The sequence below is a fragment of the Dipodomys spectabilis genome, unplaced genomic scaffold (genome assembly GCF_019054845.1).
Source record: "Dipodomys spectabilis isolate Male_0828 unplaced genomic scaffold, ASM1905484v1 ptg000107l, whole genome shotgun sequence".
Classification (NCBI taxonomy): domain Eukaryota; kingdom Metazoa; phylum Chordata; class Mammalia; order Rodentia; family Heteromyidae; genus Dipodomys; species Dipodomys spectabilis.
In genome coordinates, this window is record NW_024870784.1 from 7,615,142 (window position 1) to 7,684,033 (window position 68,892).

Below are 68,892 nucleotides of genomic sequence, written 5' to 3' on the forward strand. Positions count from 1 at the left end.
AGGTCACGGTCACTGGAGTCTGGATGACTGAGGAGGTCACGGTCACCCGCATCTGGATGACTGAGGAGGTCAGGGTCACTCGAGGTCTGGATGACTGAGGAGGTCACGGTTACTGGAGTCTGGATGACTGAGGAGGTCACGGTCACTCGAGGTCTGGATGACTGAGGAGGTCAGGGTCACTCGAGGTCTGGATGACTGAGGAGGTCACGGTCACTGGAGTCTGGATGACTGAGGAGGTCACGGTCACTCGAGGTCTGGATGACTGAGGAGGTCACGGTCACTGGAGTCTGGATGACTGAGGAGGTCACGGTCACCGGAGTCTGGATGACTGAGGAGGTCACGGTCACTCGAGGTCTGGATGACTGAGGAGGTCAGGGTCACTCGAGGTCTGGATGACTGAGGAGGTCACGGTCACCCGCATCTGGATGACTGAGGAGGTCACGGTCACTTGAGGTCTGGATGACTGAGGAGGTCACGGTCACTCGAGGTCTGGATGACTGAGGAGGTCAGGGTCACTCGAGGTCTGGATGACTGAGGAGGTCACGGTCACCCGCATCTGGATGACTGAGGAGGTCACGGTCACTTGAGGTCTGGATGACTGAGGAGGTCACGGTCACTCGAGGTCTGGATGACTGAGGAGGTCACGGTCACTGGAGTCTGGATGACTGAGGAGGTCACGGTCACTCGAGGTCTGGATGACTGAGGAGGTCAGGGTCACTCGAGGTCTGGATGACTGAGGAGGTCACGGTCACCCGCATCTGGATGACTGAGGAGGTCACGGTCACTTGAGGTCTGGATGACTGAGGAGGTCACGGTCACTCGAGGTCTGGATGACTAAGGAGGTCACGGTCACTGGAGTCTGGATGACTGAGGAGGTCACGGTCACTCGAGGTCTGGATGACTGAGGAGGTCACGGTCACTGGAGTCTGGATGACTGAGGAGGTCAGGGTCACTCGAGGTCTGGATGACTGAGGAGGTCACGGTCACTCGAGGTCTGGATGACTGAGGAGGTCACGGTCACTGGAGTCTGGATGACTGAGGAGGTCACGGTCACTCGAGGTCTGGATGACTGAGGAGGTCAGGGTCACTCGAGGTCTGGATGACTGAGGAGGTCACGGTCACTCGAGGTCTGGATGACTGAGGAGGTCACGGTCACTGGAGTCTGGATGACTGAGGAGGTCAGGGTCACTTGAGGTCTGGATGACTGAGGAGGTCACGGTCACTCGAGGTCTGGATGACTGAGGAGGTCAGGGTCACTGGAGTCTGGATGACTGAGGAGGTCACGGTCACCCGCATCTGGATGACTGAGGAGGTCACGGTCACTCGAGGTCTGGATGACTGAGGAGGTCACGGTCACTCGAGGTCTGGATGACTGAGGAGGTCACGGTCACTGGAGTCTGGATGACTGAGGAGGTCAGGGTCACTCGAGGTCTGGATGACTGAGGAGGTCACGGTCACTCGAGGTCTGGATGACTGAGGAGGTCACGGTCACTGGAGTCTGGATGACTGAGGAGGTCACGGTCACCCGCATCTGGATGACTGAGGAGGTCACGGTCACTTGAGGTCTGGATGACTGAGGAGGTCACGGTCACTCGAGGTCTGGATGACTGAGGAGGTCAGGGTCACTCGAGGTCTGGATGACTGAGGAGGTCACGGTCACCCGCATCTGGATGACTGAGGAGGTCACGGTCACTTGAGGTCTGGATGACTGAGGAGGTCACGGTCACTCGAGGTCTGGATGACTGAGGAGGTCAGGGTCACTCGAGGTCTGGATGACTGAGGAGGTCACGGTCACCCGCATCTGGATGACTGAGGAGGTCACGGTCACTTGAGGTCTGGATGACTGAGGAGGTCACGGTCACTCGAGGTCTGGATGACTAAGGAGGTCACGGTCACTGGAGTCTGGATGACTGAGGAGGTCACGGTCACTCGAGGTCTGGATGACTGAGGAGGTCACGGTCACTGGAGTCTGGATGACTGAGGAGGTCAGGGTCACTCGAGGTCTGGATGACTGAGGAGGTCACGGTCACTCGAGGTCTGGATGACTGAGGAGGTCACGGTCACTGGAGTCTGGATGACTGAGGAGGTCACGGTCACTCGAGGTCTGGATGACTGAGGAGGTCAGGGTCACTCGAGGTCTGGATGACTGAGGAGGTCACGGTCACTCGAGGTCTGGATGACTGAGGAGGTCACGGTCACTGGAGTCTGGATGACTGAGGAGGTCAGGGTCACTCGAGGTCTGGATGACTGAGGAGGTCACGGTCACTCGAGGTCTGGATGACTGAGGAGGTCAGGGTCACTGGAGTCTGGATGACTGAGGAGGTCACGGTCACCCGCATCTGGATGACTGAGGAGGTCACGGTCACTCGAGGTCTGGATGACTGAGGAGGTCACGGTCACTGGAGTCTGGATGACTGAGGAGGTCACGGTCACTGGAGTCTGGATGACTGAGGAGGTCACGGTCACTCGAGGTCTGGATGACTGAGGAGGTCACGGTCACTGGAGTCTGGATGACTGAGGAGGTCACGGTCACTGGAGTCTGGATGACTGAGGAGGTCACGGTCACTTGAGGTCTGGATGACTGAGGAGGTCACGGTCACCGGAGTCTGGATGACTGAGGAGGTCACGGTCACTCGAGGTCTGGATGACTGAGGAGGTCAGGGTCACTTGAGGTCTGGATGACTGAGGAGGTCACGGTCACCGGAGTCTGGATGACTGAGGAGGTCACGGTCACTCGAGGTCTGGATGACTGAGGAGGTCACGGTCACTCGAGGTCTGGATGACTGAGGAGGTCAGGGTCACCGGAGTCTGGATGACTGAGGAGGTCAGGGTCACTGGAGTCTGGATGACTGAGGAGGTCAGGGTCACTGGAGTCTGGATGACTGAGGAGGTCAGGGTCACTCGAGGTCTGGATGACTGAGGAGGTCACGGTCACTCGAGGTCTGGATGACTGAGGAGGTCACGGTCACTGGAGTCTGGATGACTGAGGAGGTCACGGTCACTCGAGGTCTGGATGACTGAGGAGGTCATGGTCACTGGAGTCTGGATGACTGAGGAGGTCACGGTCACCCGCATCTGGATGACTGAGGAGGTCACGGTCACTCGAGGTCTGGATGACTGAGGAGGTCACGGTCACTCGAGGTCTGGATGACTGAGGAGGTCACGGTCACTCGAGGTCTGGATGACTGAGGAGGTCACGGTCACCGGAGTCTGGATGACTGAGGAGGTCACGGTCACTCGAGGTCTGGATGACTGAGGAGGTCAGGGTCACTGGAGTCTGGATGACTGAGGAGGTCACGGTCACTCGAGGTCTGGATGACTGAGGAGGTCACGGTCACTGGAGTCTGGATGACTGAGGAGGTCACGGTCACCCGCATCTGGATGACTGAGGAGGTCAGGGTCACTCGAGGTCTGGATGACTGAGGAGGTCACGGTTACTGGAGTCTGGATGACTGAGGAGGTCACGGTCACTCGAGGTCTGGATGACTGAGGAGGTCAGGGTCACTGGAGTCTGGATGACTGAGGAGGTCACGGTCACTCGAGGTCTGGATGACTGAGGAGGTCAGGGTCACTGGAGTCTGGATGACTGAGGAGGTCACGGTCACTCGAGGTCTGGATGACTGAGGAGGTCAGGGTCACTCGAGGTCTGGATGACTGAGGAGGTCACGGTCACTGGAGTCTGGATGACTGAGGAGGTCACGGTCACCGGAGTCTGGATGACTGAGGAGGTCACGGTCACTCGAGGTCTGGATGACTGAGGAGGTCAGGGTCACTCGAGGTCTGGATGACTGAGGAGGTCACGGTCACCCGCATCTGGATGACTGAGGAGGTCACGGTCACTTGAGGTCTGGATGACTGAGGAGGTCAGGGTCACTGGAGTCTGGATGACTGAGGAGGTCACGGTCACCCGCATCTGGATGACTGAGGAGGTCACGGTCACTCGAGGTCTGGATGACTGAGGCGGTCACGGTCACCGGAGTCTGGATGACTGAGGAGGTCACGGTCACTCGAGGTCTGGATGACTGAGGAGGTCAGGGTCACTGGAGTCTGGATGACTGATGTCCAGTCCGGCAGCGCACTGTATTCCAGCCATGTGTAGAAGCTGAGGCAGGAAGGCCATGGGTGGGAGGCCAGCTTGGGCGGATTTCAATGCCGCCCCCCCCCCCCACCTTTGGTGGCTGTGTGGACAAGCTCAGGCTGGAGGCCTGTGGATGATCCCAGGCCCGAGGGCTATCCCAGGCCCCAGGCCTGAGGAGGAGCCCACCGGTACAGTCGACCTCTCCCCAGCATGGCCCCGCTGGCATCACCAGTCAATGCTGGAGATCCAGCCTCCTCCAAGCATCGCCTTCCGCCTCCCCTGCTGCCCGGGGAGTGGCCTCCTGACGTCCTGGCTAGTGAGCAGAGGTAGGAAGAGCAGAGCCTGGCCAGCTGGCACTGCAGGGCACGGCCCTGTATGGGGCCAGAGAATCTGGGGACAGGAGTCTCGGACTTCCTTATTTGCATTAATGTATCTATTGTTACTTTTTGGTGCCAGTCCTGGGGCTTGAACTCAGGGCCTGGGCGCCGCACTGAGCTTTTGTGCTCGAGGTTGGCACTCCACCACTTGAGCAATGCCTTCATTTGGCTTTTCAGTGATGAGTTGGACTTTCTTGCCTGGGCTGTGATTCTCAAAGCTCAGCCTCCTCAGTAGCCAGGATTACAGGCACGAACCACCAATGTGCTTCTTTTTCTCTCTCTTCTTTTTGACGCAGGGCTCTGGACAAGCTGGCCTTGAGCTTGCTGCCCTCCTGCCTCAGCCCCTGGGAGTTTGGAATGACGGGGTGAGCTTCGAGGCCCCCAAGGCAGGTGACACTTGAATAGATACCTGAAGGGCCACATTTTGTTCTGGGGAGGAATGTTCTGGGCTGACAACTCCATTGCAGAGCCTGGGGCAGGAGCGGGTGTCCGAGGCTGAAGGATGAAGTGGGAGGAGACACCGCAGGGAGACCTGGGAGCTCAGGCCAAGGCCAGCTGGTCAGAAGTTTTGCATACATGAGTGAGGGCTTGTGAAACCAGGGCTGCAAGTAGGGAGGTTTCAAATAAAAATGCAGACTTGTTCGTTTTTAATCTCTGCCAATTTGTTTGGTGGAAATGAAGCCAGGTTTTTAGACCCAAGGCCCTAAGGCCAGGAGTCCCAAGTCACTTCCAGCTACTTGCCTCAATGTGTCAAATAAGAGATGAGGTGAAGGGCAGAGACAAACCTGCTCACGGCAGCTGTGGAGAGACAGCGCTTCAGCACATCTTCAGCCACCTTTGGTACAAGACATTGGCTTCAGGTTAAATAGGGAGGATTGGGGCAGAGGGTTAGAAAGGCACCCAGGGTGAAGACAGTCCCAGGTCACAGGTGAGGCCTGACTGACCCTAAGCACAGGCTTGGTCCCTGGGGGAGTTCCAGGATGCTATCACTTTACTACAGGCACAGAACAGTCCGGAGTTTGGGGCTGCTTCCTTTAAGATGATTAGAAGGCTTTGCATTTGCATCCACGTAAGATACTTATCATGAACTTGTTTATTTATTCTGTGTGGGTACTGGGGCTTGAACCCAGGGCCTTGCACTCTTGCTTGGCTTTTTCCACTTAAGGTTCACACTCTACCACTTGAACCAGAGCTCCACTTCCAGCTTTCTGGTGCTGAATTGGAGATCAGAGTCTCTCAGACTTGTCTGCTGAGGCTGGTTTCACATCTCAGCCTCTTGAGTGGACAGGATTACAGATATGAGCCACCAGTGCCAGGCTTGAATCTCCCCTCTCCCCGGACCCCGAAGTGACTTCCATGGAGACTAGCTCAGATCAAAGGGCACAGATACTTCTAGTTAATTCACAGGACCCAGCAAATGCTTGGTTTCGGTGGCCTCTTACAAGAGTAGAGAGGCATACAAGGCCAGTCTGTTACGAGCTCCTTCGACATGGCCTTATTTGGGTCTCTGAGGGGTATGATCTGGGTCAGTCAGGCTGGGTCTGGGGTGGGGTGGGGGCTTGAGCCCATTGTAACAAGTCTTTGTAAGGAGACAGGAATTTGCACTCAGACACCTGTGGGGGTGCCCCTCAAAGTGGAGCAAGGAGCGCCTGGGGACAGCCCCAACCAGCAGGGAGGAGGAGCAGGAAGGAGCAGTCAGCCTGCAGAGCCTGGCCCCGCCTACCCTCATCTGCGCTTCTAACCAATGGAAGACACACACATTTGTATAAGGATTTCGTCAGTTGTGGGCTTAAACTCAGGACCTAGGTGCTGAATTTTTTTTTTTTTTTTTTGCTTTTTTTTTTTTAGTGTTGCTCAATTCTAGCACTCTACCATCTTGAGCCACAGCACCACTTCTGGTTTTCTGATGATTAATTGGAAATAGTCTCATGGACTTTCCTACCTAGGCTGGCTTTGAACTGCAATCCTCACATCTCAGCCTCCTGAGTAGCTAGGATTATAAGCGTGAGCCACCAGCACCTGGCATTTTTTTTGGGGGGGGGTCCAATCATGGGGTCTGAACTCTGGGCCTGGGCGCTGTCCCTCAGCTCTTCAGCTCAAGGCTAGCACTCTACCACTTGAGCCACAGCACCACTTCTGGCTTTTTTCTTTTTTGCTCATGTGGTGCTGAGGAATCGAACCCAGGGCCTCAAGGCATGCAAGGCAAGCGCTCTACCACTGAGCCACCTTCCCAGCCCGAGCACCTGGCTTTTGTGTACGTTTGAAGCCAACTTTCTGTTAATTGGTTATGGCAGCCTTTTTTCATTTTTCATTTTTATTTTATTTTTTTTGGTCAGTCGTGAGGCCTGAACTCTGGGTCTGGGTGCTGTCCCTCAGCTCTTCAGCTCAAGGTGAACGCTCTATCACTTGAACTACAGTGTGTCCCTTCCGGCTTTTTCTGTTTATGTGGTGCTGAGGAATTGAACCCAGGGCCTCATGTGTGCAAGGCAAGCACTCTAACCACTGAGCCACCTTATCAGCCCCCTTTTTTATTTTTAGTGCCCATCTGGGGGCTTGAACTGGGTGCGGTTCCTGAGCATTTTTGTTCAAGGAGGGCATCTGCCACTTAAGTCACAGCTACTTCTAGCTCTATGGGTGGTTAACTGGAGTCTCATGGGCTTTCCTGGCTTTGACCCACAATCTGATTTCAGCCTCCTGAGTAGCTAGGGTTCCAGGGTTAGATTTGTAGGGTGCTGTCCCCCCTCCTTCTGCAGGTCTGGGTTTTCTTAGCCCTCGCCTCTTTGTATTTGAGACAGCTCGTTACTCACTCGGCTTGGGTTTTGCAGAATGCCCCGAGCTGGTCTGCATGATGCCCGTGGCTAGACGGAGGGCGGGAGGCTTTGGCAGGAAGGCCAGGAGAGCAGGATGCTAGCTTTCATCCAGTGGCTGGGTGCTGTCAGCAGCTTTCTCTAAAAGTTACTATTTTACTTTTTGTCTTAGTAAGTAGCTCGTGGGGAGGTACTTTATAACTTTGCAGATATCCTGTTAACATCTACTGGTTTTGTCTGAAGATATTTATATGGTTGTCAAAATTTTTCTGAAGACTCGCTCCTGTGTTTACTGGGCATTCATGGCCAGGCCTGACCTTCCTTCCTACCTTACTACTCATTTCTCAGTGTCGGGTTGTTCACCCTTTTTAAGTGCACGTTTATCACTTGGGACACGGAAGGTTTTCTTTAGGGACAGGCTCTTGGTTCTTCTTTGACCCATGTTGCCCTCACTGTGCTCCTGTCTCAGTCTCCTGATTGCTGGCTACAACTGTGCTTAACTCACAATGGATTTTAGAATACATACAGAATAGTCACGGAGCTGCAAGACAACAAGGAGTGGGAGTCATTTCCAGTTGCATTTCCTCTGGCCAACAGGCCATCCTGCACCTGGGAGTGAGGCAGTGATCAGGAAGCAGGCAACAAATGGCCCCAGAAATCAGAGTTTCAGTATGTACTAGCACACATACACCATGTGTCAGTGCTGTTTCCCACAGACGTGCATGGCTGAGCTGGCCTGCTGATTGAAGTAGCCAGCCAAGCACTGCTGCACGGAACGCCATGGACCGGACCCACAGCCTTCAGGGGCTGAATCAGCAGCTGGGCCCCACATGCTTCTAACATGCAACTAACATCAGACACTATCCCGAAGAAACATTGCAGTGCACTGGGTGTGACCTCATTACAGACTGGGTGTGTGGAGTGACTGGTTCTCTTCGTTATACAACCTGCTTGACCTGGGGAGCATATGCACACTGTACTTTTCTTCTGCCAGTACCACTCTCTTGTGTGGCCCTGTTTCCTTGCTCATGGACAACTCTGCCTCTAGACACACCTCCAGCCTCTGCCCCAGGGCTAGCCTTGGACCACAATCCTCCAGGTCTGTTTCTGTAGAAGCTAGCTCGGGTCAAGCTGCTCAAGTTCTTAAGTCTGATCCCAAACCACCTGGCAACCATGGCATCTGTTGCAGAGCCGTCTTCGGGCAGAGCCTGCCCTGAGATCCCTCCAGCCCTCTGGACTTGCAGAGCAGATTACAGTCACCACCAGGTGGTACATTTTCTCCTTTCTTCCTTCCTCAGGGAGTACAAGTGATGGGTGTGCAGTGTAGCTGGCCCCTGCCTCCCTGCTGCTGCACGAGTACCCGTGGTGTTCTGGGCAGAGGGAATGGACCAGGCCGTGGCCCCTGCCTCTCTGCTGCCGCACGCACCACGGGCAATGAAGTTGACCCCTCAGACCAAATGTCCAGTGCACAATCACAGTAGCGCTGCATCACATAAACACCCTTACGCGCTCTCCTCGCCAGGCATCACCTTTCCCTGGTGCCCAAGTGGCTGTGGCCACAGCTCCTCCCTTCCGTGCTGAGCAGGCGCCCCTGGGGGTGGGGCCTGTCAAAGTACAGTGGCTCCCCCCCCCTCCCCCCCCCCCCCCCCCCGGGGCCACTGGAATGGAACACAGTACTACAGGGATTTGGCAGTGTGTCTGGGTTTGCCTCTGCAAGGCAGCTGTGTGGTCTGAGCCCGGCCTGAGTTACAGGGCCAGCACATGTGGCATCCCTACACACGGGATGAGTCTGGAAGTAACGCTGGACAGCAGTCTTACAGGAGGCTTTGCCCGTGGAGCTTTGTGGCTATTGGCAGTTTGTTCAGTGTGAGTTGCCAGGCAACACATGACCAGCTACCTCATCATGCAGTGTCTCAGACATGCACCTGTGCGCTAGACCAGGCTCACCCCCATCTTCCTACAGGAGGCTTGTGCCCTGAACGTCGGCTGGCCCAGAAGCTGGGGGTTGCATCTTGGTGTGGACTTGCTGTCCGTGGAGGGACAAGCCCACAGGTGCCAGGCCAGGAGAGACCCCGCGTTACAGATGAACATTTTCCCATATGAGTTTTTCTTCATTTTTTTTTTTTAATACCCCAACTCCAAAAGTACAGTCATTTAAAGTCAAAGTGATAGATGAGTATTAATCTGCCTCAAGTTTACACTGAGAAATAAGTTACACCAAGAAAACTGTATCACTACAAATTTTATTCAGAAACCCATCTTTGTTTTTTTTTTGTTGTTTTTTAAAAAAAATTCCCATTATGAACTGGTTTGGTCAATCAACTACAACACTTCCTAGCAGACATACGGTAAAAACACGTGGCTCAGAACCGCCCCGATCTCTCGCGATCTCTCGACCGCCTCCTGTCACGCTCCCGGCCTCCGCCACCTCCACCGCCACCGCCACCACGACCACGGTCTCTGGACCTGGACCGGCGCTCACGGGACCGGGATCTCGATCGATGCCTACAATCAAGACACGCACGAGGTAGCCGTCAGCGGCGAAACGCAACGCATAGCAGGAAGGCACGGCGCCAGCATTTCTAACCTCTGCAAGTCAGCTGACGGTGCCAAGAGGAGACACACCGCCACCACAGCACTCTGCTGGTGACTGCTGGGCATCTCAACCCAGGGCCTGAGATGGACACTTTGCCCAACCCTGCCAGCCAGTGCCACTGATGCCCAAACACCAGCAAAGAACCGAAAGAAAGCCTAACGGCACACGCAGCATTGAAACAATCCTCAACAGGGAGACTTGACTGCGGGCTCATGCTCCACAGCCATCAACAGGCGGCACACGCGCGGTTCGCTGCTTGCTTGCTGAGGTTTGGGCTCCAGGCACGTGCATGCCTCCCCAGGTGCATCCTTACACGTTTTAGACTCTGGGTGCCCGGCCCCGCCCTGTGCACAGCACTCACTTCTTGCGCCGGCGCCCATACAGCTCCCGCCGCAGCTCCCTGGAGATGGGCTTCAGGTGCATGAAGTTGCAGAAGCCGCCTCGCGTGCACTCCCTGTGGGAGAGCAGACACTTGTTACACTGCGCAGCGGAGAGCTCAAGGCGGGGCTCCGCGTGTGTGCCGCACTCACCCCATCTCATACTGGCGGCAGCAGGCTTCCCTGAAGTCAGTCACTGGTGACAGCTCGGCGTGGATCGGCTGCCCGTTGAACCAACGATTGTTCAAGTCAATCACGGCCTTCTCCGCATCCTCCTCCCGGCGAAACTGAAAGGCATCAAACTGCCTGACTCCCTGCTCAGTGCTCGCTTCTCTACTGACAAGGCCAGCGCCGCCACAGCCCCACTGCAACCAACACCGCCTGTTTCTGATCCACTCAGGGAGGCGTGCCGGTACGGTGGAAGGATGCAGCGTGGCCGCGGCCACAGCCACCGGTGACAGCGGCCCAGCGCACCTCCTTCCCTCCCTGCAGCACAGAGCTGGTCCCTCCGTACCTTGACGTACACGTTGCCCACGAGGTGGTCTCCCAGGTTGTCACAGACGTTCATCTCCTCAACCTCCCCGTACTTCTCCTCCATCTCTGTAAAGACCTCCTGAGGGGAGAACACGGTGGTGAGGGCTGTGGGTCAGCCTGAGGCTACCGAGGGCCAGCACCCCCCCAGACAGTGAGCCACAGCCACGAGCACCCACCTCGAAGAACTCATCGTAATGCTCCTGCATCTCCACATCGCTCACGGCACCTGCAAACGAGACACAGCTTGCTGGTTAGGGCCGGGCAGCGGAGCACCTGTCCTTAAGTTCAACCGCTACAGTGACACACGCCTGTCTAGAGACACCAGGCCAGGGCTGCACGCTAAAGGAGCACCGACTTGTTCATGACTTGGAGTTGCTGAGATTTTTACTTGCTCCACCTGGCTCAATTCCAGCTGTTAAATCATAACCAGTTTTAATCAGCATCAAAAGGGCTACATCTCCAGAAAGTATGAGAAAAAAGTTGACTCTCAAATTAAGAGGATTGTAAAATAAAAGTTTCTTTTAAGTAGAGGCTAAGCAAGCACACTGACATTTTTTCCCTTTATGAAGTTAAAATGGGAGTGGAAACAGGGCAGTTAAGAACTTAAGTATCTAACTAACTAGTTTCCTTTACACACTGCCAGTAGCAGAATACTAGAAAGCTCCTTAATAACAAAACAAAACCAAACCCCAAACCAAACAACACTAAGAACAACGCTGGCATTTGGCTCTGCTTTCTGACTTAAGGCTTGTTGTACTTTACAGCTCTGAGCCACACCTTCAGTCCAGCTTTTTGCTGTTTAATTGGAGATGAATTTCATGGCCTTTTTTGCCTGGATTGGCTGTGAGCCGTGACCCTCAAATCTCAGCTTCCTGTATACCCAGGATTCGTGTGTGAGCCATGGGCACCCAGCTTAAAACAAAAACAAAAAACCCTTTCTAGTGCAATTAAACCAGCAGGAAAATTATCAGGCACAACTGTAGTGTTCTGAGTGTTGCTGAATAAAGGGAAAGATAAGACAGAATGCTTTGTTGAAGAAAGCAATCCAAAACCTTTGCATCACATTAATGCATTGTAATTCACTTGCATAGTGGGTGTCATCATGTCTACTGCGGGCAAGTTTGAAAGTTCCCATCCTTGCTAGCAAACTTTACTGTACAAATGGGTCGAGTCCTCCAACGTAACGTGGGAACCCCAGAGCGTGCCTGTCAATACTGTCATATCTAAAGCCCTGGGTAAGTAGCCAGCAACGCAGGGGCTTAAAGGTCAGGCTGGCCCCCCCTTTCCAACGGTCACCTCCAAAACCACGTTTCCCAACACAGGTAAGCTGGTGGCTAGCAAACCCAGACTCAAACCCTTCACCTCTCGGAAGCAACTTATCTTCTGATGTCAAGGAAGTTCTAAGTTCCCTTTCTTCCCTGGCTAGGGCTTGTTTTTGTTATCTTTAAAATTTCTAGAAGCCCAGTTACTGAAGCCCCAAACCTAGTGAATGTATCAGCTACTGACTACTGAGACTACCGACCACCGTATCCCAGATGGCCAACCGAGAGGGGAGGCCCACCTGGGGGACACACAGCACAAGCGCCAGCCGGAAGCCGGCTCACAGGCGCATCTCAGCGCTTAAAACCCACTTCCCTTTCCCTATCACAAAAGAGTGTAAAAAGGAAAGCGATTATTTACACACTCAAAATTCTTAGCAGCTTTGACAAGTTTTTGTGGTGCCTATTTTGTACTATGGGCTACATTCATTCTGCCCATTTTAAAAAATCAGTTAAAATATCCTAAAAGGCGGAGACCAGTACATCAAAACACTGATCACAGAGAAAATCATTTACGTGAAGTTATATATTTTAAACAATACAACTTGGGAAATGAATCCGTTTTCTTAAGAGAAACATCATCCTTTAAACTCTGAATTAGTATTTGTTCATCGATACATATGAAGTCTTTGAAATTGTTTAATGTGTATTAATCATATAAAGGGGTTTCATGATGCTCTTTTCCATACATGCATTCAGTCTACTTTGATCAAATTTACCGTCTTTATTACTCTTTCTTTTAAAGCTTATTTTCTACATGTGAAAGAGTATCTCAAAAAGAGCCAGCAATTTTATTTAGGTGATTTTTCTTCCTAAAATGCGAAAGTATATTTAATTGGTATGTTTTGGATCCCAGAAACAGAGGACTTAGTAACAGTTAGTTCATAGTATGTGCCAAAACCCACTACTGTGAACTGTGCTGGAGCTACAATACACAACATGCTATGTCAATAAAGCATACAGAACCCCCCAAAGTGAACATCCAGGGCAAAGAGTTCTTAATTATCATTACCCGGTCATCTACATTTCATTTGTTTTTACTCCAGGGCAGAGTTGTGAATAAAATTATTTGTTAAGTCCATAGAGAAACATTTCTAAAACGGAAAAAGCAAACAATAACCAGGAATTTTAAACCAAGGGTCACCAAGGAAGTCCTACTGGGAAAGAAATCTCTACTATCAGGTCAGTATTTTCATCAAAAACATTAGTATCTCATCGGGGAACTTCTAAGGCAGCCCCATCCCCAGCAGAGGCCTCCCGGTCCCCAGCAGAGGCCTCCCCACCCGGAGCCATTACCCAGAACCAGGTGTGCTTTAGTTTAGGCCTGGGCTACCTGAAGGCAAGCTATGAATTTTCTTGCTTTAAACCAAACTGGTGAATGACAAGTGTCTACCTTCAGTTTGGACATTCTAATGAGTCCAGGTGTTCGTCTCTACTCATCCACATAGGGCTACATTCCCATGGCTCTACAGCGGGACGGGTGAAGAATGAAGGCTGGGCTTCTGGACTTCCCAGTGACACGAATGCACACTGTTCTCCAGAGGCCTCCACTGCATACGTGCTTGCTCCTAGGCCTAGCATTTCCCTTTTCAGGAGGAAACCGGTGATGTGTGCACTGAGTGGTCGTTCACACCTGCTTTTCCATGAAGGACTTTTGACAAGTTCCCCAAATGCAGAACACTAACTCTGGAGTTGAGACTGTATTTTGCCAAGCAGGCGGCTCAAACCCAGTGTCTTTTCTGCCAAGTGCCTACGAGCTTGAGCACACTTGTATGTCAGGGGTGGCAGGGGCGTGGAGGAAAACTGAGGGTCAACATGAACTGCAGACCCTCGCTGCACATTAAGACTGTCATCTCCAACGTGCAGCTTTAGGGGAAAAAAGCCTAGCAAGAAATAAAACCTGAAAAATTTCACAATTCTTTCTGGGAGTTGCCGAACGTGAGCGAAATGTTCAGAGGCCGCTGCTCCTCCGAGCAAGCGCGGCACCGGAAGGCCAGCCCAGCGCGCCCCCGATGACAGCGAGTGAGGAGGGCAGAGGGCGAAGGTTTCCAGGCGCCCTTCCCACTCCCTGTCACCCTGTGAGCACGGGGCAGGAGGTCAGATCTCCAACAGAGGGTGGTGGGACGAAAGCTCCTGCCACCTCTGGTGACACAGCACAGCAGACCAGGTGGAGCGGACACTGCGCTCTGACACGCAAGCCCAGGGAACCAGGGAAGGAACTTGGATGAACTTACAGCGCAAACCGTCAGCAGACTGGGAAGAGTTTTGAGGGTTACGGTAAATGTTCAAGAGGGCAATGGTCTGAAATACAAAACGCAACAACTTTATATTATGGAAAATTAAATGTAAACACTTCACCGGCTGCCTTTGGCGATCGCTTGCTTCAGTTGAGTCGGTGCTGAAAAAAGAGCAGGTTATTTTTCAGAGCAGAGATGTCCCTCAGCTGGCGGCTGTCCTGAGCTAACCTAGCACTGTGATGCCACGAGATCTCATGAGATGCCAGTATTGTACTTCTGCACTCCAACATGCCAACCCAGGAAGAGTGCCAATGACTTCCAGGTGACTACCAACGTTTAGATCCCACACACACCTTCGGGAACTAGGAATAAAGTGCTTCCATAAATGCAAGAAGAATGCTGTATCCAAGAAATACAATAATCACATGTCATGAAATCTCCACTTCCTAGAGGAAAAATGGGAATGGTGAAATAAAACCCACACTTACTGGGCGACTTACCTTATTGACTCCTTAATATTCCTACCATTTTTAACTTTACAGAAAGAACTTAATAAAGGCCAAGGTTCAGTCACTGTGAAGGCCAATGATGGGCTGTTGGGGCGAAAACCCGTTCACATGGACGGGCGCTCTCGTGACCATGTCAGTCAGCAGAGAGGCCGGCCAGTGACTTCCCTAGTCAACTAGCCTCTGAACGTGGCCCGTGTCAAGTTCTGGCTGTGTGCGCCACGCAGTTCCAGCACCTTGTCCTGTTTGCAACAGCTCTATGTCAGCAGCTCAGAGCCAATGTGTCTCAATTAAGAGTAGGCTCTTGAACACCATTGTTTAAAAAATTTCTCCAACTGTGGGACTTACAGTGTGAGCCGTCAGCCGTCTGTGCACTGTTTTGGGGATTACGATAGATGTTTTGAATCAAGATGGTCTGCGGGGAAAAAAAAAATAAAAAGGGGAATTCTACTGGCTGCTGTGCAGATATTAGACAATTGCAAAGAGACACTTTGTTTGCAAATGGCTAAACCTCCGTTGTTGTTGATTTTTTTCCCGCAAGTCAGACACTGTCTTGTGCAGAGTACACCAAAACCATCATATTATGAAAACAGAGTTTGAGCAGTGCCTTGGGTCAAGTCAGCCAGCAACCAAGAACTGCTAACTGTTGTTTTGAATGGCTCCCACATCAATCGTGAGGCGCTTTCATACAAGAGAAGTAACAGGACACTTCTTGTACTTCAAGCCGGCCGACACTTAGATGTCAAAAAATTCACATTCTAATCATAGGCCCCACACAGAATTATTTTTCCCAACCAAATGCATAGCTCAACCGTATGCAGTGCATCAAGTTCTCTGGTCTCCTGGCAAACAGGCACACGAGTTGTCATGGATACCTGACACTTATTTACACTTTCTTGGTGGGATCTCTGTTTACATAATACAATAGTTAAAACATTTGCTCTTTTCCGATCCTTCTTTTAAGGAAAACAATCCTTTTAGCCCTTGTGCTTTAAACTGGATCAGGAAGACTTGAAACCTTACACTGTACCGCTCTTCTTAAAATCAAGTTGTCTGAAAAAACAAACCATGTTTAAGTTAGTAAGCTAATATATTACACGAAGCTTAATGTCCACATCACTGAAAGAAGTCGACCCACCCTGAGCCACGCTGGGGTCTACCAGCTGAACCCACACCTCAGGACTTAAGAACGTAACTCAGTCACAATGGCAGGGCGTACAGAAGCAGTTTTTCTCAGTGCTCTGTGCATCAGTCCAGATCTGCCGTCCAAGGTCTCTGCTGTATGTAACCCCACCTGCAGGGGCTGAGCACCTGAATGAAAGCAGCCACCTCCATACTGGGCTTACCACCCTCTCTAGCCATTAATTCAGTGTGGGCCCCACAACTTCCCTGAGCTGGTTTACTCAGCTCTCCACTGGAGTCACCTGGCACATTCTGATAAGCTACACAGCCTGGCTATGCAACAGCAGTGCAAATCCCTGCAGGAATGATGGACTCTAGGGAACCTCATGTAAAAGGGAGATGTGGTTCAATTAGGGGTGGCCAGGAGTACCCCAGCTAAGCCCCAAGTGGATGCTTCTGCTAACGTACACTACTGATCCCACCCCATTTGTACAGGATCACAAGTGCGCAACAGCTGCACTTCCCGAGGCTTCACGAGTACACTGACAGTAGGGGTGCCCTCTCTTCTTAGCCCTCTACTTCCTATAAATGATTTCCCAATCAAATACCTGGGCAGATACTAAAGGTGCTTAGTTTCGTTATGGCTGGTTTAGTTGGGGTGATTAAGATGATAAGTAACTTAAAAAAAAAAGGAACATGTTCAGAGGACATGTTAAGTTATTAAAAGCCAGATTCTTGTTATAGTGACTGCTTGGCCAGCAGGTCATGTTACATTAATTTGTTACAAGGTCTTGTTATAGTGACTGCTTGGCCAGCAGGTCGTGTCCTCTCTTCCAGGAACATTACTGTATAAGGCTGCCTAGGGCTCTAGTCATATTGAAGCTGTAAGGAAGTCAACGCAGGGACAGAAAGTGAGGGCTCGGAGGAAGAGGGCAATGGCTCTCCTCACAGGAGTCAGGTGCAGGCTCTGACCTCGCACGTTCTGACACCTGCGCAGCCGCTTTCTGCTTCTCCTTATAGGTGAGCCCCTGCGGATGTCAGCCAAAACCACAACGACCAAACCACACTTGTGGGCTGAAGTGAAAGGCAGATTTAAGCCCAGAATAGCAGGCATCTTCAGCTACTGAACAGATATGCTGCTATGGACAATGTGTGCCTATCTTCTACAGGTTAAGTCTCATTCTTAATGTTCCCGTGACATGGTGCAGCCTGGTATGGGCTGCTTGGGCTGTGAAAATGAGATCACTGGAGAACTGGAGAAAGTGCAACAGCACAGCACGACAAGTCTGCTGACAGCCAGGCCAGGAGCTTTGTCACCATGCCCCCGCCGGAACGGGAAGAGATTGAGCCAGTGCTGGCCTGCGCGGAACAGGCCGGTGGGGGTGGGCATGGCAGGGCGGTCAGTGGCAGCCAACACACAAGCAGTCTATGCTTATTGTTAGTTTCTCCAATTGTAAGAAGAGGGGTGGGGACTTCCCTCTGGGGGTGGTCATCTACTTCATTTACACTTAAGCAAAAGACAACACGATGAACATGAAAAATAAAGGGGAAAAGGACTATTGTGTGTGGAAATTATTGCCGCTAAAGAAAGTACACAAACTTTTAATAGTTTACGTGAAAATGAAAAAGAAAACAAACAAACCTGGCTAAAGGTCGGTTTATTGTGCAACCGAGAACATCTGTCTCCATGGCGACACGCTCCGATCTTGAAGTAGAACGAGCAGTTGACTCTGGAAGAGAAACGCCAGAGGACTACTTACTGGGAAGATGTCACATGGAAATGCCACCAACCTGTCTCCTCTCACTTCCCAGACAGCAGTCTTTTGGAGTGTTCCACTCACCTACTCCTTCACTAACCTGTTACTATTCTACGCCACCATTCATTCTAACCTGACTTCTACTCATTCAAACGCACTCAGTTTTTAATGTGTACTTTCTCTGTAGCTCCTTCGTTTGCTGGTCCTGGGACTGATTTCGGGGCCTGAGCATTCTCTCTGAGCTTTGTGCTCATGATTAGCACTCTATCACTTGAGCCACACCTTTACTTCTGCTTTTCTAGTTGTTAGTTGGAGATAAGATGCTCTCTACTTTCCTGCCAGGGCTGGCTTTTGAACTGAGATCCAAAGATCTCAGCTTCCTGAGTAGCTAGGATTACAGGCATAAGCCACTGGTGCCTGGCTACAGTTCTTTTTTTTTTTTTTTGGGTCCGGTCGTAGGGCCTGAACTCTGGGCCTGGGAGCTGTCCCTCAGCTCTTCAGCTCAAGGCTAGCACGCTACCATTTGAGCCATAGTACCACTTCCGGCTTTTTCTTCTGCTTATATGGTGCTGAGGAATCGAACCCAGGGCCTCATGCATGCAAGGCAAGCACTCTACCACTGAGCCACCTTCCCAGCCCCCTACAGTTCTTTCTTAAATGAAGTATTAGTCTAAAACCAAACTTAAGCCTCATCTGTTCTCTTTCTTCATAGTGAAACTCTCTTGAGGAAGCAGCACATCATCACAGCATCAGAAAGACCCTGACTCTACTAGCTGGATGGGCTCAGGCAAGCTCCTCTACCACCTCCAATATGAGTAAAATGCCAACTTGACACTGTCCCAGAAATCAGATATGTGCACCTAGTTCACAGGGTTCATCAAGTGCTACTCTTCCTGAAGGAAAAACACAAGAGTCAGGTTCTCGCCAAACCTGAGCATGCTTTCAGAGAAGAAAGTCACTAACAGATGTGAGGCAAAGTTCTCGTTTCCTTTCGCTGAACAATGGACCCTAGCACATCTTGCCTAAAGTCACGGGGTCTCTTCTGAGAAGCCATCCCCAATACACTCAAAAACACCAACTAGCCAAACCAAATCAAAACCAGCACTGTGTGGCAGTGGTAGATCTGTGATGAATTATGGAACCCCATCAGGTTTCAGCCGGTAGAGGTGGAGTGCTACCCTGTACATTCAGTCACTTTTAGTCAGAGCCATATGTTTAGGCATCAGTAAGTCAAGATTAGAAGTCTCAACTTCAATGAAATTTGAAGGGCCTAGCTAAACTGGGCTTTTAAAATTATCAGGCAGCAGTAGAGATGAGAAAGCCTGGAGTGTTATCAGGAGAGGAAATGACTGCTATATGTAATCTGCAGACCTGTAAGACTCACTTTAGATAACCTAACTCAAATAGACCATACCATATCCTTAGAAGACAAATGAGTGGACTGGGAAGGTGGCTCAGTGGTAGAGCGCTTGCCTTGCATGCATGAGGCCTTGGATTGGATTCTTCAGCACCACATAAGGAGAAAAAAAAGAGCTGGAAGTGGCGCTGTGGCTCAAGTAGTGGAGCACTAGCCTTGAGCTGAGGGACAGTGCCCAGGCCCAGAGTTCAGGGCCACGACCGAACACCCCCTGCCCCCCAAAAAAGAAGACAACTGAAAATGAAGGTCTCACTTAAAAAAATATCTCAAATAATCAAAACTCCAGTCTCAACAACACTCAACTAAGCCCATATAAAGAAAGCAATCCTCATCTCTGTACTTCCAGAAATGCTTTTCATTCCATTCCATTATTAGCTATTTAGTAAATTAACCAAAAACGCCTGGAACTTGAGTGATGTTATTATTATTTTTTTTTGGTGGGGGGGGGGGGGGTCCAGTCGTGGGGCCTGAACTCTGGGCCTGGGCGCTGTCCCTCAGCTCTTCAGCTCAAGGCTAGCGCTCTACCACTTGAGCCACAGCGCCACTTCTGGCTTTTTTCCTTTTGCTTATGTGGTGCTGAGGAATCGAACCCAGGGCCTCATGCAAGGCACGCACTCTACCATTAAGCCATCTTCCCAGCCCCCTTGAGTGACATTATCAAACTAGTAAAATAAAATGAAAAAAAGAAAAGCAAACAGTATCCACAGACATGCTATTATATAGGCAGATCTGTACTCAGATCTAGAAATTGCCTATAAATAAGATGGCAAATAAGCTAAATATTTTTATTTAGTAGAGACCTATATTTTGCTTCTAGCCTTTAAAGGGAACTTTCACTTTTTTGATCCCGTTTCCTGGAAGCTAACCTCCCCTTATGTCCCTGAAATGAGAACACAAGTAGCCTGGATCTATTAATTAACTTCCTGAGTCACAATCATGACTTCAATGTAGTCATTTACAGCAGGACTATTTTAAAAGTGCTATCATCAGAGGGGACAAGGGAGAGTGACAGAGACCTGATGCTGACAGAGGGGACACATCATGTGTGAAAACGTCATGATGAAATTCCCCCTTTAGGGGCTGGGAAGGTGGCTCAGTGGTGGCTCACACTTGCCTTGCATGCGTGAGGCCCTGGGTTCAATTTCTCAGCACATTAGCAAAAAGAAAAAAGCCGGAAATGGCACTGTGTCTCAGGTGGTAGAGCGCTAGCCTTGAGCTGAGGGACAGCGCCCAGGCCCAGAGTTCAGGCCCCATGACCGGACCCCCCCCCAAAAAAAAGAAAATCCCCCTTTAAAACTAACATATGTGGCCATGTGCTAGTGTATCACGCCTGTAATCCTAGCTACTTGGGAGGCTGAGATCTGAGAGACCACATTTGGAAGTCAGACTGAGCAGAAAAACTCCTGGAGACTATTATTTCTAATTAATGAGGGAAAAAAGGCTGGACTCAAGTGGCAGAGTACCAGCTTTGAGCAAAAACAAAACAAAACACCTTCAGGTGAGAGCTTGAGGTCTTGAGTTCTAACTCTAGTACCAGAACACACATCAACAGTGTATGCTGATAAAGAAAATAAATTAGGATGGAGTGCTGTGTGCTGGTGGCTCATAATCTTAGCTACTCAGAAGGATGAGCTCAGAATTGTGGTTCAAAGCCAACCTGGACAGGAAAGTTTGAGACTCTTACCTCCAATTTACCACCAAAAAGCCAAAAGTGAAGCTGTGGCTCAAGTGGTAGAGTGACAGCCTTTGACAGGAAAACGTTCAGAGAGCACCTAGTTTAAGCAGCCCCCTTCCCCCACCACTTGGAATAAGCCTCTAAAGCATGAGTTTTGTAGAGTACTAGTGAAATTGCCAAAGACAGCTTTTCAGAAAACACCACACACACAAATATAACCAAGGGGAAGGACTACTGATGGCGCCTGGGAATCTGCACGTGCGACATCGTCTGCCTAAATGCAAGGAAGCTGCTTTCCTGCAGAGCTTGCCTTCCCATTCCCAAGAACATACTCTGGGCTGGCTTCCCAAACCACCTCCTTCCTGACCCGGTAACAGGTTTTAATGTGCTTTAATTATCCTTAACACAACATATACCTCTGCCCTCCAGGAGTTCCCTGAGGACAAAGCCCAACTAGTATTTCCATTAAGCAGACTGGCTCATAGGTGACACACACCAACGTCCCTACAGTGATTATGGTCAAGTGCTGTTATGGGCATGCAAGTTTTTGAAAGAAATAGATTCCCTCTGGCAAAGAACAGGAGAGTCTATGGTGTGTAAAGAAGACACTGGACAGGATGGACTCCTTCCTAAAAAACAGAAACAGTTCCAACAGTGTTATCCATGGCAAATTTAGGGCCTTACCCATACAAACAGGGATTTTTACAAGACTCCTATGAAACCCAATAATACCAAGATGGTTAACTACTTACTCAGAGTAGATTAGGCCAGACGCTTAAGTCTTCAGGTTTTCAAAGTAGGAATTACCGTTGAAAGCGCCTGAAGACATTGCATTTAGCCTAAACTTCAGCCAACAGACTGGGAAATTAACACTCGCCGGGGCAGCAACGAGTTGTAAGTGAAATTAATTTTTGTTTCATTTTTCACTTTTAACCTAAAGAACGATCGGTCGGTCGGGGAAGGCAGGCGGCTTTTTTCCTTTTTATTCGGGGGGTGGGGGTGTCAAACCCATAAGCCTAAGAGAGGGTCGGAGAAACCCCAACACCGACACACCCGGTTCTTCCTCCCGACGCCGCGGCTCGGGTCCCGGGAAGCCGGTCCGACCTCGTCCGCCCGGCGCTGGGCACGGAGACAGAACCCGTCACCGGCTCCCCGCGCCGCGGCGCCGGCGGCCCCAAAGTTGGCGGGATGGCGGGCGGCGGGCGGGGCCGCCGGGGCCCGAGGCGCGGGAGGCCGGGCGCCAGGCCCGGGCGGGAGCGGCCCACGAGGCGCGCGAGGCCGGAAAGGCCGCGGCTCCTTCCCGCCGCCCACCACCCCGCCCGGGCCTCCCCCCGCCGCCCGCCCCGCCCGCCGCCGCAGCCCGTGCCCCGGCGCCCGGCTCTCACTCACTTGTCTTTCTCGGTGCCGAAGATGGAGGCCAAATACTCCGCCATTTTCCACCGGCCGCCGCCGACACGGCCGCCGACACTGCCGACCCTGCCGACGCCCGCGGGAGACGTCACCGGACGCGACGACGCTTCTCCCCGCCTGACGTTGCGGCGGCGTCCAATCGGGGGAGACGCTGCCTGCGCGGAGGCGGGACGTCGTGCGCGCGGAGGCTCCGCCCCTCGGCTCGGGCGCCCGCGCGCCCCCTGCCGGGGCCCGCGCTGTGCCGGCGCGGGTCTCGCGCGCCGCCCGCCGGCCGGCCTGCGGGAGCGCGGGCTCCGCGTGGGGGCAGGGTGGGGGTCCGGGCGAGGGCGTGGGGAAGCCACCGCTGCTGTGGCCCGAGGCCCGGCCCTGGCCTTCCGGGACGGCCTCCATCCCCGCAGGGCGCAGTCGGGACCGCTGCTCCCGTGCCCGGGTCCAGCCCGCCCGGGGGAGCCCCTCGCATCCCACGGCCAGCCTGGGTCTGTGCGGTGGTTGGCGTGGTGCTTTGCCCGGGAGGACAGCACCTGTGGCCGCATCCGCAGCCTGCACCCTCCCGGAGGGCAGCGTCTGGCGTGCGAAGCCCGGGCCTGCCCTGGAGGCCCTGGAGCCGGCCGGACCAGGGCACGTGGAAACTGACCTGAGATGCAGGGTCTGATGAGGAGTTAAGTCTGGTTACTAGAATGAGACCAGGGCCACCAGAACAATCCACCCCTCCCTTCTTCCATCTGTCCATCCATCCTTCTGATTACCTGGCTATCGTCTATCTCTCCTTCCATCTGTCCATCCCTCTTTCCATCTACTCTTTATCCATCCATCTGTCCTATTTGCCTACCCTCTGTCTGTTTGTCCATCCTTCCAACCCATCACGGATCTGTCCTATTCGCCCACCTATCTGTCCACCATCCACCCATGTGTCCTTCCTTCCATCTATCCACCCTCCCATTTGTCCATCCATCTGTACTGTTCACCCATGTGTCCGTCCTTTCATCCACCTGTCCTTCCATTTGTCCATTCTTCTATCCATTTGCCCTTTTATCCACCTACTCATCCATCTATCTGCCCACCCATCTTCTCCCATTTTTCCTTCCTTCCTTCCTTCCCCTTCTTCCTTCCTTCTACTTATTTACCCATGCATTCATTCATCCATCTGTCTTTGGTTACTCATCTGGCCATCATCAACTGTCCATCCTGTGATATTTGTGAGCATAACTGTTTCTGCACCTCCAGTGACAGGTATATAGATGCAAACTGGACCAACACATCTCTTGAGCTCAGCTGTCTGTAATCTGATATCATTTTTTCTCCTTCGCTGTTAGGCCTTCTGCTCTAGCATTTAGTGACACCAGCCACCTTCTCCTACACTCACCTCGGTCCCCTTGGTTTCCCAGCTCCTATCCATTAGATCCTTGTCTTCACTCAACCCTCTGTCCTGGTCCCTCCCTCCTCTTGGCCATTCCTCCCTGTCCTCAGTGACCCAAGCAGTAGCCACGCTGTTTCCTCCCTTTCTAGGTGGCAGAGGTCTGAGTGACCTAGAGCTCTGAGGAAAACAGACCGGTGTCATTACTTCCAGTGGGAGATGGGGGCCGTGTGGCTCTCCGATCCTGAGCACACTGGTAGTTTTCCTCTCTGCCTGTCTCCACCTCTGTCCTGAAGTCTTGGTTCCACTGCCTTTCTGCCCTCTTTCCTTTCAACATGCTAGCTTGCTTGGCCTGACACCTCAGGCAGCCTTTCTTGCTGGGAAGGGGCTCATTTAGGGTTCTCATTGTCCCCTCCCCCTTTGAGGCTGAACCCAGGGCCTGTGCATAGTAATGGAGTTCTCTGCCACTGAGCTACATCCTCAGTCCCCTTCCACCATTCAGCATTTTAAGGTTGCTTTTTCCTTTTGGCTATGCAACCTTGGCTGTAAGCTTCTCTGTAATCAGGACTCTGTTTGTCCATGAAACCAGCCACCCCTGTCTCGGAGAACAGCTGCAGCCTGGCCTCTTTCAGGCGCCCACGAGGCTGCAGCTGCCATTGGGGTGGGCTGTGATGCAGCTGTGTGGACGTGTCTCTCCTGCTGGACTCCGGGCACTGGAGGCCTCTTCTCCCATCTGCTCATTGCGATTCCTGGTAGGACAGTCCGTGCAGACTCTTACCTGCTGTCCCAGAAGGCAGAGCGCTGTGGAAATGGTTTCTTTCCAGAAAATTGGTGCCAAGATTCACTTTGCTGCAAAGGTTGATCTGACCTGAGGTGTGGGGACAGCCCAGTGCTCAATCTAGCATGGGCGTCTCTGCTGACTGTGGATACACAAAGGAAAGCAAACAAAAACAAGGGGATGGGAGGAAAAACTGGGAGAGAGGGAGGGAAGGGGCGATACTGTCCAAAAAGAAATGTACTCTTTACCTGACTTGCGAAGTATTAACTCATCTGGACATCACCTTTATAATAATAATAAAAAATTAAAAGAAAAACAACAGAGAAACATTTCTACTTCCTAAACTTTAGTTTTTGAGATAAAGTCTTTCTCTTTTGCCTAGCTTGGCTTCCAACTTTTGTTTTTGTTTTTGCTTTTTTGGTTATGATGCTTAAACTCTGGGCCGGGCGTTGTCCCTCAGCTAGCTCAAGGCTAGCACTCTACCACTTGAGCCATAGCACCACTTCCAGTTTTCTGGTAGTTTCTTGGAGATAAAAGTCTCACGGACTTTCCTGCCTGAGCTGGCTTTGAACGACAATCCTCAGATCTCTGCCTCCTGAGTAGCTAGGATTACAGGCGTGAGCCACCAGCGTCTGGCTGGCTTCCAACTTCTGAGCTCAAATGATCCTCCTGCCAAAGTTGCTGAGATTATAGGCATGATCTACTACACCTGGCTGGGGCTGTAGTAGGTATGTGCTACTGAGGTGAGGTATGGGCTTTTTTCTGCTCACTGGCTGGGGCTCTATCACTTGAGTCACACTTCACTTCCAGTGAGTCTCCAGAATTTGTCTGCTTGGTTTGGCTTCAAACTTAGATCCTTAGATCTCCTCGGTAGCTAGAATTTTAAGCCTGAATCACTTGCACCCAACTGTGTTTTAATTTTTAAAATGTATCTGTGCTGTGATCTCGAGTATGATGCATTTTGGGCACAAATAAAAAGAGAAGCACTGGGCAGCTCACTATGAGAAGGCCATGCTTCCAGAATCCTGACCATAGTGCAGAGACGCCAGTGAGGTTGGAAAGCTCGAGCACACAGGAGATAAAAGACAAGTGCTTGAAGCTTTACGGTCTTGGCGAAGACCCTGAGCTGTCGTCAGATGCCAGATTGGAAGCGTGTGTGCGAGGAGCTTTGCCAGCAGACCGAGCGGAGCTGGCAGGGAAGATACGGCCGCGGTCCAGGGCACGGCGTGCCACACGGCAGGGCCGCTGAGCTTTAAAGATGAGCATGAATATTCACACGGCGCCCAGATGTCGGTCCAGGGCGTGGCGTGCCACGTGGCAGGACAGCTGAGCTTTAAAGGTGAGCATGAATATTCACACGGCGCCGAGGTGTCGAACAAGCTGCCTGGAGACGCACACGGAAGGCTTCGCTCGCTGCCCGCCGTGTGGGGAACGTGGCAGCTTCCAGGGAGGCAGCATGAGCAAGGAGAGTCACAACAGGTGCCAGGAAGAAACAGAGCGTGGAAGAAGCCACAGGTGTGTGCGGCTGGCGCTGGTTCCTCGTATGCAAATGAGCAGATCCTGGGAAGCCGGGAAGGCGTCTCCACCTGGGCCAGTGAAGTCTTAGAGGGAGGCCACAGTGGCCCTGGCTGCCCAGCCACTCTGGTGTCCAGGAAAGGACAGGACACATCTCTGACACTGACTTCCCCACCTGTGAAAGGAGTTTTATTCTGTAAGAAGAAGAAAAAGGCCCCCCCCACTCCGCTCTTCATGGAGACCCCAGAGCTTTCTGCAGACACCCAACCCCAAGAGGCAAGTTCCTCTCCCCTTGCTCCTCCCTTCCATCTCCTGACTCTGGACGTGAGGTCTGTCTTGTGGTGGAAGAGAAGGAACAGACCTCACTGTCTACCCCTCTCCTCCCCCCTCAAAAAAAGCTTATCAACCAGAGACTAAGTCTGGGCGAGGGAGGGAGGAAATCAGCCTGCAGCTTCCACAGTGCTAGCAAGTGCTGAGACTCAGCGAATCCTTAGTCAGATTAGTGATGAAAGTTTAAACTCTCAGTCCGTGCATGCTACTGTAACAAATAGCCCCAGTGGCTGGCTTGCACCGCAGAACTTGTGTCTCCGCTCACAGCTGTGGAGGCGGGAGCTGGTAGGCCCTGTGACTGGTGATGTCGGTGTCCGGGTTTCGCATAGCCGCCATCTTCTTTCTTCGCAGATAGGAGAGGGGAGGGTGCGGTGAGCTCTGGCCTCCCAGTTTACAGGGTGCTGATCTCAATCAGGAAGCCTCCACCCTGATGATCTCACAGTAGTCTTTACTGCTGCTGCCTTCTCCCTGGGGGGAGGGGTTGGTGTTACAGCACAGGAATTTTGGGGGACACAAACATTTAACCCCCCACAGTCTACACTCGAGGACCAAGTTGGTCTAACATTTGGTACACACGGGACCCACGCGTGGCAGTCCATAGATGGCTTTAGTCCTTCCACTTTTATATTATTCATTTGTTATTTTTATTTCCTGCTGTTGTTTCTGCTGGTACTGGGGCTTGAATTTCGGGCCTTGCTGTCTTGTTTTCCGCTCAAGGCTGATGCTCTACCTCTTCAGCCACACCTTCATTTCCAGCTTTTTTGCTGGTCAGTTGGAGATAAGAGTCTCTCGCGTTTTTCTGCTGGGCTAGCTTTGGATTGGGATCCTCAGATATCAGCCTCCTGACTCGCTAGGAGACAGGCATGAGGCGGTAGAGGGTTTTGGATTTCTTTTGCCTAGCTGAGTATTTGGGCTCAGGCCCTCTCTGGGACCTCATGCTGACTTGGCTGGGGGAGGGGGGGTCTGCCACCTGAGCTTCCCTTCCAGTGTCCTCCCCAGCCCCCCTTTGAGACATGGTCTTCCTAAGCTGGTCTGGGTCCTCTCAGCCCTCCTGCCTCTGCAGTGCTGGGATTATAGGCATGCGCCAACACGCCCAGCTGGTACTTTCATTGCCACTTCTTATTTTATGTGTGGTTAGTGCACTCTCATGGTTCACAGTTCAGACCAGAGGCGTCTGGCTGTGTCTAGCCTACAGGCCCATCAAGAACAGCCATGGCTAACCATGTCATCTAGGTCCCAGAGACACTTCATGTAGCTACAGAGACTCAAAGATGTTTCCCATTGCAATGTAAAGAATTGACTCAGCCGGGTGCCGGTGGCTCATGTCTGTCATCCTGGCTACTCAGGAGGCTGAGATCTTAGGATCACGGTTCAAAGCCAGCCCGGGCAGGAACATCTTTGAGACTCTTATCTCCAATAAACCACTAGAAAACTAGACGTGGCACTGTGGCTCAAGCAGTAGAGCACTCGCCTTGAGCTGAAGAGTGCAAGTACAGCGCCCAGGCCCAGAGTTCAAGCCCCACGACCAACCAAAAAAGAAGAATTGACTCACTTCTAAAAGCAATTGTGGCAAACAGGTGCATAGCAGAACCTTGGCACTTTGGGCCATGCTGCAGCTCAGCGCTTGAGGATTAGCTACACGGTGCAGCCACCACCATCTTCAGCCTCCAAAATGCTTTCCATGTTGCGGGTCTAGAACTGTGTCCTCATTAACCCCAGCTTCTCATTTCCTGCCCCAGACCCCTGGGACCACCTCTGGCTCTCTGTGGCTATGATCAAGTGAGCAGCTTCAGGTCCTTCTTCATCCTTGGAACCCTTTGTTATTTGTCTTTGTTTGTGTCTGGTTTATTTCACCAAGCAGAGAGACCTCATTGGGTTATGTGTCAGAATTTCCTTTCCAAGGTGGAGTCATATTCCATGCTTGTACAGAACACACGCAGCTCATCCAGGCGTCTGCTGATGGATATTTGGGTTGCTTCCACCTTGGGTTCTTGGGCGTGATGCTGTTGTGAACCTGGCTGGACTGTATGGTGACTTGGAACAGGTGTAGAATATCCTGGCTGAGCGTTCTGGTCCACCTGACTGCAGATGCCGATGCCTGCTTGTCCATTGTTGGCTTCCTAAGGACACAGGGACAGCAGTGAGCAGCCACTGCGCGCCTGGGCACCCCGCGCCGGCCATCACCTGACATTTGTAGACATGCTGTGGACACGCCCCTGCGTCCCTGAGTCCTGACTTCCCGTGGTGTCTGTGGGGTGCTGGTGTCAGGCAAGCTCAGTCTGTGGGTGCTGGTGTCAGGCGAGCTCAGTCTGCGGGGTGCTGATGTCAGGCGAGCTCAGTCTGCGGGGTGCTGGTATCAGGCGAGCTCAGTCTGTGGGGTGCTGGTCTCAGGTGTGCTCAGTCTGCGGGGTGCTGGTGTCAGGCGAGCTCACTCAGTCTGCGGGGTGCTGGTGTCAGACGAGCTCAGTCTGCGGGGTGCTGGTGTCAGGCGAGCTCAGTCTGCGGGGTGCTGGTGTCAGGCGTGCTCAGTCTGTCAGCGGAGGGAACGTTGTGGTGGGTTTGTCAGGCAAGGATGATCATTGTGGATGGAATTTGCCCGGTTCAGACTTCTGTGCTGAGAGCTTGGTCTCCTTCCACGCTGGGTCCGGAGTGTCCCCCTGGCTGTGACCGCTAGAGGGCGTGAGGCTGCCGCTCCCGGCGGCAGGAGGGCGCAGCCCAGGCTGTGGCTAAGGTGATTTTGAAGAGAATGGCTCAGGGAGTAGGGAGTGCGGACTGACCGACATACTGGAAGTCCCCCCCCCCCCCCCCCGGCTCCTGCCAAGCCCCTTGCACTGCTTTTCAGGATTTGGCCTAGAGAACAAGCATGGAGGAGAGGAAGCCTCGGAGCCCCTCTGCTGTCTCCAGCCCCTGCCCCTCGCTGGGTGTGCGCCTCGGCATGGGCGCCCATGGGTGGGAGGCTTCTGCTCCTCTGCCAGGCGCTGCCTCTGTCAGGGGGCCTCTCAGGACCGGCTCAGGGGTGTCCTGCACAGCCCCCTGCCCCCGGCACTGCAGGGCCGAGCACCTCTGGAGGCGCTGCCCGGGGCCTCGGGCGCTTCCGGCAGGCTGCCCGCCCAGCCCTGCCCGCAGAGCCCAGCCCTGCCCCGCAGAGCCCAGCCACGGCAGCAGCTCTTGTACGAGTCTCAGATGGTCAGTGGCCTGTCAGCCCCGCTTCTGTGATCATCAGCCGCTCACTACTCCATCCCAGGACTTCCTGAGGTGGCGACAGCGCAGCCCCAGCCGTCCGTCTGAACGGCGTGGTGACAGCACCGCGCTGCCCCACGCACCGGCTCAGATAGGAGAGAGGAAATAACGGCGAGCTGTGCGTCACACCCCGTGCAGCATGGCCCTGCACCTGTGGCCCTCTTTGTCACCTGCCACTCAAGCCTAGCTGTGGGCTGGACTCACAGCCAAGCCGTGCAGGTGTGCTGCCGCCGGCCCTGCTCCCCCCCCACCCACCAAGAACTGCCTTCAGGCGTCCATCTGACCCCGCTCCCTCCCGCTGCCTCAGTCTCGTGGGGGACCCTGACCTCTGTGGACTCAGCCTGCACTTGTGATCACCACGGAGCCCCGCTGGGTTTCTGTGCCCCACGTCATCGACTTGTGGAAACCAGCGGGCAGGCAGGACCTTCCATCACCTGCCTCTGCACGGCCACGCCAGACCCCTGGGGCCACCTTGGTTTCGGAGGTGCCCAGACTGACTGATCAGTTTTCTAGACTGTGTATTGAGCTGTGGGAGCTAGAGACAGCTGACCACCCTCACAGCACATCACCAACATCAGGAACCACTGAGACAGAACGGAGTTTCCAGATCCACGCCACGGCCACGTAAGCCAGGTCCACGCCATGGCCATGTGAGCCAGGTCCATGCCACGACCACAGGAGCCAGGTCCACGCCACGGCCACCACAGGCCAGGTCCACACCACGGCCACCACAGGCCAGGTCCGCGCCACGGCCACAGGAGCCAGGTCCACGCCACGGCCACCACAGGCCAGGTCCGCGTCATGGCCACAGGAACCAAGTCCACGCCACGGCCACCACAGGCCAGGTCCACGCCACGGCCACAGGAGCCAGGTCCACACCACGGCCACCACAGGCCAGGTCTGCGTCATGGCCACAGGAACCAAGTCCATGCCACGGCCACCACAGGCCAGGTCCGCGCCACGGCCACAGGAGCCAGGTCCACGCCACGGCCACCACAGGCCAGGTCCACACCATGGCCACAGGAGCCAGGTCCACGCCACGGCCACCACAGGCCAGGTCCACACCATGGCCATAGGAGCCAGGTCCACGCCATGGCCACCACAGGCCAGGTCCATGCCACGGCCACAGCAGCCAGGTCTATGGCACACCACCATGAGGCAGGTTCACACCATGACCACTGTGCAGTGCCCATCGTTTTTCCATCTGACGGGACAGAGGCCATGTGTCAGCAGGGGAGATCCCTGTGCTCACCAGCCAGAGTGACTGCCTTTTGGGGCGCTGGGAGATGTTAGGCTTGCCTTGCTCATTTCCCGCCCGGGGCTCTGGGAGGTGTGGGCCTGGCCCTTGCTCATTTCCCGCCCACTTGTGTGAGTTGTAGGAGGCTGAGGGAGGCAGCGGTCTCACTAGTATTTGATGACTCCTTCAGCTGTTTTGCCCTTGGAATTTTGCTTACGACATGCTCTTACAGAGACGAGAGTGACATTGTTTCGGACGGACCGGGGGTGGGAGCTACCCCACATGTCCATCAGCAGGCAATTCGGCCACCGTTCTACACCATGTGCAGAGCCTCGGGGGTGGACGCAGGAGCCACGGCTAAGTCTGGTGTCATGATGACGAGGCACGGGACACTCAGTCGGCTCAGAGTTGGGAACGCGTTTCTGACTGTGTGTGTGAGGGTGTTTCTGGAAGAGGTGAGTAGGACCGCTCGCCCAGGAGGCCTCGATGAAGCAGGACGGCAAAGCCAGGAATCTCCGGTTCCTTTGAAGGTGGCAGATGCCCAGTACTTGAGCCGTGGCCACTTTGGGAAAGGTGGACAGGGACATGCGTGCTGAGCATTCGGTCAGCCTCATGTCTGAGCCTGGAGTTGTGTGGGACTCGCTCCGTGCGGGGCGGGGCAGGTCCACCGCAGCCACACAGCTCCCCAACACATTTCTGAACACGTCCCCAATGCATCTTATGAGTTGACATTAAGGTCAAAGCAAAGGCGAAGGCTGGGTAGCAAAACAAAACATAAACATGAAGAGAGTTATAGGCAGAATGAATCGATCAAGCATAGAAGGAAGACCATAATAAAAGAGAGGAGTAGACATTAATAGAATAGAAAGCAACATACAAGAGAAAAGATCAACAAAAACAAAAGGTGCTTCTTAAAAAATGGAAATAAAATGAACAAACCTCCCGAGGCTCATCAGATAGAAAGGTGGAGGCTGCCTGTCTAGGACTACTCCTCCACCAGTACTGCTACTCGGAACCAACTTCCGGTACTAAGGGTACTAATTCCAGCGTGAGCCGTGACGGGTGCACAGTGAACATCTTCATGCTAATGAATTTGAATACTTATGTGAAGTAGTATTTATGCTTTTTTTTTTAAAAAGAAAAGGTCAAGAAAATTATAGCTTGCCAAGAGTAACTCAGCAGGAAAATAGAAGGTTCTATAAGCATAAAAGAAATGAAATCAGTAGAAAAAAATCCCCACATAAAGCAATAGGCCAAGCTAGGTGCCAGGAGCTCACGCCTGTAATCCTCAGGAGGCTGAGATCTGAGGATTGAGGTTCAAAGGCAGGAAAATCCATGAAACTCTTATGTACAATAAACTACTCAGAAAAAGCCAGAAGCTGTGGCTCAGAGAGGCTCAGGTACAGCACCCAGCCCCAAGTTCAACCACCAGGACTAGCAAAAACAAAAACAAAAAACCAAGAAGGCAATAGGCTAGCTGTTCATAGATGATGAGTTTTATTAGCATGTAAGAATAGTTTTGGAAGTGGCGCTGTGGCTCAAGTGGTAGAACACCCACCTACAGCTGAAGAGCTGAGGGACAGCGCCTAGGCCCAGAGTTCAAGCCCCACGACCAACAAAAAAAAAAGTTTCTGCCAGGCACCAGTGGCTCACAACTGTCATCCTAGCTACTTAGAAGGCTGAGATCTGAGGATTGAGATTCAAAGCTAGCCTGGGCAGGAAAGTCCATGAGACTCTTATCTCCAATGAACCACCAGAAAACCAGAAGTGGCGCTGTGGCTCAAGTGATAGACCGCTCACCTTGAGCTGAAGAGCTGAGGGACTAGGCCCAGGCCCAGAGTTCAAGCCCCATGACTGATACACACCCACACAAAAATAGTTTCTGGGTTTTTGTGTTGTTTTATCATTAGTTTTTGTTTTACTTTGCCTTATTTTCATACTGGGTCTGGCTTAGCCATCCTTGCCTCCGTCTCCAAGTGCTGTCCCATCCCATCTGGCTTAGCTTCAGTTTTATAGAAACTTACAAGGAAAAGAAAGCCAGGCACGGTGGCTCACACCTGTGATCCTAGCTACTCAGGAGGCTGAAATCTGAGGATTGCAGTTTGAAGCCAGCCCAGGCAGGAAAGACTGTGAGCCTCTTATCTCCAATTAACTACCTAAAAATGGAAGTGGAGCTGTGGCTCAAGTGGTACTGCACCTAAGCAAAAAAAGCTCAGGCACAGAGTCCAGGTCCAGAGTTCAAGCCTTACACCTATCTATAAGCCTAGCTATTTAGGAGGCTGAAGTCTGAGGCTTATGGTTTAAAGCTAAGCCAACAGACAAATCCTGGAGTCTCTTATCTCCAATTCACTGGCAAAAAGTGAGAAGCAGAAATGTGGCTCAGTGGCAGAGCACCAGCCTTGATTGGGGGAAAAGCTCAGCAAAGGTGTGAGGCCCGGAGTTTAAGCCCCAGTACCAGTACATGTGTGTGTGCATGTGCACACAGAGGAAGAGTTGAGGTGACATTCACCACCTTGCTTCAAAACCAGTGTAAGGACAGAACCAGGAAGAGGGGATGCTGGGCAGGTGTGCACAGAGCACAGCAGCAAGTCCGAACCCCCTGCTCCGTCTCCTACCCCCCAACCCCAGCACGGCTGCCCCTGGAATACCTCAGACCCAGTGCCACCCACCCCCCGGCACCCAGAGCAGAGACCCTGGGAGAAGCAGGGACCTGAGGAGGGGGAGCGGTGGCCGTGACGTGCTCCCCAGAGGATGAAGCCAGCGGCTCCCCAGGGCGGGGTCGGCCTGGCGCAGCACCTCGCGCTCTCCGGGCCTCTTCCGCCGCCCAGCAGGCTCCTGTCCTCTCTGTCACCCCAGGCTCTTGCGTTAGGGGACCCGGGCTAAGACACTGACTAAGCTAGCCTAATTCCAATTTAACATTAGACAATCCAGTCTCGCTGTGCTAGCAGATGGAAAGAGAGAGACCGTGACCTTTTCAGAAATGCAGAAAAAGCCTTGGAAAAAGAGATCCATATACAATAAAGGCGGCGAGTGGCTGCGCGGTGGAGAGTGCACCAGCGAGCCGGCCCTCCCCGGCAGCTCGGAACCAGCAGCGAGCCAGCTCGGAACCAACAGCGAGCCAGCTCGGAACCAGCAGTGAGCTGGCCCTCCCCAGCAGCTCAGAACCAGCAGCGAGCCGGTTCTCCCTCCAGCTTGGAACCAGCAGGGGGGTGTGAACAGGGACCGGGCTTCAGATGACATAGGAAATTCTTAGGCCAACCAAGAAGCACCAGCAGGCACCGGGCACTGAAGCACAGAGGAAGTCAGAGATCTGACGTCGGGGCTTGTCTGGAAAATACGTCAGTAAAACAAAGAAAGGCAGCAGCAGCGGGGGCAAAAGTCATCACAATTGGTGAATCTGGTGGCTGTCTCCATGGTGACTCATTGCACCATTTTCTAGTTTGGGGAATGTATAAATGGTGTGTGTGTGTGTGTGTGTGTGTGTGAGATTGGGATTTGAACTCAGGGCCTTATTCTTGCTAGGCAGATTCTCTACCACTTGAGCCACCCCTCTAGCTCCTTTTCACATCAGCTACTTTTTTTTTTCTTTTTTGCGGTCATGGGGCTTGAACTCTGGGCCTGGGCGCTGTCCCTCAGCAATTCAGCTCAAGGCTAGCGCTCTACCACTTGAGCCACAGCGCCACTTCCGGTTTTCTGGTGGTTTATTGGAGATAGGAGTCTCATGGTCTTTCTTGCCCGGGGTTGGCTTTGAACCATGATCCTCAGATCTCAGCCTCCTGAGCAGCTAGGATTACAGGCGTGAGCCACCAGCGCCCAGCTCCATTGGCTACCTTCAAAGTGGGGTCTCCCTCTATACCTGGTTGCTGTCCTCTGGCGTGTGCCTCCTGTGTCACTGGAAGTGACAGATGTGTGTCACTCCCCCCAGCCCATGAATAAGATGTGATCCCATAAACGGTTACGCCTGGGCTGGCCTTGAACCGCTGTCCTGCGATCTCTGCCTCCCGAGCAGTTAGAGTGACAGGCCTCAATCACTACATTTGGCCTCAAGAGTGTCCGAACACTTTTTTTGGAGAATAAAAATAAGCTTCATGGGACAGCACCTCACCTCCATGGCGAATTATCAAAGACTCCAAGTGTGGAGAGGAGAGTTGGTGCTGGGGACTGTCCCCAGGGCCGTGGCCGGGGCTGGGTCCTGGAAGTGTGCTGCGTTTGGCCCCCACCCCGCCCCGCTGGGCAGTGGTGTCTGCCGCACGGTCCTGTCTGCCCTGCTGACCCAGGCTGGGGCCAGGGCTTAGCTGGTCGCATTCCTGCCCTGCAGGAACAATGCCCTGTGGCCGCGCAAGGGCGGATTTGGGCCCTGGAGTGGAAACCGTAGTGCCGGCCTTTGTGAGCGCTCCCTGTGCAGACTGCTGGCGTCCTGGGAATCCTCTCGATAATGCGACGGCTTTGTGGGGGGCCAAGCCGTGCAGCGGGAGTGCTGAGGACAGGGGAAGCGGCTGCCCGGGGCGGGTGCGCGTGGAGGAGCCAGGGCCCCGGCCTGCAGTGTGCCAGCCGTCTGCGGGCACTCAGGGAGCGGGAGGGGGGCGGGTGCGCGTGGAGGAGCCAGGGCCCTGGCCTGCAGTGTGCCAGCCGTCTGCGGGCACTCAGGGAGCGGGAGGGGGGCGGGCTGCCTGCCATCAAATGCATCACCTGTACCACCCATGACACAGTGTCTCTCTCTCTCTCTCTCTCTCTCTCACACACACACACACACACACACACACACACACACACGGATGTCACTCATGCACCCTCCCCGCCCCCCCAGCACAAACGCAATCCATTTGGGGCCCTCCCTACCATGTCTACCTCTGCTTCCTAATTCCAGAGCCTCAGTCCATTCTCAGGCCTGTTCTGTGACCCTCATGTGTCCTCGACCCCTGGACCCAGGTCCATGCACAGGCCAGATCAGAACCATGGCCATGGCGCCGGGGGCCGTGGTGTCCTGCAAGGACGCTGGAGCCCCGTGGGGTCACCGGCAGGCCTTGTCCCCAACTTTTTCTTCCTTTGGGTTTTAGACAGTGCAGTTTGCAAGCCGTCCTGCTGCTCTGGACGAGCCTTGCTGGGTCTGAGGCCTCCTGGGTCCATAGTGCCCTCCCTCCGTTCGGTTCCCGCTGAGGGGGGCCCGGGGTGCTGGCGCGCCACAGGCGACCCCGGCCAGCCGATGCCCTTGTCACCCAGTGTAGTCACGTTCCCAAACCCTAAACCCTCCACCCTCCACGGGACACAAGGATTTTCTGTGTGATCCTGTGATAATTATCATTTCCCTGATTCTTTAAAATGGTAATTAAAAACAAGAGCAACTTTCTGTTCAGTGACACATCTTAGGCACGGGTTTGTATTTGCATTTAGAGACGAGGTTGGGCTTTGAGTCTCAGTTTTACATCTTCAACACAAAAGAGAAATGCCCAGAGGCCTCCAGAGCCACAGACCCAGCAGGAAGCGGCTGCTTCCACGCTCATTTGAAATCCGCTGTGTGGAAATGTATTGAGCCAGCGGGGTTGGAATCCCCTTTCCTTACTCCCGACACAGCTCCGTCCTTCAGACGTCCTTCAAGCCAGCGCAGGCACGCGAATGTGTGAGGTCACCTCCGGCTCCTGTCTGCGGGGCTGTGACAGCAGGGTGGGCGTTGCTCCTGATCATCGTCAGGAGGTAGCTGCGGCATCAGCAGACAGGGAGTCAATCCCACACCGGTTGCTATTGTTATCAAAATGGGATCCTTCGTCTTTTTGCCTAAAGGAAGCCCTCATGGCTTGACCATTTGCATGGTCAACACCAAGCCCCTTCGGCTTGGGCCATAGCTGAGTAAAATAAGGGTTATTAGAAGCCGAGCACTGAAAGTCCACAATAGTCCATCTACCAAGTGACTGACAAAGGTAGCAACTATACGCCGCGTGGACGCACTAGACCAGGGACAATTCTTGACCCAGGCAGGAGAGCGGTTCTGCCACTCAGAACAGCTTTTGAATGTTTATACCTGGTATTTTCCATTCCATGTTTGTAGACAGCAGATAGCGAAACCTCAGATAAAAGGGTAGATTGCACTGTGGACTGACACAGTACAGAGAGGTACTCTTTTTGAGGTTGGAAGGCCCAGATAAAACTGTCGGCAGGTCCGGTCCCCCCAGGCCTCGGTCTCTGGCTGAGCCTTGTGGGGTCTCCTCTGCGTGTCCAGGTCTCTTCTTCCTATGGCAGATCGGGTCAGGGTCCACCTGTATGTCCTCATTCGGCTTCCGTTTTCCCCAAAGACCTTGTCTTAAGACACAAGCACCTTCTGGTGGAGAGCTGGGAATTCTGGGAGACCTCCGTCCAAGTCCAGAGCACCCACTTGCTCAAATTGGTGTGCCGCCTGAGCCAGCTCTGCCACACTTCCACCACCTTTCTCTGGTGTGTGTGTGGCGTGAAGACCGCTCCTCCGGCGCACACACGTTCCCGGGCGAGCAGGACAAATTCCCGTCCTCACTTCCTGGTTCATCTCTCAGCCGTGAAGTGTGTGCTGCGCCCGTGGCCTGTCCTGGACCCCGCACGTGCGCTTGGAGGCTGGGAAGCATCTTACCGAGAGAAGTCACGTTAGCTAGACAGGTTTGTTGAGGCTCCAGAGCGCTGACCTTGAGGGAAGGTCGTATGAGCGAGTCTGGTCATGAGATCGGCTGTCGCCTGCTACCGGGTTGGGGACTGACAGGCTGAGGGCGCTGGCACCGAGGGACGATGGGACACCCCCTGCCCTACCCACTGAGGGCCGCAGCCGACATCGCTCCCCGAATGTCCAGAGCTGACTGTATTGTTTTGGTAGCAATTGCTAGAACCAGCCAAAGAGGAGGGACACTTGGTGCCGCTGTGTAGATTGACAGTGCCCACAATGCCGAGCGGCACTGGTGTCTCGGCCTTAGCCGGTTTTATCATTCTAATTCTTCCTCCGTGCTGGGACTCCCAACCCTCTGCCCCTCCCCCCGACCCCCCAACCCTCTGCCCCCTCCCCCGGCCCCCTCCAGATGCGCCGTGGCTTGGAGGTGGCCTCCTGTAGGAGGCCAATGCCAGACACAACCAAAGGTGTCACTTGGCTTGATCTTAAACTAGAGCGCGTCCGGGACGAGTCGCTGCCATGCTCTGGGACTTGTGCTGAGGCAGAACACCACGGCGGGAAAGCGGCCGAGGAAGCCGCAGCCTCACAGACCCGAAGCCGAAGGGGGAAGGGAGCAGGGCCGGCAGCCCTCCTCCAGGACGCGTCCCCAGCCATGCCAGCCCCGTGTGAGTCCATGGTTGCCATCACTGTGACAGAATGCCTACGACACGCAGCAAGGGGAGGGACATTCATTTGCTCATGATATCAGAGGTTTTGGCCCAAGGGTGGCGGCTTCCTGGGCTTCTGGGCTGCGGGGAGACAGAGACGTCACCAAGGCCAAGCCCGAGGTGGAGCAGCAGGGCCTTCTTGTGGCACCTGGGAGGCAGAGCAAGAAAAAGGCCAAGGGGCCAGGGCCAGATGCCCTTCAAATGCCGGGCGCCGGTGGCTCACGCCTGTCATCCTAGCTACTCAGGGGGCTGAGGTCTGAGGATCGTGGTTCAAAGCCAGCCCGGGCAGGAAAGTCTGTGTGGCTCTTATCTCCAATTAAACACTTAAGCTGTGGCCCTAGCCTTCAGTGCGAAAGCTCAGGGACACTGCCCAGGCCCTGAGTTCAAGTCCCAGGACACACACACACACACACACACACACACACACACACACACACACACACACACACACACACACACACACACACACACACACACACACACACACACACACACACACACACACAATACCCTTCAGAGGTACTTCTCTTTGCCAGGCTGCCTCTGCCCACCTTCTGGGGTCCTGTTAACTCCCTCTCAAAAGTATTTCCAAACTTGAATCCATCCGCAGGTGAATCCGCTCACAAAGTCAGCATTGTCCCGACCCGGTGGTTCCCTATCTCTGAACAGTGCTTGTCTTGGGGAAGAAGCTTTCAAGCCTCTTTCAGAGACACAACTTCACATGCAAATGGTAACCCTCTCCCGCTGCGCCTGGGGATGGAGCCAGCGAGCCCGAGGGAAAGCGGAGACACTGTCAGCGTGGATTCTAGGAGAATCTGGGCTCAGAGCAAAAGGGCCTTCGTTTCCCAGACCCAGGGTGGGTGGACAGGATGCTGTTACACGCTGTTAGTGTGAGGCGAGGCGCGGTGTGTGTGCCTCTTGGAGGAGACCCCTCTCCCTTTGTTTCCTGTGACTCAGGGCCACCTATGGTAAGCATGAAGCTCACAGCCTGTGGAGCTCACAGCCTGTGAGATCCCCGGCTTCCTCCGATGGTGGGGAGGGGGGTCCATTCTCAGCCTCTGAGTTCACAGGCCAGAGATGATTGGCAAAGAACCCAAAAGTGCTTTGCGGTGTGCATTTATTAAAAAAAAGACACACACACACACATGCACACACACACTCATGCACACACACACTCATGCTGACTAGAACCTGGATGAGGAACAGGAGACACAAAGAGGAGCAAGCGGCTGCTCGGGTCTGGAGGGCACAGGCCAACACGGGCCTGGAGGGCTGGGGTGCGCTTCCGCCCTGCTAAAGTAGTTAGCAGAGTGCTCCCAAGGCATCCCTCCTGACATGCCAAATGCCAAGTTGCTGAAACTATCCAAAGCCTTAGGACCAGGCACCAGTGGCTCACACCTGTCATCCTAGCTACTCAGGAGGCTGAGATTTGAGGATCGTGGTTCAAAACCAGGTGGAGCAAGAAAGGCTGTGAGACTCTTATCTCCAATTAACCACCAGAAAACTGGAAGTAGAGCTATGCCTCAAAGTGGTCAAATGCAGAAAAGCTCAGGGATAGCACCCAGGACCTGAGTTCAAGCTTCACAACTGACTAAATAAATAAATAAAAAATAAAATAAAAGGAAATAAGAAAAGAAGTTTTAGAAAGGTGAGTTCTCTGACACTTGACAGTAACTGCACAGAGCCACAGGTGGGATGGGGTGGGACAGCCATGCCACTAAGGCAAGGCTGGTTTAACCGCCTTGCTCTGGGCAGTACCCCAAAGCCGGGAGGGCAGGCGGGGCCAGCAGGCAAGGCTGGTTTAACCGCCTTGCTCTGGGCAGTACCCCAAAGCCGGGAGGGCAGGCGGGGCCAGCAGGCAAGGCTGGTTTAACCGCCTTGCTCTGGGCAGTACCCCAAAGCCGGGAGGGCAGGCGGGGCCAGCAGGCAAGGCTGGTTTAACCGCCTTGCTCTGGGCAGTACCCCAAAGCCGGGAGGGCAGGCGGGGCCAGCAGGCAAGGCTGGTTTAACCGCCTTGCTCTGGGCAGTACCCCAAAGCTGGGAGGGCAGGCGGGGCCAGCAGGCAATCTCGAGCATGGGTCCCCTTTCTCATAAGACCCAGACACACTTCACAGGCCTCACAAAGCAAGGCTTGTTCTGGAATCACGAGTGCCAGCTGGCTTCATTTTCTTTTCCTTTCTTATCTCTTCCTTTCTTCCATTTTTCTGTCTCCCCCCCTTCTCTTTCTCCTTCTTTCTTCCCTCCCTCCCTCCCTCCTTCCTTCCCTTTCTTTCTTGCGTCAGAACTGGGGCTTGAACTCATGGTCTGGCACTCTCACTTTTCCACTCAAGGTTCTGTCACTTGAGCCACACCACCATTTCTGGCTTTTTGCTGGGTAATTGGAGGTAAGTACCTCTCAGATTTGTCTGCCAAGGCTGGCTTTACATGGCGATCCTCAGATCTCAGCCTTCTGAGTAGCTGGGATTGCAGGTGTGAACCACAGCACCGGCTGCTGGTTTCTGCTTGGTTTTCCTGAGGTTTTTGTGAGTTTCTGAACTCTGTGATCAGTGACACATGATGCTGGAGAGCCCGAGAGGGGTCTCCTGTCAACCTCGTGCCTCAGCTTCCCTCCCCTGGAGGGTGGTCGAGAGGACAGCATGCAGTGATCCCTTGTGTCCCTGGCCTGTCGCGATGAGACCCCGTAGGGACAGAGCTACCCCGGGGGACATCTGGCCGGAGCGCTGGCTCCGCGGGGCTGAGCTGGCAGGCACACGGCCCAGCCAGGCTGCTGACGCTGCAGCCTGTCTCCTGAGCTCAGGCATTTCCAGAGAAATCCCTTAATGCCTCCATTCTGTCCCGGAGTATATAGAGAGGGCTGGCACCCGGGCTCCCCACTGCGCTCCCAGAGGCCCCTGTCCCGATTCGCTACCTGCCTCTGGTCCTTGTGGTGCCCAGCAGAAGATGGACGTCACCATCCAGCACCCCTGGTTCAAGCGTGCTCTGGGGCCCTTCTACCCCAGCCGGCTGTTCGACCAGTTCTTCGGTGAGGGTCTCTTCGAGTATGACCTGCTGCCCTTCCTGTCCTCCACCATCAGCCCCTACTACCGCCAGTCTCTCTTCCGCACGGTGCTGGATTCTGGCATCTCCGAGGTGAGGCCCTGGTGGTGCTGGTTTCTCCTTGCTGGTTTGGGGGGGCCCGGCCCTGGCAGAGGGCAGCTAGGGATCCCCGAGGGGCCCCCAGAACCACTGCCGCATTGCCCGCCCAGGCGTGGCAGGAGCGCTCGCGCCCTGGCTGCGGCCGCCCCGCCGGCCGAGCGGGGCCAGGACCAGGCCAGCCCAGGCTCGACTGCTGTCTTTTCCTCCCATCAGCTCATGAGCCACATGTGGTTTGTAATGCAGCAACCACATGGCGGAAACCCCAAGAACAACCCTGGCAAGGCAAGTTCCATGGCAGTGGGAGCTTCCTGGGTGACTTCCCGCACTCTCCCCTGGGCGGGGGGAGGACGCTGCCCTGAGATGGAGAGGAAGGCACAGCCCCCAGCTCCTGGCCACCTCCGCTGCCACCCCAGCCAAGGTGGAGAAAAGGCCACAGGGCCATCTCCTCCCCACCTGAATGGCTGCGCAGCGCTGGAGAAGCTAAGGCACCCACAGTCTCAGAAGTAGGAGAGTCCCTGAGCTGACCCACTGGGAGCCAGCGCAGGGAGCTAATGGTCTAGGCAACGGCTCTGAGTCAGGAGAGCAGAGGAGAGGAGAGGAGAGGAGAGGAGAGGAGAGGGGAAGCGAGGGGAGGAGAGGGGAAGCGAGGGGAGGAGAGACAGTGTGCAAGGCTTTGTGGGCTGCTGCAGTACCATGCCCACTGTGTGTGGGGGACTGGCGTGGCCGGGGGAGGCCTGGCGAAGCAGGGGCAGTGAACTTCCTCCAGTCAGTCCCAGAAGTCAGCCAGCCGGCCCATAACCGGCCTCCCCCAAGCATCAGCAGCCAGCCAAACAGTAACACAACAGCTATCTAACCCCCAAAGAGCTATGCGACCCATACAAAGCCAACTGACCTATGTCCAGACAACTGACCATGTCCAAACTCCTGGCCAGCCCATAATGAGCCACTAAAACTATTATCAATCAGCCAGTCAGCTTGAACTCAGCACCATAACCTATAAAGCAGACAAGCAACTCCTTTACTGGCCGTCCGGTCTACAACCAGCGGGCCAGCTGACCATAGCAACCGGCTGCCCAGCATCACCGGGCAGCGACACACCACTGCCCATCTCGGGGTCGGTGTCCGGTGGAGGCCGGGCCTGGGGGCTCAGGCGAGCGGACAGGGTTGGTCCGGGCACACTCTGTTCCCACGGAGGAGCGGAGGAGGGACTGGCTGCCCGGGAGCTGCGGGCACAGCCCCCCGCAGTCCTTGCCCGCAGCGGGGACGCACCGGCCACCCTCCCGAGCTGGCGGCCCTGTGGGGAGCTCCATGCGAGGATCTGGATTTCAGGTCCGGTCTGACCGGGACAAGTTCGTCATCTTCCTGGATGTGAAGCACTTCTCTCCTGAGGACCTCACCGTGAAGGTGCTGGAGGACTTCGTGGAGATCCATGGCAAACACAACGAGAGACAGGTGAGCTGGGCCTGGCGGGGGCCGGGGGAGAGGGCCGGGAGGGGGGCAGGGGGCCGGGAGGCCGGGGCTGGGGGCCAGGGACCAGGGAGGCCAGGGCTGGGGGCTAGGGCTGGGGGCCGGGGAGGCCGGAGCTGGGGGCTGGGGCCGGGGAGGCCGGGGCTGGGGGCCGGGGGCCGGGGAGGCCGGGGCTGGGGGCCGGGGCCGGGGGCCGGGAGGTGGGGTGGGGGCAGGTCTGGCCGCGCCCAGCCCCTCCTCACCTCTCCCCTGGGGCTGCGGCCGTCTCTGTGACTCTGAGCCTGGGTCGGGACCTTGTCTCGGGAATCCAGATTGCGCTGTCTTGAGCGCCGCCTGCCATGGCTCTTTGCACACGGTGGTGGCAGGGTGAGCGCAGCCGTGCCCCGACACGCCCGGCGTCGTAGGTGGGGCCTGGTTAGTACTTGGATGGGAGAAGGACCCCCCGGAAGTGACTGCTGCTGAGCCAGTGTGTGCTTCCACAAGCAGCCTCTGGTCAGAGGGCAGGCTCAGGAACCCCTGTTCCCCCCTGCGGCCTCTGAGGTCCGGCCTCCGGTCAGAGTGGCCTCTGAGGTCTGGCCGGCGGCTCTTGCAGCTCGTAGCCAGCAGGGCAGCGCTCTTCCCGGTGCGGTGCCACCAAGCTCTGTGGTGTGGAGGTGGCCCTGGGGTGTGAGGGGACGCTGGGCGTGGACGCTGGCTCCGCGCCCCCTTTCCTGGGCCTCGGGCCGCTGGGGCTGCGCAGGCCCCGGTGGAGCAGGGACGGGGCCGTGTGCAAGGCTCCGGGCTGCCGTCTTCCTCTCTTTTGGCAGGGCGTGGGGTGGGGGTCAGGTTCTTACTCGCTGCCCTCTCCGCCTGGGGCTCTCCAAGGCCCCCCGAGCGTGATTTTCCTCCTGTTCCCTGCTTTCAGACGAAGCTCTGGGAGGAGCAGGAACTCGGGGGTGGGGGTGAGGAAGCCAAATCTGGGGGAGTCTGGTACTCAGGGGAAGTGAGCTTCTCACCAGGGGCGCTATGGGTAACCGTCCATTGGACTGGGCCACAGGGAGGGGGAGGCTGATGCGGGCAGGAGCAGCTTCAGCAGGACTGTCCAGGGTGCGGGGTCACGGGTGCGGGGTCACGGGCGGGACTGGCCAGGGGCCCTGCCTCTGTCCCAGTTCTCGGCTGAAGTCCCAGAGCCAGGGAGAGTCAGGACATAGCTGGGACTCTCTGGAAGGTTCTGGCGCCAGCTCTCAGGCTGTCTGGCCCAGTCCGGGCGAGGAGGCCTGCAGCCTGGCGGCCTGGCCCAGCCGCCGTGTGGGGAGGGCAGGCTCCAGGCCCGGCCCCGCTCTGACCGCGTCCTCCCCGTCCAGGACGACCACGGCTACATCTCCCGGGAGTTCCACCGCCGCTACCGCCTCCCTTCCAACGTGGACCAGTCGGCCCTGTCCTGCTCCCTGTCCGTGGACGGCATGCTGACCTTCTCTGGTCCCAAAGTCCAGTCGGGCCTGGACGCTGGCCACAGCGAGCGGGCCATCCCCGTGTCTCGGGAGGAGAAGCCCAGCTCGGCGCCCTCGTCCTAAGCGCCGTGGGCTCGGCTGCCGCTGCGGCCCTGACCCGGGCCGGGCCTCGCGTGCCGCCTGCTGCCTCTCCTCTCCTAGTCTTCACTTCCTTTTCATCTTCTCGGAGGGAAGGGGGTTTCGGGCGCGGGGTGCGGGGCCTCCTCCCTGTGTGTGTGTGTGGGGTCTGTCCCAGGCCCCCTGCAGCCGGCCGGCGGAGTGGCCACGTCGCACACTTCTCCAGATGAGACCTTGTCCCCTTCCACGCTGCCCGGCTTGACCCCGAGCCCGCCCCCCGGGGGCCGCGCACCCTGGCAGCCCTCCCTCGCATCTTCTCCCCCCTCCTTCCTCTACCTAGTGCCGCTCCGGGGGACCCTGGTTACCCACGAGCAGGCAGCCCCGGCAGCCAATAAAGAGCAGGTGACAGAAGCAACTCTCGGCGGTCCTGTTGTGCTGTCTACCCCTACAGGGTCTTGAGGGGCTGGAGGAGGGGCCTGACCACGGGGGAGGGGGAGAGGGAGGGAGAGGGGAGGTCGATGTTCGGTTTTGGAAGCTGAGGTGTGGCTCCAGTGGTTGAGCACCAGCCCAGAGCAGAAAAGACCAAGGACAGACAGAGGCCCTGAGTTCAAGCGCCAATCCCAGCACCACGAGATGATAAAAGGGGTGTCACGTTCTGTTCCTAAGGCCCCGCGCTCTCCTTCAGGCCCGCTCGAGGCCGGCCCCATCTCTGCCCCCTCCAGAGTGGCCCTGGGAAACAATGGCAGTGATCAGGGCCCAAGTGCCAGAGAACTGTCTCCCCGCGCGGGCCACTGGCTCCTGCCTGGGCCCCAGAGCCGGGACAGGACGCACCTGACAGCACAGCCTCCCGTCCAGGAGCAGGGACTCCTCACAGTTCCCCTGGGGCCGACTGGGGTCTTAGGGTGGGGCTGCAGCCGCCAGGCCCTGCCAGGCCCCGCCAGGCCCCGCCAGGCCACACAGAGGCCTTGCGCTCGGAGGAGCCTGACGCGCAGGGGCAGCGGGCGGGCAGCATCAGAAGGGTGACTGAGTGTGCTGTGGGCATCGCTCGGTAACAGACACCTGTGCCTCACACGCACACCACGCCACGCACAGGCCACACCATGGCCACAAACCCCACCCAGCACACACATGTGCACGCTCCACACGGCACCGATGCCCCTGCACCCACACCACACGCGCCATCCACGCCGCTGATCACACACAACACTGCCCACCACACCACATACCCCTGCACCATGCAGCGACACGCTGTGCACCCATGCTCTGCAGTGTCTGTGAACACCACAGCTCTCTCTCTCTCTCACACACACACAATCTCCACATGAGGCCTGCAATGCTTTGTTCTTTGGGCTGACCTCTTGTCTACAGCAGCACTTCCTGGGACTTTCTAGACTCCTACCCGCCCCTCCCTCCACACAGGATCCTGCCTTCCCCTCCTGCTTTGCCAGAAAGACAGGAGGACGGGGAGACCTGGCCTCAGGAACGGGCCAGGCCGGGCCCCTGCTGTGTTCTCCTGGGTCAGCTCCAGTGTACACCTGCTGCGCCTTGCACCCTCTGCCGGATTGGGCGTCAGGGCCTGTGACCCCCATGTCTGGCTGCAGCCAGAGCTCGGGGCTGCCCCGAGCCCTTGGGGCCCTGCAGTTCTTGCTTGGTTCTTGCTATGTCTGAGTTATGGCTCCAAGTTGTACAACAAGGTCCCTAGAATGGATTCAGCGGGAGACAGATCCTTCGTCCTTAGAGACGACCAAGGTACAGACAAGCAGGTGTGTGGGGAGTCTCCCCAGACCACAGCTGCCTGGCCTCAGGTCTCAGCTTCTCCGTCCTGGCTGGCACCCGCCCAGGCCCGCACAGACACCCTGTGTGGCTGTGGGACAAGGGTGACCTGTCTCCCCCGCACTGTTCTTCACCTTGAGCATCTGTGTTCTCATCATGACCATCACTGTCGTCATCGCCGACGCCGTCACCGCCATCCCTGATGTCACCACCACCATCACTGACGTCTTCCTGGCCACACTGGTCCTGTTCGGCTGGCGACCTGCTGGGTGACCGCCGGCAGGTGTGCAGCCCCGCTGAGAGCCAGCCACCCAAGGCCTGGACTAGATGTTCTAAGATGACCACCAGGTGGCAGCAGAGGCCTTGCTGGAGCTCCAAGACCTTGGCTGGCAGGCGCTCGGGAGCACCAGCCTTAAAGGTCACCTTCATTGTGGCAGACGCAGGGAGCAGCCATCAAACACTGCAGAGCCCGGCGTGGGAGCCCCTGGGCCGGGGGCTGTGGAGCTGCGGAGCTGCAGGACCTTCCCGGCCGGCGGGAGAACGTGAACGGGGCTGTTTTATAGGCTCAATTTTGTGAAATCATTGGATTGTTCTTAATGTTTCTGGTGGTACTGGGGTCTGTACTCAGGGCCTCATGCTCACTAGGCAGACACCCCACACTTGAGCCCCCAAAGCCGTGGCAGGCCGGCTGGCACTGTGCCAGCTTCCGCAGTTCTGTGCCAAGTGACGTCAGCCCTGCCGGTTCAGGGCTTCTGTCGCTCCAACAAAGACCAAGACATGAGGGCCAGTCTGAGCAGCCTCCGTCCTGCCCTTCCCTCCCCTCCCCTGGGTAGGTGCTGGGTCTCAGAGTCCTGCCAGCCACAGGTGAGGGGCTGGATTGGCTGTCCGACCCTCCAGCTTGAGAAGAAAAGCTTGTGAGGGCCTGGGAGACTGGGAGAGGAGCTGCTCCGGGGCACAGCCTTCTCCGAGGGTCTCCTTCAGGATGGGAGGGTTAGAAAGGGGACCCAGTGGGGGGGGGGGGAGTCAACACAGGGACTCCTTAGCAGCAGCTCCTGGGCAGCTGGCTGGCTGGCTGAGAGGCTGGAGCTCCCTGAGCTGGCGGCCAAGGACTGAGCTTACCAGAGGGACCCCAAAGGAGTTTGCAGGCTGCTGTCATCAGAACAGAACAGAGCAGAATGAGAGATATTCTCTCTCTCTCTCTGTCATACACATACACAGAGGCAGAGAATGCACAGATGTGCATACACATGATAGGTGCATGCACACACAAAGCACACAGAGCACACAAGGGTGCACACACATGCCAACAAGCACACACGCGCACAGCCCTGCAAAGGCCATCTCAGTGCACGGGCTGCTCTTTGTGTGATTTGTACTTGAGCTTGAAAGATACAAACACGCAAAGACACTTCATTCCTGTTTTACCACCTTGAGGAACGATCACTCTCTGGGGCTCAAGGGCACGCCAAGGTCACTGGGGAAGAGAAGGGAGGGGAGTGGTTCGCAGAACCCTGTCCTCACCTCTACCAAGAAAATCCAGTTAAAAAGCCAGGAGGGAGCCGGGCGCTGGTGGCTCCCACCTGTCATCCTAGCTACTCAGGAGGCTGAGAGCTGAGGATCCAGGTTCAAAGCCAGCCCGGGCAGGAAAGTCCGTGAGACTCTTATCTCCAATGAACCACCAGAAAACTGGAAGTGGCGCTGTGGCTCAAGTGGTAGAGCGCTCGCCTAGAGCTGAAGAGCTGAGGGATGGCGCCCGGGCCCAGAGTTCAAGGCCCAGGATCAGAAAGAAGAAAAAAAAAAAGCCAGGGCGGGTGTTGCTGGCCGGCCGGAGGCATTTCGGAGGGAGACGAGGGCGCGGCGTGGGGGAGGCCACGGCGGACCGGCCGGCGGTGAGGAGACGGGACACTCGGGATCCGTCACAGCCGCGGAACGCCGCGCGGCGCCACGCCGCGCCCTCCCCACGCCGCGCCCTCCCCACGCCGCGCCCTCCCCACGCCGCCGCCGCACCACGCCGCGCCCTCCCCACGCCGCGCCCTCCCCACGCCGCGCCCTCCCCACGCCGCGCCCTCCCCCACGACGCGCCCTCCCCACGCCGCGCCCTCCCCACGCCGCCGCGCCCTCCCCCACGCCGCGCCCTCCCCACGCCCCGCCCTCCCCCACGCCCCGCCCTCCCCCACGCCCCGCCCTCCCCCACACCGCGCCCTCCCCCACGCCGCCGCCCTCCCCCACGCCGCCGCCCTCCCCCACGCCGCCGCCCTCCCCCACGCCGCGCCCTCCCCCACGCCGCCGCGCCCTCCCCACGCCGCGCCCTCTCCCACGCCGCGCCCTCCCCACGCCGCGCCCTCCCCACGCCGCGCCCCCCCCACGACGCGCCCCCCCCACGCCGCGCCCCCCCCACGCCGCGCCCCCCCCCACGCCGCGCCCTCCCCACGCCGCCGCGCCCTCCCCACGCCGCGCCCTCCCCCACGCCGCCGCCCTCCCCCACGCCGCGCCCTCCCCACGCCGCGCCCCCCCCACGACGCGCCCTCCCCCACGACGCGCCCTCCCCCACGCCGCGCCCTCCCCCACGACGCGCCCTCCCCACGCCGCGCCCCCCCCACGCCCCGCCCTCCCCACGCCGCGCCCTCCCCACGCCGCGCCCCCCCCCACGCCGCGCCCTCCCCCACGACGCGCCCTCCCCCACGCCGCGCCCTCCCCACGCCGCGCCCCCCCCACGCCGCGCCCCCCCACGCCGCGCCCTCCCCCACGACGCGCCACGACGCGCCACGCCGCGCCCTCCCCACGCCGCGCCCTCCCCACGCCGCGCCCTCCCCCACGCCGCGCCCTCCCCACGCCGCGCCCTCCCCACGCCGCGCCCTCCCCCACGCCCCGCCCTCCCCACGCCGCGCCCTCCCCACGCCGCGCCCTCCCCCACGCCGCGCCCTCCCCACGCCGCGCCCTCCCCCACGCCGCGCCCTCCCCACGCCGCGCCCTCCCCCACGCCGCGCCCTCCCCCACGCCGCGCCCTCCCCACGCCGCGCCCTCCCCCACGCCGCGCCCTCCCCCACGCCGCGCCCTCCCCCACGCCGCGCCCTCCCCCACGCCGCGCCCTCTCCACGCTGCGCCCTCCCCATGCCGCCGCCGCGCTGCCGCCGCGCCCTCCCCACGCCGCGCCCTCCCCCACGCCGCGCCCTCTCCACGCCGCGCCCTCCCCACGCCGCCGCCGCGCTGCCGCCGCGCCCTCCCCACGCCGCGCCCTCCCCCACGCCGCGCCCTCCCCCACGCCGCGCCCCCCCACGCCGCGCCCTCTCCACGCCGCGCCCTCCCCACGCCCCGCCCTCCCCACGCCGCGCCCTCCCCACGCCGCGCCCTCCCCCACGACGCGCCCTCCCCACGCCGCGCCCTCCCCCACGACGCGCCCTCCCCACGCCGCGCCCTCCCCCACGACGCGCCCTCTCCACGCCGCCGCCGCGCTGCCGCCGCGCCCTCCCCACGCCGCGCCCTCCCCACGCCGCGCCCTCCCCACGCCGCGCCCTCCCCCACGCCGCGCCCCCCCCACGCTGCGCCCTCCCCCACGCCGAGCCGCGCCCTCCCCCACGCCGCGCCCTCCCCCACGCCGCGCCCCCCCACGCCGCGCCCCCCCCACGCCGCGCCCTCCCCCACGCCGCGCCCCCCCCACGCCGCGCCCTCCCCCACGCCGCGCCCTCCCCACGCCGCGCCCTCCCCACGCCGCGCCCTCCCCACGCCGCGCCCTCCCCACGCCGCGCCCCCCCCACGCCGCGCCCTCCCCCACGCCGCACCCTCCCCACGCCGCGCCCCCCCACGCCGCACCCTCCCCACGCCGCACCCTCCCCTACGCCGCGCCCTCCCCCACGCCGCGCCCCCCCCCACGCCGCGCCGTCCCCCACGCCGCCCCCGCCGCGCCCCCCCCACGCCGCGCCCTCCCCACGCCGCGTTGCCGCTGCCTTCTGAAAGGAAGCCGCTGCTCCGCCGCTGCTCCTGGAGGCGCGGGGCTGGCGATGGCGGCGCGTGGAGACGCAGCAGGCAGGGCTGTCCGGGGCACCAGAGCAGGCCCAGCGGTTGCACGATGCTCAAGCCAGAGGAGCGGGCGGCCCTGGGCCTGGTGCCCTGCGGTGCGGGGAGTCACCTGCTCTGAGAGGTCTGGGTGGCCGAAAACAGCGCGAATGCACGGGAGGCCAGGCCACAGTCGACGTGTGTGCAGGGCTGCGCTGCCTGGGTCCGGCCCTGCCCGGCTCCCCACGCGCTGCCCGGGTCCCCACGCCCTGCCCCGCTCCCCATGCGCTGCCCGGCTCCCCACGCGCTGCCCGGGTCCCGGCCCTGCCCGGCTCCCCACGCGCTGCCCGGCTCCCGATGCCTGGCCCGGGGTCCCAGCCCTGCCCGGCTCCCCACGCGCTGCCCGGCTCCCGATGCCTGGCCCGGGGTCCCGGCCCTGCCCGGCTCCCCACGCGCTGCCCGGCTCCCGATGCCTGGCCCGGGGTCCCAGCCCTGCCCGGCTCCCGATGCCCGGCCTGGGGTCCCGGCCCTGCCCGGCTCCCGACGCCCAGCCCCCGCTGCTCCAGGTGCTAGCAGGCACTCTGGGTCTGCCAGAGTGTGGTGGGAGCGGCTCTCCAGGCTTTGCTCCCAACGATTCCCCTGGCTTCTCTCTTCACAAGCCATTCCTCCTCCTGCCTGAGTCTCCGTCTAGCCAAGACCCAGGGCCCGGGTCTCAGGAGCACCTGATCCAGGCTGGTGGCACTCACATCTGAGCTTCATTGATCAGCAAAGCACCCTTTCCCCTCGTGTGGGTTACTTTCCAGGCTCTGGGGTGTCACACTTAGTCATATCTCTCTGAGGGGCCTAGATCACCTGCAGCAGATGTCGGTGGCCTCCCTGCGTTCACTGTCCTTGCTGCGCTCTCTCTCTCTCTCTCTCTCTCTCTCTCTCTCTCTCCCTCTCCCTCTCCTCTCCCCCCTCTTTTTCTGTCTCTGTCCCAGTACTGACATTTGAATTCAGGGCCTGTGCACTGTCCATTAGATTTTTTTCACTCAGGGCTAATATTCTACCACTGGACTCAAAGTCCCACTTCTGGCTCTTGGTGGTTAATTGGTGTTGAGTCTCATGGACGTCTCTGCCCAGGCTGGCTTTGAACCTTGATCCTCAGATCTCAGCCTCCCTGAGTAGCCAGGATGACAGGTGTGAACATTGGCTTTGGCTCCCCATTTAAAAGATGGAGAACCTGAAGGCCAGAGGCGCACAGACTGGAGGGCCGGAGGCTGGAGAGTGGGAGGCGGGAGGCTGGGGTCGGAGGCGAGGCTGGAGGGCTGGAGGCTGGGGTCGGAGGCTGGGGTTGGAGGCTGGGGTCGGAGGCTGGGGTCGGAGGCGAGGCTGGAGGGCCGGAGGCTGGGGTCGGAGGCGAGGTGCAGCCACCAGTCCAGCAAACAGGCGTCAAACCAGAGGCATGCAGGGAGCGGTGAAGGGCAAAGTTCCCAGGGCCCTTTGGAGAAAGTCTGTGAGTCACTGATTATTTTAGTACCTCAAACTGAGCGGCTTGCAATGTGTTTGATGAACGAGCCGACAGAAGCCCCACCTGCCCCCCCTTCTTCCCAGCCCCACCTCCCGCGCTCCTCTAAGAGCTGGACGGTCAGTCACAGGCCGCCCGCTCCCGCTCTCAAGGGGCCAGCTATAAGCCCATGCTTCAGTTCTAGATGTTTCTATCGCCATCCGCAGTCCCCGCCCAAAATGACCAGTGAGTCACCCAGTAACAGACGCTGGGCTGGCCGCTGACCGGCCGGGCCACAGCCACCTTCGGGTACCAACATCAGCGCTGGGCACCAGAGAACACACGGAGCCTCCCGGGGCTGCAGCCGGGTCGCTGCCATGGGTCAGGGCCCGGCTGGAAGGGTCAGGGCCTGTCCTCAGGGCCGTGTGCAAAAGTAGATGCTAAGTCACAAGTGTTAAGCAGGTGGAGTGGAGGCGGAGGGGGGGACATGGGGGGGCAGACTGGGGTGCGCACACAAGGCGCCCCTCCCTTTGGCGGGGAGAAGGTCCCCACGGTGCTCTGTGCCCACGCTGTGACTCAGCGTGTGGTGTGCGCTGGGTGTCTGTGACACCGACTGAGTGAGTGACGGGCTGAGGACGGTGACGTCCCCTCCCGCCAGCTGCTGACGGCCACCTTGCCTAGTGCTGCCTGCCTCAGCGTCTTCATCCGTCCAGTGGAAACTGAGTTTGTGGGGGGGACTAGACTCGCCCCAACGGTGGTCAGTTAAGGTGTGTGTGGGAGGAGGGGGGGAAAGAAGGGAAAGCTGGAGAAGGGAGGGCGGGCCGGCGGGGGGGGGTGTCTCTGGATCAGGGGCTCGGCTGGCCCTCACCCCGCCTCCCACAGCCAGCACCATCATGCCAGGCCCAGGGCCAGCCCACGGGGCCTCTCCTCTGCCCTCCACCCCTGCAGCAGAAGCTAGACAGGGCCCCGTGGCTGCTGAGGCACAGCTCGGTGCACCCCCGCAGGCTGTCAGAGGGGCTCTGTGAGAAGGGAGGCCATCTGACCTCCGCCCTGAGCCCCGCTTGCCCAGCTCCGCGGCCGCAGTGGCTCAGCGAGTTGTCACAAACAGGCTTGGGGGCCGCAGGGCAGGGCAGGAAAGACCCAGAGGCCTGGGTAGGAGCTCTTCCTCCTCCACTGCTGAGGAGCGGTCCTGGGGCCGGGATCCCGAGTGTGCGCACACCTCCTGAGTGCACAGGTGTGCATGTGTCTGAATGCATTCAGACGTGGGTGTGAGCACACCTCCACAGACTTGTGCCCACAGGGGGAAGTGTGTGGCACACTTGTCGATATGGATGCAGGTATGTGTATACCTGTGCACACACATGGACACACGTGTGTGCATTCGTTAGTGTGGATGTGTTTACACTTGTGTGCCTGCGTGGAAGTGTGCATGCACACTCCTTAGTGTAGATGCGTGTGTGTGCGTGTGTGTGTGTGTGTGTGTGTGTGTGCATGTCCTGTAAGGGTGACGCAGGCCTCTCTCCAGGCAGTGTGCAGTGTCTGGTGCTTGGTCTTCGTGTGGGGTGTCTGTGTTTCCCACACGGGGTGTCCACAGCTCGCACGGGCCTGGTTCTGTGAAGAAGGACTGGAGGCGGCCAGTACTTTGTACTTATGGCAAAATGCTCCTTCCCTTCCCCTCTCCTCCCCCTCCTCCTTCTCGGCTTCCTCGTCCTCCCTTCCCCTGCTCTCCTCCCTTCTCTTCCCTCCTTTCTCATTCCTCCCCCTGAAGTCCTGCTTCAGAGTGCTCAGACCTAGAGCACAGCAGACTGGCTGGTGTGCAAGTGCACGTGTGTGTGTGCGCCCGTGCATGTGTAGCTCAGCCCTACAACCCCAGGCAGGCAGGGGGGACGCTGGGCGTGGAGTCTGAGCCGCCCGCCGGGCCTGGCTGATTGCTCAAGTTGCCTGCTGGAGTGGCACCTGCTCTAAACTGCGATCAAGCTAACTTAGATAGAAAACATGCAAATACACTTGGAGCTTTCTGGAAATTAGCACGTGAGCAGGTGGAGGTGAGGCTCTGGAGAAGGGGCCGTCGCGCGCCCGATCACGGGGCAGCTGGGTGAAGAGGCTCCCCAAGGTGCAGCTTCTAAGGGGGGACCGGTGTTTGGAGGCCGGCTAAGGAAGCCAAGGAAAGCTGGGGAGCTCCGGCCGGCTCTCCAGCACTGGATGTGGACGGCGTTGCACAGTGAGCTGCCCATCTTGCAGGCTGAGGGGTCCCCGTGCAGCCGGGGACAGACCTAGAGACCAACACAACCCCGAGATCTTCGGCTGAGCTCCCTGGAGCTGAGTGGGGTGGGGAAGGCCCAGAGACACGCCGCCGGTGGTGGGAACAGCGCTTGGGCTGTCTGTGGTGCTGCCCTGGCGATCTCCGTAGTGGGAGCAGAGGAGGCCAGGGTAAACGGAAGAACCGCATTGCTCCCTGGGATGGAATTTGGAGGGTGGGAAAACAAAACTCAGTGCGGCTCACGAGGGAGCCCGGGAGACGTTGAGAAGCTGACTTCCTGGGAAGCGGAGCTTCCCACAGCCAGCTGGTCCTGGGCAGAGCCAGCCCGCAGCGCAGAGGCTGAGCTGGAGGCATCGGGGTTTTCCATCAGAGCGCCTCTGATGGCAGGCAACCTCCTGTGAGCCGAGAGAAAATCACTTTTAATCATAAAACTGTATTTGAGTGAGCAAGTGAGAGAGGCAGACAGAGAGACACACCGAGAGAGCTTGAGAGACCGGGCCTGCCGCAGATCCGCGCAGGCCTGGCGGTGGGCAGAGGCCCTGCCGAGCTGAAGGGCTCTGGAGAGCTGGGCCACCTGCAGCGACCAAGATCCAGCCTGCTAAGTAGAAGGGCTCCCACAGAGGGAGACCTCACCAGCGACAGGGCTGCCCAGAGGGAGGTGGGGAGAGGCCGGGGAGCGGTGGCAGGGATGGGAAGAGGGTGTGGCACCAGAAATGGGGCCAAAGCCCCCGTGCCGAGGTTGCACGCGCTCAGTGACGTGTATGGGGTCAAGGGGTGGCGTGCATTCCTTTTCCGCTAAGGGTCATAGTCAGGGAGCTCATGAACCCCAGAGTCAGGGCGTCCATCAGCTTGCTCCCGGAGCCCCACAGGCTGCGACAAGCACCGGGTCACCCTCCGGACACACAGCTGCACACGAAGCAAATGACCAGGAACGCCGCCTTCCATCCCCAGCACACGAAGCAAATGGCCAGGAACGCCGCCTTCCATCCCCAGCACACGAAGCAAATGGCCAGGAACGCCGCCTTCCATCCCCAGCACACGAAGCAAATGGCCAGGAACGCCGCCTTCCATCCCCAGCACACGAAGCAAATGGCCAGGAACGCCGCCTTCCATCCCCAGCACACGAAGCAAATGGCCAGGAACGCCGCCTTCCATCCCCAGCACACGAAGCAAATGGCCAGGAACGCCGCCTTCCATCCCCAGCACACGAAGCAAATGGCCAGGAATGCCGCCTTCCATCCCGCTCCACAGGGCACAGTGCCTCCGAGGGCTGACGTCCCGGCTCAGGTGGTAGAACGCCAACCAAGGAGCAAAAGCGTCAGATACCAAGTTCTACTTCTGGTCTTTCCTCTTTCATTTTATTTTTCTGGTTAGTCTATTTCTGGTACCACTCTGCTCAATCCCTTCACTCAATTAACCTCACAAGCCATTGACTGGCTAGTCGCACACTTGAAGAAGTGGTCTCATCTAAAGCTCTGATCATCTTTTATTAGAGTATTATTATTATTATCTTTAAGCAGCTATACAAAGGGATTTCAATCATGTGTCAGTTCATGAGTACAGACATCTTAAGTGTCAGGTTGTTTTATTATTTTGATCCTAGGAACCATGTCCGAGTTCCTCTGAGCCCATGAGTGACTTGAATGTGTGTTTGTGTCTCTCTGTGTGTATGAATGTGTTGCATGTACACATTACACACACGTGTGTTCACATGTTCATGTGTGTTGTAAGAGTGCGCATGCTGTCGTTGTGTGTGGCCTCATGTGCACGGGTATACACACATGATGTGGTTAGATTTATATTGTGTGTTCATTTATGCATGCATGCATGCATGTTGTGTTTGGGCATCCGATATGTGTTACAGGGGTTGCGTGCATATGGATGTGTGCTTGCTCATGCCTTGTGTGCATGCATTGTCTGTTTCCATGCATGCACACATGTGCACTTGTGTGTGCCTGCTTTCCTGAAACGAACCTATGTCTTTGGATTGTATTTTCAGAGGTGTTCTTGACCCTTGGACTCCTTCACAGTCCATTATGCCACAGATCTGAGGTTCCCATTGAGGCCAGCTCCAGGGCGCCAGGGGCTCCTCCTGACTGGGGTGGGAGGCAGCGCGCGGGGTCTCCCCGGAGGACAGCTTAGGACTTTTGTAGCCAGCATAACCGAGCCCATAGGCGTGGGGCTGCTCCTTCTCAGACCAATTGTTCAGAGCCACACAGGCAATCTCTGTGGGGCTGGAGAACGCCGGTCTGGCTTGACCAAATCTGACTCTTCACGCGAAGCAGGGAACTGCGATTTATTAGCATCTATGAAAAGAATGCTGTACGGTGCACAGAGGCGTGTCTGTGAATCGGGTCCAGCTACCGGCCGCCACTGGAGATTTCTGCCAAAGCCCTCCCATTTGCCAAACTTGTCAGCAATTAATTCTTTTTTTTTTTTTTTTTGCCAGTTCACCCATGTTCCCTTGTAGCATCCTTCAAAAATGGGGGTCATTTTGTCCAGTGTGAAGTTTCTTTGGAGTTAAATAGAAGAGGCTCGCACTTGCTTAGCGGGAGGGGGGCGATGGTGGAGTCTTCCGCGGGAGAGACGGCATGATAGGCGCATGAGGCAGAGCCCCGGAGGAGGGTTCTGCCAGGCGCCGCGCTGCTCTCGGGTACCAGGGGCTGGGTCGGGGAGGGCGTGGAGGCAAGCCGCCGGCTTGCTCACCTCCACACCGCCGGCTCCTCTCTGGACCCACTGCTAGTGACTCCATGCTAGATGGTGCTCACTTTACCTTTGCTGAGGAACGGCCTGTTGTGTACCAACCCTTCTTCCGTGGTTTAAGTCTAACTCAGCTCAAATGTAACACAGCTCAACCCTTTAAGCACTTCCGCCAGATGCCTGGTTCCCTTGGCGTCCCTTGGCTCTCTGAGCAGGGCACGGCTTCTGCAAATGCAACATTTTTGAAAGAGGGAAGAAATTAGTTCCTGGGAAATAAACAGAAGTTTCTCTTGTAAATGTTTGTTTGTTTTTGGTCAGTCATAGGGCTTGAACTTGGGCTTGCATGCTGTCCCTGAACTTTTTTACGCAAGGCTATCGCTCTACCACGTTGGGCCACGGCTCTACTTCTGGTTTTCTGGTAGTTAATTGAAGATAAGAGTCTCATGGACTTTCCTGTCCGGGCTGGCTTTGTACCATGATCCTCAGATCTCAGCCTCCTGAGTAGCTAACATTACAGGCGTGAGCCACTGATACCCAGCTCTTGTGAGGTTAAAGTTAGATGTCTGATGTGTGGAATATGATAAATGCAGAGAAACCTGTAATAAAACAAGGAAAGAAATAGTTAATAATCCAATAGTGGAAATAAATAAAAACCCAATCTGAAATCCACCAGGAAAAGAGAAATAATAAATGAACACAGAGTCAGGAAAGAAAGAGCGAGTTGCTAGGCTTTACCCAGCCATATCAATAATTACATCCTGTGTAAGTGGCTTAAGCATGCTAATTAAAAAGCAGACATTGTCAGACTACATTACAAAAGCAAGACCTCATTATATGCTAAGTACAGGAAATGACCTGAAATGCAGAGACAGAAATTGCACGCGTAGGCTGGAAATTCTCACACCATACAGCAGAGAGCTGGCGGACCCGGGCAGGCCCCACCCACCAAGCCAAAGGCCATCCTCGCCCGGGCTGAAGGGGCACTTCCTGATCATGGAAGAGCCAACGCAGGTACCAAATTGCACACAGCCACTATGGGCCTTTACTACCATACCAGAGCAGAGGAGACGCGCACATGTGCACGCAGAGTTGATTTCACCTCGTCTCTCTCAAAGCTACAGGCAATAGACAGGCTTACTGCCATGACACTCACGTAGCCGTCCTTCGGATTCAAAGACCATGGAGAACCTGACAGCTCTGTGTCACCAGCCTTCTTTCTTTGCAGAGTTTCGGAGAGAACTCCAGCAGGAATGGCCCTGCCCGGCTCCACCTTGGTTCTCTGAACCCCTGGCTGGGTTTGGTTGACCACAGGAGTTATCCTTCCCCAGTGCGCTCAGGACGGGCAGGTCTTGCAGCTCCCACAGCTGGCCAGAGAGCTTAGCTGAGAGCAGCCGACTCCGAACGTGGTGAAGCAGCCCCAGAGCCCAGGGCAGCCGTGGAAGCGGGGAAGGAAGCTAATTAGGCGCAGGAGCACTTTGCTACGGCTGCCCACTAAGACGGGCCACGGCTCCAACAGGACCGGGGCCGCTGGCCGCTCTGGAGGTTCTGCCGGCCACGGCCAGCTCGGCACGGGGCCGGGCTCTTCTCGGCTTGCAGTGGTCTGGGAATTCAAGTATTCACCCAGGATCTCGGGCGCTCTCCCCGCCCCCCAGCCGCTCTTTCTCTGAGACACGGTCCCAGCCCCGTCTCTCCCGGGGTCCTCTGCTCTGCTCTGCTCTGCTCTAGCGTGGCCTCTGCCATGCCCTTCCCCAGTCTAGGAGGGCCTCTCCCCGCTCGGCCAGCCCACCCTGCCCCCACCAAGGGGGCCTCCGGACAAATGGGATCCTCGGTAGCTTGGGACTTTTCCTTCTTGGTCTCCCCAGTCCTCTTGGCCGCAGCCTCTGGATGGACGAAGGTGGCCATTTGCATTTCCGGTTGTGGGCCTCCACGCTGGCCATGCTGAGGGACTGCTAGTCCTCTGCCGGCCTTGCTGGAGGAGGATCCTTGCTCCCTGGGTCCCCAGCCAGCGCGGAGGCTGAGGGCCTGCCTGCCATCTTGGGCCTGGCACAGGAGGTGGTCAGGTGGGCCTGCCTGGCCAAGCCGAGGGATGGGCTTCTGTCCTTGGCCTGGCTTTATGGAGGTGGCTGGTTCCCTTCACAGCCTCCACAGGGGTGGGGCCACACCATGAATCCAGAGCTCCCCTGCCCATGGACACCAGACACCCCACTGGGAGAGGCGGTTCGTGTCTGACGGGCAGATCCCAGGACATCGAGAGCATCCGCAGAGAGCCACGGCATCCTTGGAGCACAGACGGCGGCCTCCGAGACCCGGAGCAGAGCCAGGCCTCGGCTGCTAGCGTTTCCCCAGCACAAAGGTCCTCTCCCCAGCACCCTGATTCTCAGATCCATCGTCTGGGTACCACCCGCTTCCAGCCGTTCAAAACATAATATGCTCGATGGGAGGGAGGAGACTCCCCTCGACAGGCCGCGCCGTACTGCGGCTGAGTGACAGGGCGAGCCCGCCGCACCGGGGAGGTCAGCTGTGCTTGGAAGAACTTCCGGGGGAAGCCCCCTTGGCTCCCGCACTCCATTCTCATGGCTCCTTCTCGAGGCGCCTGTCACAGGCCACAGAAGGAGACGTGCGGGAGGAGGGCTCTCCCCGACCCCTCCCAGCGTCTCCCACGCACAGACCAAGTTCAGGGCTGAATGACAGCAGCGCCGGGTGGACAGAGAGGCCAGGATGCTCTTACAACTGATTAAAGAGTAGCTCATTAAAAAAAAAAATTAAGCTTGCTGTTTTGGGAGACCACGCTCGTTTTCCTGGCTCTGGAGGGTGATTGCATTCATCACGTCTGGAACAAACAAACTTTTCAGGTGGGGCATGGTAGCTTATACCTGTAACCCCAGGTCTGAGAGGGGTGGAGAAAGGAAGGGCGTGGTTTGAGTCCAGCCCAGGCAAAATTAATACAAGGCCCTATTTGAAAAATAAAAGCAAGAGAGCTGGGAGTGTGGTTCAAATGGTTGAGCGCCTGCTTAGCAAACTCAAGACTTTGAGTCCAGATCCCACGTAAAGAAAGAGGAGTGCGTCTCGAGTCTTTCTCTCGGTTCATATATGTGTAGCTGGTTGTCTAGAACACTTTTTGGAACACCACTTGTCTTTGGGTTTTCTAGGTTTTTCTATGGATTCTCTGCCTTCCAGTGGGGGTTATGTCCCTTCCATCATCCTAGGAAAGGCCCCTTTCCAAATCCTCCTGTGGTGTGGAATGGGCACAGATTCAAAGTTGGAGGATGTTAGTGAATTCACAGGGCTCAGTACAGCCTCTTTGTTGTTGTTGCTGTTGACTGTGGGGCTTGATCTCTGGGCCTGGGCGCTGTCCCTCAGCTCTTCAGCTCAAGGCAAGGGCTCTACTACTTGAGCCACAGCACCACTTCTGGTTTTCTGGTGGTTCCTTGGAGATAAGAGTCTCACAAACTTTTCTGCCTGGGCTGGCTTTGAACCATGATCCTCAGATCTCAGCCTCCTGAGTAGCTAGGATGACAGGCGTGAGCCACCGGCCCCGGCAGCTGCACAGTATCTTTTAAGTCGCCTCTTATGCCAGGTCAAGCCGAGCACCCAGGAGCGGCCCGGGCGCCCAGGCTCCTCTGCCTCCCCTCCCTGCGGCTCCTGCCTGGGGCCTGACCCTGGGAGCTGCTTCCGCTCACCAGCGGTCCCTTGTGGGGAGGACTGCTGGCGAGGAGCGTGTGGGGCAGGGTCGCCCGGCCCGGGGACCCCGCTTCCCACAGGGAGGCGCCGGTCAGGGATTTGGCAGTGCAGCTTAATTGGCTGCAATTTTCTAGATCGATTCTTCAGCTCAGAAGTGAAGGAAAATCACAAGTCTTTGCCACGTGCCGCGCGGGGGTTGGGCTCTGGTCTTTTCAGAGGCTTTGCCAGGGAGGTGCCGTCGGCAGGTGGTGGCCTGCCATTATCTGCCATTAGGAGCCACGGTGGCAGTGTACGTGTGAGCCACAGGATCCGGCTGACCCAGGCCCACCCGCCCGCGCTTGGAGAGGCTGCAGCTTCCGTCAGGCCCACCCTGGGCTCCAGGACATGGAGGGGGGCGGGGCTGGGCTGCACCTGTGCCTTGGGGAGGCTCCATGGGGACCCCTGGAGCTGGCAGGGAGGCAGCGGGCTCTAGGCCCTTGCAGCAGAGGCCAGGGCTCTTGGCTCCACGGTGGCATCAATCGCTTGTGACACGGCTCGGGCGCCTCAGGGATTGCCACTCAGTGCTTGATTAATTAATGCAGAAAGGAATGAATAACGGCTGGTCACACAGCTGGCGTGGCATGTCTGAACAGCACCCAGCAGGGTTCAGGCCCAGCCACAAGGTGGTTAACCCTTCCCTGCTCAGAACAAAGCCCAGCGAAGCCGCTCAGGATCAGAGGCTGCTACCAAGGCGGGTAGGCCCGTGGTGACCAGGGCAACGTGGCCGGGGACCTGGGCGTGGCCGCCTGCAGCCCTGAGGACGCAGAGGGCTCAGCGATGCAGGGCACCGGGAGGTGACAGGCGGGCGAGGAGGGACAGACGAGGGCCCGCTGCCCCAGCAGCGCCCCCCCCCCCCCCATCCTGTGGCCTGTCTGGAGATGGGATGCCCTCAAGTTGGCCTCCCGAGGGCCCAGCAAGCCCGCCCGAGCCTGCCCCGCCTCCTCCTGAGGTCCAACCTGAGAGCCCAGCCCCGGGACCCTGTCCTGCTCCCAATCCACCTTCACGGGGGACGAGGCCCCTTGAGAAAGGGGGAGGCATGGACCTGGGAGGACACTGCCCCTCCCCTGCTGCCCCCGGGGGCAGGGATGGCCCCTCCCCCTCAGCTGCCCGAGATCTGGGTGAGGATGGGCCAGACCCAGGACAGGGCAGGACAGGACCGGGGTCGCCCAGCGTGGCTCTGAGCAGGCGCAGTGCAGCCTGACCAGGCCACGCTGGGCGGCCTGTCCCCTCCGACAGGTATGGCGGGTGTAGATGCAGGTCCTGCAGCTGAGCTCCAGAGACCTGGGTCTCCCAGGGGTTCCTCTGGGTCACCGTCCTGACCGAGAGCCAAGGGACAGAGGGTGCAATCCCCAGAAACAAGAGGATGCATGCCTTGTCACACACGTCTGTCTGTCTGTCTAGGCTACAATAAGAAAACATGGTGAACTGGCAGCTTATGAATGACAGGACTTTCTGTCTGGGCTCTGGAGGCTGCAATCCAAGGCCAAGGTCCCCGTGGGCTCAGTGTCTGGCAAGGCTGCCCTCTCCTTCTTGGACAGCAGAGAGGCAGGAGACCCCCCAAGACACCATCAGGATCTCCTGGGAAGCCCTGGGCTGGCCGGCAGCACCAGAACTGGAGTTCACTGGAGGGAAAAGCACATCTTCCTGATTCTCTGAAGGGCCGATCTTTGTGCAGAGCCTTCCTGGAAACTTCATTAAGTCTCCATCTCAGGCAAATGGCCTGTAATTATCCCCCAATTTGGCAGCCACTTGGCCTCCCTGGGCTGCCCCGGCTCAGCCACATTCCCGGAACCCAGGCTCTAAGCCTGGGCCTTCCTGTGGAGAAGAAGCTGTGGGACTCCGGGCAGGTAGAAGCAGAGCCTTGAAGCTGGGCACCACTGCCCACAGCGTCTCTTCCCGGTCTGTGTCTGCAGTGTCAGAGGACCTCGCAGTTCACCGAAGCTCCAGCAACAGCTGCACGGCTTTGGCAGCGATGCTCAGGAGTGACGGGCTGTGTTATAATTAACAGGGTGTGGGAGGTGGGCACCTGTTGGCCAGCGGGGCAGCTGCCCAGCCCCGCCTTGGTCCCCACAGCGGCTGTGAGAGGGTTCGCCCGGCAACTCCATAGCATGACTTTTATTATCTTTAAGTAGTTGGACAAAGGGGCTTTAATTCAAGATGTCAGTTTATAGCTGCCTCGCATCTTGATGAATGTCTCCTGTCCATCCTTCTCTCTCATGCCTCCCAACCCCCTCCATCCCCTCATTTGTTTAGTTATTCATTCGTGTATTTATTCAATTTTATTTTGGGGCTCCAACTCTGGCTCTGGGGCTGTCCCTAAGCTTCTTTTGCTCAAGGCAAGTGCTCTACCACTTGAGCCACAGTGCCACTTCTGACCTTTTAGAGTAGTTTATTGGAGATGAGCATCTCATGGACTTTCCTGCCTGGGTTGGCTTTGAATTGTGATCCTCTGATCTCAGCCTCCTGAGTAGCTAGGACGACAGGCGTGAGTTACGGATGCCCAGCTTTATTTATCTTTTTTAAAATAATTAGCTGTTGTTATTATAACGATGATATGCAGAGTTACAGTTATGTGAGGAGAGCGCATCTCGTTTTGGACAATGTCACCCCTCCCCTCTCCCCTAGTTTTCTGCTCCCATCCACTCACAGTATGTTGGGAACTTTGTGTGTGTGTTGGTGCAGGGGCTTGAACTTGCAAGGCCTAGGCATTGTCTCTGAGCTTTTTTGTTCAGGACTCAGGGCTGACAGTCTACCACGCCAGTCACAGCTCCATTCCTGACTTTTTGTTAGTTAATTGAAGGGTCTCAAGGACTTTCCTGCCTAGGCTGGCTTTGAACCTCGATCCTCAGACCTCAGCTTCTAGAGTAGCTAGGATTGCAGACATGGGCCACCGATGCTCAGCTGCTTTAGTTATTTTTTGCATAGAGTCTCTCTCTCTCTCTCTCTCTTTGCCTAGGCCAGCCTTAACTCTCAGTCCTCCTATTACAACCTCCCAAGGAGCTGGGATTATAGGCACGACCCACTGTGCTCAGCCCTACACTTGGATTTTCTCTCTAGGAAGCTGAGCAGTTCCCAAAAGTTGGTTTCTAGTTAGGAAGGGGTGGCGATCTTTGAGGCTGGCTGGTCGATCCTCATTCAAGCTTGACCTCCTGAGATGGTGCTTGGAACTACGGGGTCTCCATGACAACCAGGAAGCCCCTGGCTCTCCCTGGACTCTGTCCCTGAGGGGAGCAAGCCACACCCCTAGGTCAGTCCCAGGCCCCTGATCCTTGACCTCTCGGGCACAGAGGCCTCAGAAAGAGACAGAGAGAGCCCAGGAACCCACAGGGAAGCCCCTCCCTGTGTCCGTCAGCAGAGAGGGGGTGCAGGGGTGAGCACCCCATCCTCGCTGCTGTCTTCTAGGCCTTGTCCTCCGTGTTCTCCCTCTCCGCCTGGAGGGAGAATGGCCGGGGCTGCGGAGCGGGGACGGCAGCCCAGCCAGTCACAGGTTCTGTTGGTGAACTTGCCTGCGGCCACCCGCTGAAATGCACTTCCAGCCCTGTGCGGCTGCTGGCTGCTCACGGAGCCCCGCGCCGTGCCCGGCCGAGCGAGGTCGTGGCAAGCAGGTGCCCTTCCCCCCCCCCCCCCCCCCCCCGGGTGTTTACACCGCAGGCCAGTCCAGGACCACCGCTTAGGCCATCCGTGCTTTCCATGGGTGGCCTGACTGGTTGCTGTCCAGGTACATTGCCGTGGTCCTGCCTGGACCTGGCCACGTCCAGCCCCGACGCGGGAAGGCTGCCGTGGCGTAGGGAGAAGGCACGTTCGTGTGCTCCATTCGGGTGGGCGCTGTGCTGGGCGTTAATGAGTTAACAGCGTAGACCGAGACGGCGTCGGTGCACAGCCGCACACGTCCATCAGGACTGTGCTCTCGCTGGCTGTGGAAGTGTGCGCGGAGGCTTCTGGGAGCCTGACCTGCTGCTCCGGAATCACGCTCGGTGAGCGCACAATCAACGTGCAGCCGGCGAGGAAGGCGTGGGAGCAGCGTCCGAACACAGTGCACCCCACCCACACATGCTGCGGGCTTGAAGGAGACCCTCAGAGCTCTGTACCCTTGCAGGATCACGCGTCAGGGCCCGGGGGGCTGGTTTGTGGTGTTTCTGTGTGAGGCAGCTTCGTGCCTGAGCCCCGGACGCCACCTTTTCCTTGACCAGCACCTGCTTCACGTCGGGCCGACGCCCGCTGGTCCTCCTGCGTCTCTCCCAGCTGGTACTGCCTTGAGATCCGTCCTGAGCCGCGCAACTGGGCTGGCGTCCGCTGCAGGGGTGGGGGGCTTCCAGTGGGAGGTTTGGTTCTCTAGTACGAAGTCTCTGGCCCGACCCCCTAGCCCCGGCCCTGCTGGCCTGGTCCTTCCTTCCCGACGGAGTCTCTGCTGAGTGTTGGAGCTCCTCCAGCTGACACGGCCTGGCGTGGTGGTGGAGGAAGACTCCCTGCTCAGCTTCAGTGGTGGGATGGGGGGTACAAGTCCTGGGGGGACGTGTCCCTCCTCCACACTGCTCTCCTCCAGGAGCCCACAGCCATCCGGAAGCAGCAGAGAGCTCAGGGTCCACCCACAATGAAAGCTGCGTTCCTAGTGGGAGAGGGCGTCCGCCACCCCCCTCGGCCCCGCCCGGCTCCCAGGCCTGTCCCGGGGCCGTGGCCGGCAGGGACCTGTGGTGGCTGTGGCCAGGGAGCTGGGCTTGTGCCAAGTTCTTTCCCACCGTTCTCCTTCCTCACCTCTGCTGGGGTGGCGGTCGGTGTGGAGTCTGCCGGGACCCGCAGTGGTTGGTCACAGATGGAAGAGGTTCACACATCTCATGCACAGCCACATCTGTGAGCGCGTGGCTGGCAAGCCGGGGCAGGTGGGCAGGTGGGCAGTGCTCGTGGGGGGATGTTCCCCCCCCCCCCCCCCCGTGATGCAGGAGCTCTGCAGCCGGGAACCGACGCTCTGAGCAGACTCTTCCTGCTTCCCATCAGCTTGTCTCCCGGCTGGGGGCTGCTGGAGGCGGTGGGGTGAGGGAGGGGCGGGCGGCTCGGCCTGCGCCAGGGCCGCAGCCCCGCTGAAATGCAGCCCTTTGCGAAAGCCAAGCGTCGAGCTCAGAATTCGGTGACGGCCAAACGGCCAAGCAGTGTGTGGCAGGCAGAGGACGGCTCTCCCAGATGGGATCCCGCTGGGCACGGCCCCGAAATACTGAGGGGACCACTGGGGCTCGGGCTGCCCGGCTGGCCAGCCCCAGGGCCACGGATCCAACACAAGTGGACAGCCTGGCTTTCCCCGTGCTTCTCTGTGAATCTCCATCACTCAGCCCTGCCGCTCGGTGTGTGGGAAATACCTGGGGCTGGGTGAGGGCCGGGCCGGAGCCTCACGCTGCCAGGAAGAGCGCAGCCGCGTTGGGGTCACCGTCGCCCTCCTGGCACCCCCCCCCCCGTCCTCCAGTGACCGCAGTGCGCTGAGGGACCCATGAGGTCTCTTCGAGGAGACACATCCGTGTTCCGAGCCTGTAACTGAAACCACCCCGTCCATCCGATGCAGAGTTTCAGAAGTTGCAACGCACAAACCAAAGGGTTTTTTAAAAAACCAAAGGGTTTTTAAAAAAAACAAAACAAAACAGGAGCTTTGGATCCCAGGCCCAAGGGGTCCAGGCCCGAAGACAAGTTCCTGCAAGCTTCTAGCTGCCGGTGTGTGTGTAGGGGTGTGTGTGTGAATGCACACACGCGGGGGGGGGCAGCGTGGGGGTGTGTGGTGTGTGTGTGTGGGGTGCGGTGTGTGTGTGGGGGGTGAGGTGTGTGTGTGTGGGGTGTGGTGTGGGTGTGGGGTGTGGTGTGGGTGTGTGTGCAGTGTGTGTGTGGGGTGTGTGTGGGGGGGTATGGTGTGTGGGGTGTGTGTGTGGGGTACGGTGTGTGTGGAGGGTGCGGTGTGTGTGGGTGGGTGCGGTGTGTGTGTGGGTGCGGTGTGTGTGTGGGGTGTGGTGTGTGTGTGTGGGGTGAGGTGTGTGTGTGTGGGGTGTGGTGTGGGTGTGGGGTGTGGTGTGGGTGTGTGTGCAGTGTGTGTGTGGGGTGTGTGTGTGGGGGTATGGTGTGTGTGTGGGGTGTGTGTGTGGGGTACGGTGTGTGTGGGGGGTGCGGTGTGTGTGGGTGGGTGCGGTGTGTGTGTGGGTGCGGTGTGTGTGGGGGGGGTGCGGTGTGTGTGTGTGGGTGCAGTTTGTGTGTTGGGTGCAGTATGTGTGTGGGGTGTGGTGTGTGGGGGGTGCGGGGTGTGTGTGTGTGGGGTGTGTGGTGTGTGTGTGGGGGGGTGCGGTGTGTGTGGGGGGGTGCGGGGTGTGTGTGTGGTGGGTGCGGGGTGTGTGTGTGTGTGTGGTGTGTGTGTGGGGTATGGTGTGTGTGTGTGTGTGTGTGTGTGTGGTGTGTGTGTGGGGGTGCGGTGTGTGTGTGGGGTGCTGTGTGTGTGTGTGGTGTCTGTGTGGGGGTGTGTGTGGGGGTGCAGTGTGTGTGTTGGGTGCAGTATGTGTGCGGGGTGTGGTGTGTGGGGGGTGCGGGGTGTGTGTGTGGGGTGTGTAGTGTGTGTGTGGGGGGTGCGGGGTGTGTGTGTGGGGGTGCAGTGTGTGTGTGGGAGGTGTGGTGTGTGTGTGTGTGTGGTGTGTTTGTGTGTGTGGTGTGTATGTGTGCAGTGTATATGTGTGTGGTGTGTGGTGTGTTTGTGTGTGTGGTGTGTGTGTGTGCAGTGTATATGTGTGGGGTGTGTGGGGTGTGAGATGTGTGGGGTGTGGTGTGTGTGTGTGGTGTGTGGTGTGTGTGTGTGTGTGTGGTGTGTGGTGTGTGTGGGTGTGCAGTGTATGTGTGTGTGTGTGGTGTGTGGTACTGGATGGGAGTGGACCATTTGTACAAAGGCCGGCGTGGCTGCTCACACAGAGCAGGCTCTGGCTGTAGATGGAGGCGCAGGAGGAGCGGAGGCTTAGACGGGGCAGGGCGTGTGGTCAGGGTCTGGGTGTCGCCAGCGGCAGTGTTCATGTAAGCGGGGCCAGGTACAGGCGACCCTGGGGGGCGGATTCCAGACAAGGTTTCAACACACACAGCGGTCTGTTGGTTTTCCCCTCAGCTCTTTTTTTTGGTTGGTCATGGGGCCTGAACTCTGGGCCTGGGCGCTGTCCCTCAGCTCTTCAGCTCAAGGCTAGCGCTCTACCACTTGAGCCACAGCGCCACTTCCGGCTTTTTCTGCTTATGTGGTGCTGAGGAATGGAACCCAGGGCCTCCTGCATGCGAGGCAAGCGCTCTACCACTGAGCCACCTTCCCAGCCCCTTCCCCTCAGCTCTTAACCTGTTCACTCCCCCCCCCCCCTTCTCGGATCCCTGTCCTTTGGCCCTTATAGTTCAATTGGGGCCATCCCAGAACTTTGGCTTGTCTCCATGATGACTGAGAGAGCCGTGGCTTTGCCCTGGACCATCCAGGTGGACCCCGAGTGTCACCTCCTCTGTGGTCACTGCACAAGAGGGACAGAACAGACGCAGATGCTGGTCACGTGAAGACCGGGCCAAGGGCACACCCAGCCGTGGCTCGGGGACCCCGCCCCCCACTGCTTTGGGCTCTGGCTTCGGTGCTTGCGGTACAGTGCTGAGAAGCGGCCCCCATCTGGCGCCGCCTGGCTGCCTACAACTGCGCACAGGAGCTCCAGCCTCTGAGCCTTTGATGCTGCCCTTTGGATTTACAGTCCTTACGGTTTTGCTGCTGACCTCTTGAGAGTCTCTTCCACGCCTCTCCCATTGACCCCTCTCTTCCTGAAAACCCCTGCTCACGCTCTCCGCAGACAGGGCCGTGCGGGTCCTCATCGGGGTGGACTGGATTATGTGGGGCTCAGCCTGGGCAGTGGGGTTGTAGCAGCTCCCTGCACAGTCTAGTCTGAGGGGCCTTGAGCCTAGCCCAGCCCGTGTCTCCTGAGCGGGGAGGGGGTCCGCGGTGGGGTCCTCCAGCTCTGTGCGGAGGTGGTGGCCGGCTCATTGCTGTGGTCAGCAGACAGCTGGTGCCTGGGAGAGGACACCCCGCCCCCCAGGAGTCACTGATGTCTGGACTTTCTGAAAGGCCACCGGGCCACCTTGTCAGCTGGGACGCATCAAGCAGTGCCCCTCCCCCTGTCCGGCCTGCACAGTGGGGCACCCCCCCCCCCAAGCTCATGCTCCTCCCTTGCACTGATGCTGCACAAGAAGGGCTGGAATGGCCGAGATCCAAGCGCGAGGGCGGCGGGCCGCACACAGGGCGCCCAGAGCCACAGTGAGCCTCGGCAGGCTCAGGGCACTCTCCTGGCCTCCCAGCAGCATCTGCCTCCCCAGGGGCAGACGTGGAACATGCTTGCAAAGAGAAAAGCTGCTGGTGGTGGCTCACGCCTGTCACCCTAGCAACTCAGGAGGCTGAGACACGAGGATCACGGTTCAAAAGCAGCCCAGGCAAGGAAGTCTGAAACTCTTGTCTCCCATGAACCACCAAAGAGCCAGAAGTGGAGCTGTAGCTCCTGTGATTCAAGGCTAGAGCTCTAGCCTTGAGTGAAAAGGCTAAGGTGTAGCGCCAGGCCTGGAGTTCCAGTCCCAGTATCAGCACACCAAGAAAGAAGCACGTTTGCAACTGGACTTAAAGTATCCTCGCACATGGTTCTGCCTGGGTGTGCCCTCCTCGCTGGGAGAAGCACATCCTGCCTCAGTTTCCCCCATGGGAACATGTCCGTTCAGAGCTCAGAATGCACGAGGCTTTCTACAGCAGTCTGCATCATGGCGTTGGCAGAGACAGGCACACCAGTCACACGTCTCCGGGGAGT

General features: G+C 57.3%; 2 protein-coding genes across 7 annotated transcripts; one reads left to right on the top strand and one right to left on the bottom strand.

Moving 5' to 3' along the window:
- Positions 1 to 9,491: 9,491 nt before the first annotated feature.
- On the bottom strand, positions 9,492 to 22,296 carry U2af1 (U2 small nuclear RNA auxiliary factor 1). 4 transcript variants are annotated; one of them, XM_042687271.1, is made up of 8 exons: positions 22,192 to 22,296; positions 17,596 to 17,683; positions 15,180 to 15,246; positions 10,946 to 10,995; positions 10,750 to 10,848; positions 10,389 to 10,522; positions 10,220 to 10,312; positions 9,492 to 9,767 (listed from the first exon to the last, which is right to left on the bottom strand). In XM_042687271.1, the coding sequence occupies exons 1-8, from the start codon at positions 22,233 to 22,235 to the stop codon at positions 9,626 to 9,628; spliced, it is 717 nt and encodes a 238-aa protein (XP_042543205.1). In that variant the 5' UTR covers positions 22,236 to 22,296; the 3' UTR covers positions 9,492 to 9,625. The 4 variants fall into 4 exon arrangements, with proteins under 4 accessions (XP_042543205.1, XP_042543207.1, XP_042543204.1 ...); XM_042687273.1 differs by lacking the exons at positions 15,180 to 15,246; positions 22,192 to 22,296 and adding exons at positions 14,447 to 14,469; positions 15,534 to 15,548 and having other exon boundaries at positions 17,596 to 17,642; XM_042687270.1 differs by lacking the exon at positions 15,180 to 15,246 and adding an exon at positions 14,323 to 14,389 and having other exon boundaries at positions 9,548 to 9,767.
- Positions 22,297 to 40,884: 18,588 nt separating this feature from the next.
- On the top strand, positions 40,885 to 44,150 carry Cryaa (crystallin alpha A). Of its 3 annotated transcripts, none has more exons than XM_042687323.1 (4): positions 40,885 to 41,124; positions 41,344 to 41,412; positions 42,460 to 42,582; positions 43,941 to 44,150. In XM_042687323.1, exons 1-4 carry the CDS (start codon positions 40,936 to 40,938, stop codon positions 44,148 to 44,150), a joined length of 591 nt encoding a protein of 196 aa, XP_042543257.1. In that variant the 5' UTR covers positions 40,885 to 40,935. The 3 variants fall into 3 exon arrangements, with proteins under 3 accessions (XP_042543257.1, XP_042543258.1, XP_042543260.1); XM_042687324.1 differs by having other exon boundaries at positions 40,936 to 41,124; positions 41,344 to 41,427; XM_042687326.1 differs by lacking the exon at positions 41,344 to 41,412 and having other exon boundaries at positions 40,936 to 41,124.
- Positions 44,151 to 68,892: the final 24,742 nt, after the last annotated feature.

Coding starts and splice junctions, on each gene's coding strand:
- U2af1 (XM_042687271.1), bottom strand. CDS start 22,235: ATGGCGGAGTATTTGGCCTCCATCTTCGGCACCGAGAAAGACAA. Junction 10,996..15,179: donor GACGGCTGACGGCTCACACT/GTAAGTCCCACA, acceptor TCTCGTTTGCAG/GTGCCGTGAGCGATGTGGAG. Junction 10,313..10,388: donor TGCCGCCAGTATGAGATGGG/GTGAGTGCGGCA, acceptor GCTCTCCCACAG/GGAGTGCACGCGAGGCGGCT.
- Cryaa (XM_042687324.1), top strand. CDS start 40,936: ATGGACGTCACCATCCAGCACCCCTGGTTCAAGCGTGCTCTGGGGCCC. Junction 41,125..41,343: donor TGGATTCTGGCATCTCCGAG/GTGAGGCCCTGG, acceptor TCCTCCCATCAG/CTCATGAGCCACATGTGGTT. Junction 42,583..43,940: donor GCAAACACAACGAGAGACAG/GTGAGCTGGGCC, acceptor CTCCCCGTCCAG/GACGACCACGGCTACATCTC.